Source organism: Ostrea edulis, chromosome 3 (assembly GCF_947568905.1).
Source record: "Ostrea edulis chromosome 3, xbOstEdul1.1, whole genome shotgun sequence".
Lineage (NCBI taxonomy): Eukaryota > Metazoa > Mollusca > Bivalvia > Ostreida > Ostreidae > Ostrea > Ostrea edulis.
The window spans coordinates 71,654,288-71,726,376 of record NC_079166.1 but is presented as its reverse complement, the minus strand read 5'-3'; the positions used below and the strand labels follow the sequence as shown (position 1 = coordinate 71,726,376).

At 35.2% G+C, this 72,089-nt stretch overlaps 4 protein-coding genes and 1 pseudogene across 7 annotated transcripts in view; 2 read left to right on the top strand and 3 right to left on the bottom strand.

Moving 5' to 3' along the window:
* Positions 1-2,411, top strand: part of LOC125673784 (uncharacterized) — a 2,742-nt gene extending 331 nt beyond the window's left edge. Inside the window, exon 2 of the mRNA XM_056158796.1 lies at positions 1-2,411. This exon is cut by the window's left edge and continues 176 nt beyond it. Within this exon, the coding sequence (XP_056014771.1) occupies positions 1-1,832 (1,832 nt within the window). The 3' untranslated portion in view covers positions 1,833-2,411.
* An 18,663-nt stretch (positions 2,412-21,074) lies between these two features.
* Positions 21,075-24,004, top strand: LOC125673783 (uncharacterized). The gene is made up of 2 exons (XM_056158794.1): positions 21,075-21,112; positions 21,413-24,004. Exons 1-2 carry the CDS (start codon positions 21,084-21,086, stop codon positions 23,424-23,426), a joined length of 2,043 nt encoding a protein of 680 aa, XP_056014769.1. The 5' UTR covers positions 21,075-21,083; the 3' UTR covers positions 23,427-24,004.
* Positions 24,005-25,348: 1,344 nt separating this feature from the next.
* Positions 25,349-43,079, bottom strand: LOC125673786 (5-methylcytosine rRNA methyltransferase NSUN4-like). 3 transcript variants are annotated; one of them, XM_048910585.2, is made up of 6 exons: positions 42,888-43,079; positions 36,381-37,014; positions 33,996-34,127; positions 32,441-32,583; positions 30,778-30,902; positions 25,349-25,632 (listed from the first exon to the last, which is right to left on the bottom strand). In XM_048910585.2, exons 1-6 carry the CDS (start codon positions 43,020-43,022, stop codon positions 25,356-25,358), a joined length of 1,446 nt encoding a protein of 481 aa, XP_048766542.2. In that variant the 5' UTR covers positions 43,023-43,079; the 3' UTR covers positions 25,349-25,355. The 3 variants fall into 3 exon arrangements, with proteins under 3 accessions (XP_048766542.2, XP_048766543.2, XP_048766544.2); XM_048910586.2 differs by lacking the exon at positions 42,888-43,079 and adding an exon at positions 38,735-40,070; XM_048910587.2 differs by lacking the exon at positions 42,888-43,079 and adding an exon at positions 39,587-39,595.
* A 5,626-nt stretch (positions 43,080-48,705) lies between these two features.
* LOC125673782 (uncharacterized) lies at positions 48,706-58,979 on the bottom strand. Of its 2 annotated transcripts, none has more exons than XM_048910583.2 (3): positions 58,880-58,979; positions 58,585-58,677; positions 48,706-51,443 (listed from the first exon to the last, which is right to left on the bottom strand). In XM_048910583.2, the coding sequence occupies exon 3, from the start codon at positions 51,434-51,436 to the stop codon at positions 49,385-49,387; it is 2,052 nt and encodes a 683-aa protein (XP_048766540.2). In that variant the 5' UTR covers positions 51,437-51,443; positions 58,585-58,677; positions 58,880-58,979; the 3' UTR covers positions 48,706-49,384. The 2 variants fall into 2 exon arrangements, with proteins under 2 accessions (XP_048766540.2, XP_048766541.2); XM_048910584.2 differs by having other exon boundaries at positions 48,706-51,437.
* Positions 58,980-59,603: 624 nt separating this feature from the next.
* LOC125676266 (uncharacterized) lies at positions 59,604-61,274 on the bottom strand (annotated as a pseudogene).
* Positions 61,275-72,089: the final 10,815 nt, after the last annotated feature.

Genomic DNA, 72,089 nt, shown 5'->3' with positions numbered 1-72,089 from the left:
GGTTCAGAATGGAGGGATCTGATCTGGATGTGATGTTTTGGTTTAAAGACCGAGTGATCTGGGACTTATCTCAGACCCAGTTTTACAATGTACACAAGCAAGCCCTGATTCTCTCTGTCTCTTCTGAAAGTCCACCCGGATTTACTTTACTTCAATTACTGTCACCAGGAGCAGAAAGCAACGTTATCTCAGCATTAGTCATAATGAATGATAGAAGTTATATATCTAGTTCTAAATATAGAGAGATCACATGTTCTGATATATTCCCTAACTCTACAGTACATGGTCCTTGCGGCAGTGGAGATATAGGAGGACTAGAATATGACGCTGCTCAGTGTTTTGTGTGCGACTTTTGGCCCCCTTCTGCCTTCACATGGATAGATAGATGTCACACATGGCCCCAGCCACAGGTTGTTAGGGACATAGTCAGAAGTGGATGTCACTTTGTAGCAATAGGACATAAATTAGGAAATCATGAAACCAATGAATGGAGAATTTCATTTTCTCTGGCAGAACAAAAACTTGTGTACTCAATGAACCACTGTCAATTCTTAACTTATGGTTTACTGAAATTGTTCTTAAAAGAAGTCATTAACAATGGATTATGTGATAATGAGAAATTACTGTGTTCCTATCACATGAAGACAGCAGTTTTCTGGATGATTCAACAAAACACAATACCTAACTGGTGTCCACAGAATCTCCTGAAATGTTTCTGGTACTGCTTTAAACTCATCCTCAAATGGGTGTATGAGGGAGTCTGTCCTAACTTTTTCATTCCAGAAAACAACATGTTTCTCAGTAACATTCATGGTGACGCACAAAACAGATTATTTGTTAGACTGTTTGGTTTTTATGAAAAAGGTTTAGCATCCCTGCTTCACATTCCCTCCCTCAGGTCTTATATCATGAATGTCCTTTATAACCCCACACTCAGTATTTGTACTGATGAACACACTCTGATATCTGAGATCGAGTTCGATATAGAAATGTTTTTGGAGTTACATCAAAATATTGAACTGCCCCCATCAGACTTCTACCTCATTATGAAGCACCTAAACACAGTAGAACAGTCGACAGTCTTGCCCCTGACACAGTATGAAGTTCTCGTGTTACAGGTATATACAACCTCCCTCCTTCACAGAGCTGCTTTTACATTACAAAACATGTACAGCAACACCACTGAAAACAAGCTGGTGTATATTGCTGACAGAATGTCCAGTCACATGTTGAAACTCACAACCAAGTTTGGGAGTATTTCTGACAGGTTGTTCATTGCAATGTATTATTACAAGACACTCAGATACACAGAAGCTTTGTCTGTGATAGAGATGACAAAGATCAACATAGCTCAGCCATATGTGATGTATAACTTCACAGTAGACACAGAGAGGTATACCGAGGCTGTAGGGGGACAGTCCTGGTCTACAAAGTTAAGACATGCTGTAGCATGGACTATCAAATTAGACAACGGAATCATTTATATCAATGAATTAATGACGGAGCAGATGGTTGCATTGCAGAACTATAAACATGTACTGTATATTCCACCCCTAGTCGTGTTATATATGCTAGAGTTCTTGTGTTACAGACATACTGACACAATGAGAGCACAAACAGCTCTTAATGATCTACAGGTCCTAGTTCACCATGATCAGGGGCTGTATGTAAATGTGAACTTAAGAGACATATCATGGCAAATCCTGGGTATCTGTCAACAGATCTCGGGGAACCTCCAGGCTGCTCTATACTCTTACCAACAATCACTCAGACAATCTCCACACCATAAAATACAAACTGCTGCACTAATGAGAATACATGAACTCGGATAAGAACAGTATAACTCATATGCCTTTAGCTATTGAATGAGTAATTCAAGGCAATTATGTGAATTATATAAGTAGATTTCAGATGTTAATGTTATCAGTTGCTTGATAAATGGATTAGATATGTTGTTAGATTTATGAAAAGTTATTTTATCTATGCCTAATCATTTCATCAGTAGATATGAAGCCTAAATGAACTGGATTTTGGGATTAGAATGCACTTAGTAACACTTTGTTCAAATCTCGCCAGTAATGGTGACATCTTCATACGAGTGAAAATGTCTCGAGGGACTTTAAACAACATACAACAAACCAACCAACGATTACAGACCGCACAAGAGCACAGTATGCTCTGATATAGATTTTCAAACTTTACATGTTTGAAATGTTAATGGAATTATTGTTTTTGTGTCTGTGGGATTGATGTGAATATATTCTTAAAATATTTCCAAAATCAAAATAATGTAATACGCACTTAATTGGGGATTGATATCATTGTTGATATTTGAGTTGTATATATTTAGATAAATTAAACGTATTGACATAAACATGTAAAATACAGTATAGTTGTCACTTTGTTCTGTGTTTTTGGGGTTCAATTTACTTAATTTTTACTATATATTTATTTATTCATTTATGAAATACATGTACAAAAAAGGGTGTGCAGTATTTTGTGGATTTACTAGAAGAATTAACTTTATTGTCTAATCAATCTGATTAAAATCAGCTCCTTGATACGCTCCTTTATTTATTTGTTGTCGCCTTGTGTAGCGAGAACAAAAAAATAATAAAGGAATGGATCGAGGAGCTGATTTTAATCAGATTTATGTCTAATGTATTACAATAAAACATTCTCAGCACAATTTAAATATCTGTTTGTCAATTTTGACAAAATTATGTAGACATCCCTTTTGGGGAATGCTTACACCAACGAAAATTTTCACTAAATATCAAAAGTCTTTGATATGCAGAGTATTCATAATTTATTTTAGGTCACCTGAGTCATTCACTCAGGTGACCTATTGCTGCTGGTCTTCGTCTGTCGTCGTGCACCATTCTTAACATTTTTTTTCATTTTTAACTTCCTTCTTAAACTACAAGGCCAATTGTTACCATTTTGGTAGGCAGCTTTTTGGGGATAAGGGGAATGCCAATTGTGAAGTTTATGATCAGAGCTCCCCCAGGGCTTTATGTCAGGGGTCAAAACTGAAAAAAGTGCCATATTTTCAAGTCTTCTTTTCTACTCTCACATGTGGGAGAAAACCATACAAATGGTTAGGATGTCCATGAAGTTCTGTACCGAAATCGTGAAATTGATAGCACTTTGGTCACTGTGTTCAGTCTCCAGGGAGGGACCAATATAGTCATATAGCATAGATATATCAAATGTTAAAAAAGCATGTCTACTCTCAGATATGTGCAAGAAAAACTAAATGCATCGGTTATGATTTCCATGAAGATCTCTACCTAAAATGTGAATATTATGATCCCTGGTAAGGGGTTTAGGCCCTAGGGTGGGACCTATATGGCTTTCTATTGAAAATGTATTAAATCTTATAAGATCTCTCCTCCCACATACATGCATGTATGAGTAAAACTAAAATGCATAATTATGATGACCACGAGACCCTCTACGTACATTGTGGGTGGTGGTGGGGGGGGGGGGCTGACTTGGTCACATGGTATATAATGCATAAATGCTTAAAAATCATTTGTTCTTCTGATGTTCAATGAAAGATAAATACATATTTAAAGGAGAGAGGGGCATCTGTCTACCAAAATTACAGATATAATTCATCATGTTGGAGAGGGTTCAATAAGGACAGATTTAAATGGTTCAAACTTCCTCCTTCATTCTATCATAATTGAATGCCATAGGCACTTGACGTTTTAAATATCTATAAAAAAAAATGTCTTCCTGTAAATATAATGAATATTATCTTTACAGGAAGATATATATATTTTTTAATTATAGATACTTAAAACGTCAGGTGTCTATGTTGAATGCATGTTTCAATCCTCATTATTTATTTGAATTGTGGATATATTTAGCAAATCATAAAACTGTGCACAAAAGACTCCAGAATGAGGCTTGGATGCAAATATGAAACTCCCTGACAGGTCTATGTACTGAATATGGTACTCAAGTGACTGTTAAAGCCTGTGGGCCTTTTCTTAATATAAAGCCTGCATGGCTGAGAATCTGTCATGTGCCTCAAAGGATTCCTAAAGACCTTCAGGTTATCACATGTAAGACCAAATTGTAAATGTATGCAAGTAAAATACTGAACAAAAAACAAGAGTTGATGCCCATCTCGTGTTGGTTCTTTCTATGTTAATGGCTAAGACTTCTACTTGAATCGTCTATACTTTAGCTGTAATAGGGAAATGGTTTTAGCTAGGAATTAAAAGAGCATACAACTCGTTTCCTATCTCGAGTACACTTTGTGCCACAGAGATGATGAGTTTTTTCAGGCTTCAGCATTGTTAGGGGAATGTAATATAAATTTCATTTCATGTTATTTAGGAACTGACCAAGGAATAAAAAGAAACAATTTTGAACTATCTGATACGTTTTATCTTGCAAATATACATTGGTCCAAAATTTGAAGACAACGTCCGGAATAAAGAAATAAAGAAAGAAAACCTGTCTCTAAATATTGGCCTAATGTAGCTCAGGTCTGTCACAACCGAGTCAATATCCGTTTCTTTCCATAAATGTTCCATGGCGGCTTGTATGACTCCATCATGTTGAGCGGGGGAGAGGGTGCATGTGGAGTACACGACTGTTCCGCCAGGTTTACATGACTGGATTCCAGCTCTAAAAGATCAATCAAACTTACACAGTCAGCTATGGAAATATTTAACACATATATGTATAGAGATTAAGAATTCAATTGTTCACTTCTACTGTCAGACGTTCCCAAGAAAATTGGTAAATTATACAGCCAAACCTGTATTAAGAGACCGTCCAACGGAAAATGGAAAAATGTTGGTACTCATTTTTCGCAAGACCGATTTGGCGCTCACTATAAATAGTGAAATAGGTGCGTGTTTGAGCATTGCGACGTTCGCCACAAGATTGTAAGGACATACTATAATCCCTTCACCACCCCACCTTAACCATTTGCAACGTACTTCTCGATGTGTATGCATAGTTGCTGTTAATATTTTGTATATGATTTATCAAAATTAACGGCCATTTAGATATGATTGATTGGTATTGAGAAAAATATTATATAAAGGCGATCTTGTAACGAACGGACTTGACCTAAAACATTTTTTTTTGTGTGTTTATTTCAAAATTGATCAAAATTTATCAGATTTATTTTCGGAGAAGAGAAACGAAGGAGAAATTAAATATTTTTCTTCATTCTCCGCCATGTTGAACACTTGATATTCCCTCTTTTCCAACACATGTTCAACATCAATGTTATTTATGAGTGTTGATACAACGCGGAACGAAAAATAGTCCATGCATTGATGTTACGAAGAGGTCAGCGGCAGATATTACAGAGAGAACGGAGAGTCATCCTCAGAATCCACCGCTTCATATACTTTATGCCAACACATATGTATTTTACAACAGTTATAACTTATATAAATTATATAAACCATTATAACTTATATAAAATAATCCACTTCCACAAGATAGTGCATGGTTTTACTCCGGAAAATCTTTGCGCTCTTCTTTCACCAAAACACAACGAAATTCACGAATATCCTACTTGTATTGATCACTGTTACACAGAAATAAAAGGTCACACAACTCATTAAGAAGAATCGTGTCTACCATCTACGATGGAAATCTCAAATTAGTTGCCAATCAATGTACATCCAAACCCTTTTTGTCTAACCTTCAAATATATATTCTCACATCGTACATTATATGTACCCTCTTAATTTTACTCTGGTTCCCGTAAAGGACACCAAACTAAGACTAGAATGCAGGTCCCTCAGCGCCCATTTTTACTCCCGCAATATCAATGACAGTCCAAACTGTACTTGCGGTATTCCCGCAACAACTCCACACTTTCTTTTGCATCGTCCTAACCACGTCGCGTCTCGTAGATTGAATTTTGAGCAATTAGACTTCAACATAGATGCTGAAACTTAACTTTTATCCAATCTGGATAACGAAACCATTTTTCAAGCTGTTCACAAATTCATTGACGCATCCAAAAGGTTCAAAATTTAATCACCCTCGCACATTCTTCCTTTCCACAAACATTTCACGTACAAAGGTATGCCATTTACTTTTATTTCTTATGATATCGTTATTCTCATTACTAATTCTACCATTAGTATTACCATCATTAGCAGTTAAGTAGCATAATCATCACTATGATTATTATATTGCATATTAACTACTGGCATAACAATATCTTATACCACAAATTTGGGCAGATTATTATTATACTCTATACATCTACATAAAGGAAACGGATCATTATAAGTTTTATAACTTTTTTCCGAATCATATTGCAATTCATTATACCTCTGTTGTAAATCATCTTCAGTGTTCAATGTGCTGCATGTGCCTGTTTAAATATGTAATAAAATAATGTTCACACTAACCATTATAACTTATTCTGAAAAATATCAAACAAGTGCCTGTGGATACCATCCCATTTTCCCGGCTTTGCCATTTTCTGACCCTTCCCCCCACCCCTCCCTCGATTGTGACAGTATGTTGTTTCACAAAAATAAATAGAATAAAAACACATATACTGAAAAAGACTTGAATTATAAAACCCCTTTCACATTGTATTACTTTACTCTGATTGCCACTTTAGAAAAACATTTTAGATTTTCACCCCCCCCCCCCCGAAACAAAATGGAATAAAGATTGTTTTTAAGAAAACCTTTTCTCAATCGAACTTGCTTTTAATCAAACTAGATATCTTTAAGATATTTGAACTTGAATTTAATTTTAGTCCTACACCTGGGAAAAATTTCAAATTGTAAAGCGAACGGTCCGGTGTGTGTATAAAAAGTTTGCTTCATTTTGGGATTAACATACAGTGGGTGTAAAATGAAAGTTCGTAATGTACCGGTGTTATATAGTCAGAAATCCCCATGGTGAAACTTCCCCAGAAGACTGGCTATATACATGTAGTGAGACTTCCTCCCCAAAACGATCAATAATGAAGCTTCCCCCTGTGTGCTTGGTCTAGATTTTATTTTCAAATTTCCACCAGAAAACTGGCTATGGCATTTATAGTGAGTCGTCAGTGGAGCACAAATTAACATAAACTCAAATAATGAAGATATCTTTAATTCTTTTGAAGATATCATCAATTCAATTATTGCGCATAACGATTGAATTGATACGAACATCAAATCATTTAATTCTACAAGTTACACGCTTTTTCATTGGTTGAAAATTATTGGAATATCGTATCCAACGACCAAAAAAAAAAAAAAAAAAAAAAGGCAGGAACTACTTTCTATTGGAATGTTGGAGATTCCTCTGGATGTTTCGTATTTACATATAGATTAGAGAATCCTGAAAAGAAAAACTTAACAGTTCTATTGATCTATATAAATTTATTAAACCAAAGACAAACAAATATCAAATATAAATAGTAATTAATTATGCAAAATGAAATAAACATGGCTATTTGAGGACACCCCCCCCCAAAAAAAAAACCCACCACCACCAACAGCAACACACGTCTGCTTCTGCAATTCTGGGCTGAGAGTTAAATGTATTCAACCGGGGATGACAATGGTCCAGTTTGCACCTTACGACAACTTCCCTCGTGTCACAAACCCAAATACCAGATAAACAGCACACTGCCTCAGAGATACTGCAATATCGTAGCCCTTAACGGCTATGGTTTCGAACTCCGGCATAAAATATGTTTATGAGTGGGTACCGAAACGAGGCGTCCGTACGACGTTACAACAGCTGTGAGGCCTTAGGAATTCACTGGTAAAACTCGAACAAGAGGTCCAAGGGCCACATCGCTCACCTGAGTCACCTTGGCTCATATTTAAAGATTTCCCCTATATATTTGTATGCAAAACTTTGATTCCCCCCTTGTGACCCCATCCTACCCCTGGGGCCATGATTGTAACAAACTGAAATCTGAAATCTGTCAGAAAGCTTCCATGTAACTATCAGCTTTTCTGGCTCAGTGGTTCTTGAGAAGAAAATTTTAAAAGAGTTTCCTTATATATTTGTATGTAAAACTTTGATCCCCTATTGTGGCCCCATCCAACCCCCGGGGGCCATGATTTCAACAAACTTGAATCTGCATTATCTCAGGAAGGGTTCATGTAAATCTCAGCTTTGCTGGCTCAGTGGGTTTTGAGAAGGAGATTTTCCTCTATATTTGTATGTAAAACTTTGATCCCCTATTGTGGCCCCATCCAACTCTTGGGAGTCATGATTTGAACACACTTGAATCTGCACTATGTCAGAAAGCTTTCATGTAAATTTCAGCTTTTCTGGCTCAGTGGTTCTTGAGAAGAAGATTTTCCCTATATATTAGCATGTAAAACTTTGATCCCCTATTGTGGCCCCATCATACCCCCAGGGGCCATGATCTGAACAAACTTGAATCTTCATTATGTCAGAAAGCTTTCATGTAAATCTCAGTTTTTCTGGCTCAGTAGTTCTTGAGAAGAAGATTTTTAAAGATTTTTCCTATATATTTGCATGTAAAACTTTGATCCCCTATTGTGGCCCCATCCAACCCCCGGGGGCTATGATTTTAACAAACATGAATCTGCACTATGTCAGAAAACTTTCATGTAAATTTCAGCTTTTCTGGCCCAGTGGTTCCAGAGAAGAAGATTTTTAAATGACCCCATCCTACTTTTGCATTTTTGTGGTTATCTCCCCTTTGAAAAGGAAATAGCCCTTCATTTGAACAAACTTGAAAACTCTTCACCCAAGGATGCTTTGTGGCAAGTATGGTTGAAATTGGCTCAGCGGTTCTTGAGAAGGAGTCGAAAATGTGAAAAGTTTACGACGACGACGCCGCCGACGCCGCTTACAGACAACGGACAAATTTTGATCAGAAAAGCTCACTTGAGCCTTTGGCTCAGGTGAGCTAAAAACCCTATGTAACACTCACTTGTCGACCTGGAAGCCATGACAACCCTCAAGATAACCCTACCTGGCATCCCACATCTTGATTATGCACGTGTCCCACACTTTTCGTTAGTACCGACATCGAACTTTGCACTTAATTCCAGTTCCATTCAACAAAATCCCTGCAATTTTCTCTCAACATTGGAACCGATCACAATGCCGGAGTTCAAGGTTTGGACATATGACAGAATGAAAAAGAAACACGGTAGCTGGAAACAGCATATAAGATTGAATCAAGAAAGGTATAAAAAGGAATTTCATATAATTTTATACATAAATGCATTAATCAATATAATGAGACTATAATTATGCCCACTGTCAGTGTGATATATCTATATAGTGCAACAGAACCTCGACATTTAATAGTAAAATGAAGCACTATGTTACATATTATATTAATGTATATATAAAATACAGAGAACCTCGGTTTTTTAATTGGCGACAGAACTTCATCTCTATTATGAATTCTGTCGAAGATTATGCCAGACGATGGGCTAAATATGAAAAAGAAGAACTTGATACATTGTCAGAATGGGCTAAAAGCATAGGAGGGATATTAAAATCCCGCATTTGACACATGAAAACAAAAGTACGTACCATCTATCCTTCTGTGCTTAGTAAACTAGAAGTGATAAAAGAATTAAATAGGTTACATGAGGAATATGTTTTGGTTCCAGTTGACAAAGCTAGTAACAACATTGTCTTTGTTTGTAAGGCTCATTATTACAACTGTATTTGAAACAAACTTGGCATTAATTCCACTTTTGGTAATCATACTTATACTCCAACTGCCCTTTCAAATATGAAGTTCTTCAAAACCATGCTTCAGTTTTAGACACATTTAATATCCCAGTCAATGGGTCGAATGAATATGAGTTACCGTACCTATACTGGATTCCTAAACTACATAAAAACCCTTACAAACAAAGATACATTGCTGGATCCAGTAAGTGCTCTACCAAGCCCTTATCTTTGCTCCTCACGAAAATATTTACAGCTGTAAAGGAGAAACTTCAAACTTACTGTGCGACTACATATGCCAGAAGAGGTGTTAATCAAATGTGGATTATAAAAAATTCTAGAGAACTTTAATTTAGTAAACTTGAAATCGCAGAATTTTCCCCAAATCAATAACATTAAAACCTATGACTTTTCAACACTATACACGACCATTTCTCACGATAAAATAAAGACTAAACTTTTTGACATCATAGACAGTTGCTTCTTCAACAAAAAACGGAAAACGGAAATATTCATACCTAGTGATCAGTCATTCAAACACTTACTTTGTTAAACACCACTCTCATTCCACGCACAAGTACTCTGAAGTTGAAATAAAAATATGCTAGAGTTCCTCATTGACAATATCTTCGTTGTCTTTGATGATCAGGCCTTCCAACAGTCTGTTGGAATTCCCATGGTCACGAATTGTGCTCCTTTGTTAGCTGACCTGTTTCTATATTTATATGAAGCAGAATTTATTCAAAAACTTCTACGCGAGAAGAAAAAATATCTCGCTGTGGCCTTCAATTCGACATTTAGATATATCGATGACGTTTTGTCTATTAACAATAATAGCTTTCATTCATATGTCGATTTGATATATCCCTGCTAGCTCGAAATAAAGGACACCACAGAGTGGTCACCTTCTGCTTCATACTTAGATATTTTATTGAAAGTAGACATTAATGGCAAACTGACAACTCAACTGTATGACAAACGGTATGATTTCAGCTTCTTCATCGTCAACTTCCCATATTTATGTAGCAATATTCCATTATCACCTGCATATGGTGTTTATATATCTCAACTGATTCGATATGGAAGAGCTTGTTCTGCGTATAGTCAGTTTTTAAATCGAGGTAAGCTACTGACAAACAAGTTGATGGTACAGGGGTTTCAACAGTCTTGATTGAAGTCAGCATTTTGCAAATTCTATAATTATATGGTCGTTATAACGATCCAGTTCGTCAATACAACCTCGCATTGGGTCAAATGCTGCCTGACGTGTTTCTTACCGATTGTTAAGCCGTTCTTGGCACACTGATTTTGACAGCGGATAACTCCGTTTACCTGATCAGATATAGGGCTCACGGCGGGTTTGACCGGTCAACAGTGGATGCTTACTCCTCATAGGCACCTGATCCCACCTCTGGTGTTTCCAGGGGTCCGTGTTTGCCCAACTATCTATTTTGTATTGCTTATGGGAGTTATGAGATTGATCACTGTTCGTTATCGTCGCCTTGCATGCTAGAAAAAAGGTAACTACTCGGTCAAATTGGCATCAAATATTTAGATATTTAAATAGGAGCTAGATGCTGAGTTCTCAATATGCAAGTAACTAATGAAAAGTATCATTTTATTTTAGAGAAAATTAGACGAGTTTTATATCTACATTTACTTTTGTTTACATGAAAAATAATTTTAGGGTCTCAAAATCTCAAAATAGGCCACGATATTGCCCTTGGGAATGGAAGCAGAATCATTGACTCTGAGATATTGAATTCATTGATCAATGGTACCCTTCTGATCTTGCTTGAAAAAAAAGCAGGATGTACCGGTAGATTTGCCAAATAAATGTAATTTACCAATTAATAGCGCAGGTATATATGTTAATTGTTTTCCATTAAAAGATAAAAGAATGATATGGATCTAACACTAGACCATAATCTGAGAAGAGACTTGATTTCGTAATTTTATGAAATCGCACATTTCAGAATATAACTAGCTTCAGTTATAACTAGGTATACAAAGATATTATGAAAATGTTATTTGTTTAGTGAAATTGATTTTAAACGTTATATGATTTCAAATTTTGATTCATGGAGCCATGCTATTTAGAATTAGTTTAAAAATTGTATATTCAGGCTCTAGTATAAATCAAAAACTCTCAGTGCAGACTATAAAGGAAAAGCTCCAGTCAATAAGACTAAAACGTCTTGACAGATGTTCCATGAAGGTAAGCCTACTTGCAATGTTTACTGTCGATAAAAAAATGTATATTTCCTATAAGAAGAAATCTGAGAGAAGGTTTTATAAACATTTTTAATTGGAGGCACCCGTTTAAGTTTACAGCGAACATGGATCATACCAATATCCGTTGTCTTTTCACATATTCTCTGACAGTTAGTTTCACATTCATCATATCTACAGTTTCTTATCAGCAAGTACTTCTCAACCACAACTCTGTCCGTAACTATTTTTCTAATCGCAGATCTACATGTATGTACTTGCGGACTATGCTATTTACAAGAAAAAAAATATTGTTTTACTACAAGCAAAATCAAGTTTTGAACTTTACACATATGTCTATTACAGTGAACTTAAATTTACAGATATATGAAACCGTTCCAAAATACACTGTTCAACATCACATCATAGTTCCTTTATTTGTATACAATCAAGAAATAGATGTTCTACTGTTTCGATAATAACACCACAAAAGCTGCACATTAGAGAGTCTTTAATATATAAGTGCAATGTAGTAGTATAAACTTAATATATATAGCTTACTCCTCCTAGGCACCTGATCCCACCTCTGGTGTGTCCAGGGGTCCGTGTTTGCCCAACTATCTAATTTGTATTGCTTGTAGGAGTTATGAGATTGATCACTGTTCGTTATCTTCACCTTGCATGTAAACGTATCAATACACGCTGACCTTTCTTTTAAATTGGTCAATACACATGTACTATTTCCTCCCATTATAAAAAATGTGATAAATGTTAGAGAGATAAAAAAGATTATTATGTGGAAATTCTTGTACAAATACACACGTGTATATGTATGTTATTAAAATTATATGTAGGCACGTGTCCACTCTTGCTGCAATAATGTAACACTCTCCTATGTTTTGTTTTGGGAGAGGCCCGTAAACGTCAGAATAAAAAAGATCGGATAGAGCGACATTATTACAGGTAGTGCCTACTCGAGCCTAACGAAGCTACGCCCCTGAATTATCTTTCTATCTACATGTATAATCTCTCTCTCTCTCTTTCTCTCTCTCTCTCTCTCTCTATTTCTCTCTATATATCTATAAAGTGAAATTTTCTGTGCTTTATAATAAATATTTCTTCACTTAGGGCAGTTATGTTCATTTAAGAGTTCATTGCTACATCTATCAGTGTTACAAGGAGCATCCACCAGTACCTAAAAACAACAGCCATAAACATGATTCATTTGGTTTGTGAATTTCCATCACTTCTATTTACAGCTGGGTGTCCCTACCCCGAGTCCCTCCTATGGAAAGATCTGTAGCTATACAGATATCATAGGTACATGTATATACATATTTCATGATTCATTAAAACATTAAGGATATCAATTTTCCTCGCACAAAATCGTACAAACGTTACGTATAGATTAATGTCCGAGTACCTCTCCATTCCTTAAAAGTAATGTATGTGATTTGATTGAATTGAACATATTTTATTGTATAAGTGCATATTACACAAACGGGTTCAACACAAGTTCTTTCAACTTACAGGGTTCTCACCTACATTTTATGTAGGTAAGGTCCAAAAGGGACCAATGTCCATTGCTTTTAAGGAGTGGAGAGGTACTTGGACATTGACCTCAGTAGCTTAGTGGATAGAGCTTCTGAGTGTCGTGTGAAACGTCTTCGGTTCAACGCCTAATCTCCCATATGTAAAACTTATACGGTACCAATTTTGATGTACCAGATGCGCATTTCGACAAATAATTTCTCTTCAGTGATGCTGAAGCCGAAATTTTGGAAGTATATGTATATATATGTACATTTGTTAAAACTTAATGCTCCATTGTGAGATGGGGAATTTATTAGATTTTATATCTAAATCAACAGAACATCACTAACTACAGTGTAGTTTGAAACTCTCCATTCCTTTTACAATATAATGCCATCACAGGTGGATTTTAATACAGTGTACTTATCAAAGAAGAGAAAGAAAAGTTCCATACCTTGTCAGACTGAGGTCCTGTGAAGGATCGCACATCCCTCTTGGTTATGGAGGTAGAGGAAGGTATGTGACCTAGGTACCACTTCATTATGTCCGTTGGTCTACGGAAACAACTCTTGGAGGCATCATCACATGCTAAATTTTCTGTAAATTATCCACTTTCATAATCAATGTGATCTTGAATAATACAGATTTCCCAAGAAAAGTGCCTCAAATCCTCACTCAACCCCTAACATTGGGATCGCTAAAATAATATAACTTCTTGTCAGATAGATGTTTCTATCAATCAACGTTGAAAGGGAATCTACATGTAGTTCACTTAGTAGTAACTATCTAGATTTCAATGGCAAAAAGTTCTACTCACTCCACTTTCATCTAATCTATGTTATGTGATATATAGACCTTGTCCCTCATTGTTATGTTATATATGACCTTGTCCCTCATTGTTATGTTATATATGACCTTGTCCCTCATTGTTATGTTATATATGACCTTGTCCCTCATTGTTATGTTATATATGACCTTGTCCCTCATTGTTATGTTATATATGACTTTGTCCCTCATTGTTAAGTTATATGTAGACCTTGTCCCTCATTGTTATGTTATATATGACCTTGTCTCTCATTCTTATGTTATATATGACCTTGTCCCTAATTGTTATATTATATATGACCCTGTCCCTCATTGTTATGTCATATATGACCTTGTCCCTCTCTGTTATACATATACAGACCTTGTTTCTCTTTCTTATACTGCATAAGACCTTGTCCTTATGTAGCAATATTCCATTATCACTTACATGTGCTGTTTAAATTTGATACGCAAAAGCTTGTTCTGTGCATGTTCAGTTTTTAAATCAAGGCAGGCTACTGACAAACAAGTTGATGGTGTAGGGGTTTCAACGGTCTCGTTTAAAGTCAGTGATTCGCAAATTCTTTGGTTGTTATAAGAATTTTCTTTCCCAAAACAACCTATCATTGGGTCAAATGCTATCTAACTTATTTCATACCGATTGTTAAGTCGTTCTTGGTACACTGAATTTGACTACGGATAACTCCGTTTACCTCATCAAGATATATAGGGCTTACAACGGGTGTGACCGGTCGACAGTGGATGCTTACTCCTCCTAGGCACATGATCCCACCTTTGGTATATCCAGGGGTCCGTGTTTACCCAATAGTTACTCTCTATTTTGTATTGCTTATGGGATTATCACTGTTTGTTATCTTCACCTTTCATATAGACCTTGTCTCTCTCCGCTCTGCTATACATATACCTTGTATCTAACTGTTATGCTATATATAGACTTTGTCTCTCACTGTTATGATATATATAGACCTTGTCTGTCTCTATTATGCTATATATAGACCTTGTCCCTCTCTGTTATGCTATATATAAATCTTGTATCTCACTGTTATGCTATATATAAACTGTAAATGTTATAAACTTATTTAAAAGAGCAGGCTAAAAATCACGTCACTTGCGTAGCCAATGAAAATAGGGCAGACTATTGTAAAATAGAGTTTGAAAACTGTTGACCGGTCAATAGACCACGGGTGTTAGAATTAGTTATACAGCTAAAATGTTGGTTCTAAATTGTATTTGGAAAAAATGAAGGTATGGTGATATGCAGTATTGCCTCTTAATAGCCCATTTTTTGTTCTGAATGTTTAATAGAACTGGGTAAATAATGTGTACATGCTACACCTCCTGTAAATTTATGTACAGTAACGGTAGCAAATTTCTGAAGATGACATGTAAATGCATGAAAGATTGCCCCTTTATTCTTGGCTGTGCGTTTATGTTTTACTATTTCCTTCCGATAGAGAGTATAGTAATGCAATGATATAGGGATCACTGTTTAATTTGTTAGGAATGTGAGCTGTTAATTACAGTGGAGAACATGATTGCATGATGGCAAATCCGTTTATCTGTGTTTATTTGAAATACAAAATATAAATTGACATGCATGGCACTCCATGTAAATTTCCATAATCCCCTCCCACCGATGTTATGATGACTTGCTGATTTTCTTTCTACTGGTACCAAGATATTTGTCCTTGCGACCTTGACCATCTTTGGAATTGGCCATTATCGGAAGCATTTGTGTTTCACAAACACATCTTGTTATATGTACATGTATATCTCAAACATGGGAATAACACTGAAAATCAACTCTAAACTTGCATATACTATTACGGGTAGTCTATCAGTTTAATGAACTTGTAGCAAAAACAGGTAAAATGAACAGGTAGCAAAAACAGGTCACATGAACAGGTAGCAACAAAAGGTAATTTGAATAGATAGCAACAAACAGATCATATGAACAGGTAGCAACAAATTGGTCACAACAGGTAGCTATAAAATTTCACTCTATATAAAGGATGCGTTTGCACGTGTATACAGTGTATCTTCAAGGACGGGGGAAAACAGTATTGGCATGATTTAGCATGAACATGTACCTGTGTGAAACAGCTATACGTATGTACCTGTATGAAATTATTGCAATTGTGCATTGCACAGTTTTTATGTAGGACCTACGAACGAAGTTTTTTGGGGTCCGTTCTTATTTTATTTTGCTTCTTTCTCGCACCTAAAACTAACTGACGCCATTATCCGTATCCAGTTCTTAAAAGTATTAGATATTCAAGGATGTGATAGGCCAATGTATCTAGATGTGCAGAAATGTTTTTGTTTTCATATTGAAGGGGGTTAAGGTACATTTTAGGGGGATCAAATGGGCGTGGGGTTTAATATAGAACTCTAAGGGTGGAATTAATTCCAAAATTCAACAGATATAACTTGGAAAATATGATAGAGTCCTTTGGGTCTTCCAAAAAAAGAAAGAGAATGACAGGGCTTACAAATTAGTATCAAGGTCAAGTGACTCCAGTAACCTTGACCTCTCACCATGAACATAAAAACTTGAATAACTTTAAAACGGGACTAATAGCAAAATGGAATCTTCAGAAATGGCAAGAGGATGACAGGACCTACAAACTAATATCAAGATCATGTGACTCCACTGACCTTGACCTCTGAACTTAGAACATAAAATTGGTATTGCTTAAGAGCCAGGTCTAATAGACTGGGATCTTCAGAAATGAAAGGATGATGGGATCTACAAATTAGTATCAAGGTCAAGTAACTTCAGAGACCTTGACCTCTGACCTTGAACATACAAACTCATATAACTTTAGGAATGGAACTGATAGAGAGATGGGGCCCTCAGAAATGATAAGAGGATGATAAGATCTACTAACTAGTGTCGACGTCAAGTGGCCTCTGACCTTAGATCATAAACTTGGTATTACTTTAGAACCAGGTCTGATAAAGCGATGGGATCTTAAGATATGATTAAAGAATGATGGGATCTACAAATTGGTATCAAGGTCAAGTGACTCTGGTGACCTTGATTTCTGATCTTGAATATAAATCTGATATAACTTTAGAACCAGGATTGATAGAGACATGGAATCTTCAGAAATTATAAAAGGATGTAGTGATCCACAAATTAGTATCTCTAGTGACTTTGACCTTGGTTATAAAACTTGTATAACTTTAGAACTGGGACTGATAGAGTCATAGGATCATCAAAAATTATGAGAGCTAGATGTTGGGACCTACGAACTAGGATCAGGGTCAAGTGACACCAGTTTTACTGAAGGCAAAAAGGGGATTTTTTTTAAATTTCAAAATCAAAGTCCTCGTGATCTAGATTTTTTAAATGAAGTTAAAATTGGCATGGATTTTGCCAAAGGAGGAAAATGGTAGTACTCAGATAAAGCCACGTTTATACAGCCAGTACTTCGTTTGGGAGACTTTATAATAGGTAGATTATAATAATATCTTGTTCTACAATATTCATAAAGGTATTGAAACGTGCATATTTTGAATGTTTTTCATTTCCATGGAAACTATGTTGTTGAATTTTGGGAATTTCTATACAGCTAGGGTACATACTCGATTTCTCACATACCATTAATTTTTTTTTCTTATCTTAGGACGTTTTGTGAAATCAAAGTGCACATTTGTATCAATTTAGATTTTCTTGAGTTTGCATGAAAACTGCAGGTTGAACTTGGGAGTTTTTGAAAATGTTTTGTAGCTTAATAAAAAAAAATATGTTTGTTCTGAATTCATAGTGTTGCAGAGACATTCAAATTGTTTGTGTTACATGTACAAGAATTACCGTACAAGTGTTGATGAAGATATATTTAGACCTTTCTGATATACATATAAAATTTTATAATTATATTAAAAATGCAGCTTAATGTGTACCGGTAGTACTTAAAGGAGAGGAAAAAATCTGTGGCTGGACCGAGAATCAAACCTGGGACTTGCATTACTAGTCAGGTGCTCTAACCACTGAGCTATTTAGGCCAATATCAACGGTCCTTTTAGCCCTAAATACTACAATCCTTCCTCCTTTAATTTGCCTTTGCCGTCAAAGGCACACAAGCAAGATTATTTTTGTCCCTGGCAGGACTTTCACCTGCAAGTGTGGGGGCTGGTCAACGCCACAAACTGTTGTAGAGGAGGGGAGAAAATCTACCTGGACTAAAAATTGAACTCCCTGCATTACTAGTCAGTAGTTCTAACCACTGAACTATCCAGGCCGATATCCACTGTTCATATAGCCCCATCTACTATTGTTGTATGGAAAGTTTCAAGGAATTTCACCAATTTTTTCAGTGATGACTCGATCTTTGCAATAAATGATCTTCTTGGTTGATTTATTTGTAGGACTTCTCCGAAAACATGTTTTCATGTGGAATTTTTATATAAAATAATTTCCAAATTCTTTATTGATTACAGACTACAACACTGAACATGGACATTTAAAAACAAGAAGTCTACAGGCCTTAATGGTCATCTAAGTATCATAGTGACAGCCCATACGTAGAAAGTCAGGGAGTCTGATATTTATGGCAAGCCCTTTTACTATTCATTTGTGAAATAAAATATCTCTTTAAATAAGAGATATATCTCTATTGGTTGTAGAGATATCTCTGTAAGTTAGAGAGACATCTTTATATGCTAAGGAGATATCCCTTTAACCAAAAGAGATATATCTTTAACTAAATGAGATATCTCTTTAACTAAAAAAGATATCTCTTTAAACAAGAGAAATCTCTTTACCCTTTTGAGATATCTCTTTAAACAAGAGATAGCTCTACGCTTGGTAGATATCACTTTCTCTTTCAGATATATCTTTGAAAGGTAGAGAGATATCTCAAAGACAAAGAGATATATCTCTAGCATAAAAAGATATCTCTATCGATGTAAAAAAGAGACATCTTTTTAAGTTAGAGAGATATCTCTTTAAATTTTCAAAATGAGATATCTCTTTAACTTAAAGAGATATCGCTTTAGATCACCCCCCAGCTATCATAATCACTTCTCCCTGTTGCTTTGCCATTGATATAATGCAACCCTATATTTTAACCAATCAAAATACTTCTTGAGTACAAATGGTGGAAAAGGTTGAAGACGTGGTTGGGGTAATATTATCAAGTTGCCGAAAGGTTAAACCCAGTCTACCTCACATATTTCATCAATTCATCGTCTTTGTTTTTTTTGTTACCTGTATACATTTCACATGCATTAAACGCAAAATTTCCCGGGATTACAGCCATCATGGTAAGGCTTCCGGTTAAGGGAGAATTCCTTAAGTATTCAAACTAATAAAAATATTGGAAAGAGATATCTCTTTCTCTTTGAGATATATCGCTTTTTCAACGATTAAAGAGATATATCTTATATGTTGAGAGATATCTCTCTAGGAATTCTTAGAAACATATCTCTTTAAGTGAAAGAGATATCTCTCAAAGTAAAAGAGATATCTCTCAGAGTAAAAGAGATATATCTTTAACGCAAAGAGATATCTCTCTAAATGAAAGAGATATTTCTCAAAGTAAAATATATCTCTCAGAGTAAAAGAGATACTCTTAAAATGAAAGATATCTCTCAAAGTGAAAGAGATATCTCTCTAATTGAAAGAAATATCTCTTAAAGTGTAAAAGATATATCTCTATGTGAGAGAGATATCTCTCAAGGTAAAAGATATATCTCTCTAAGTGTAAGAGTTATCTCTAAAAGTAAAAGATATATCTCTAAGTGAAAGAGATATCTCTTAAAATTAAGAGATATTTCTCATATCTCTTTTAAAATTAAGAGATATCTCTAATTTTAAAGAGACATATCTTTGATTTAAAGATATATCTTATTTTTCGAATAAATAGTAAAAGGGCTTGTCACAGATATTTGTAGTTTACAAAATGCATCGTATTATCATTCTCAAAAAGGCATGTAAGCAAAACACCAAATAATCAAATTAAAAAAAGACAAGAGAGGAAAAAGATTTCACAAGTTTTAAACATAATACGTACAGCATAACAAGATGAGACCCACAACCCTTATCAGTTACCTGAGTATTAGTCAAAAGTATCGATCGCTATCCCCAAGGGCTATGAAATCTACAAAAATTTCTTGTGCTGCATATCTAGGCTAAATTCTAATATTCAACAACAGTATGAAATTAAAGATGTGTCTCTAAAACTTACATGCTCCTGAAAGCTTGATGAAAGACTACATAATGCATGTAACAATACACAATATGAAGGATTTGGACCCCTCCCAGAGTCAAAACCCTGGGTTGTGAAATTCACATTTTTGATACATGTCCTTTTCTTCTTTTCCTAATTATGCATTTAGTCTTTATACTGTATCTGTTAACGTACAGAAGTCCTCAAATGATAAAGACAATGATCACTATAAAAGTTTTGGCCCCACCCTTAAACCAAAACCCATAACACATTTAACCACTGATCATTTTTGCCCCACCCTGATACATGCACCAAAACCCCTCCCCTGGGATCATCAAATTTACTACCGCTTAAGCGAATCGGACACTTGGCTTGCGAAGATGGTCCCATAGGTTCATGTATGTACATGAGTTAACTCAGGTGACCTAAAATGATAAACAATGAAACTGAAAAGGTTTATAAAATACATTATAAGGCGAAAGCTTTACAAAACAATGATCCCATATAGAAAGAGAGTAATGAAATAGTCGCTTCTATCATCAATGTTCCCCACTGGATTGGGAAGTTACGTGCACATATCTATAGAAGCGGCCTAGAATGAAATAAAATGAAAGTAGGTAAAGTGGGGTTTTCCCCAACTGAAAATTTTCATAGTTATACCAAGCGATGGATTCCCCAAGTTTAACTCCCCAAATGTAAGTAACAAATTATACCGAATAGCGGGTCTAAAATTTGGCGATTTGCTGACTGAAAGATGGACTAATCATTTTAGCGGAATAAATTTTGGCGGACGGGGTAGATTTTTCTCTCTTTCAAATACTGAAGCCGCAATTGAGTGCAGATTTGGCGATTTAAATTTTAAATTATAACCCCGCGGAAAAAAAACCGCTATACGTTATCATACCAATTATGAATTTATTGAAATTCGTTTTAAACTGAAAGTCACCATTATTTAATTTCTTGTATCATGAAAGTTTCTACACTATATTTGTCAGTGAAACAGGTATACGGCATATGTCAGACTCTGTGTTTGTGGGACTGTGTCGTACAGTGGGGACATCACAACAGGTGGCAATGCGGAGAGATGTGATAGACATTGAGGAGATGGTGATGAATAAAGTGTTGACAGATTGCCATATCATGGAGATGAGGAGTGGAAGTGAGAGAGAAGGGTTCAGAATGAAGGGATCAGATATAGATACAATGTATTGTATTAAAAATCACCAAGTGATATGGGACTTATTTCAGATCCAGTTTTACAATGTACACAGACAATCCCTGATTCTCTCCGTCTCTTCTGAAAGTTCACTCGGATTTACTTTACTTCAGTTACTGACACCAAGAGCAGATAGCAGAGTTATCTCAGCATTAGTCACAATGAATGGTGGACGTTATATATCTAGTTCTAAATACAGAGAGATTACATGTTCTATTGTAATACCTAACTCTACAGTGCATGGTCCATGCGGCAGTGGATTGTTTGGAGGATCTCTAGAATATGACAATGCCCACTGTTTTGCTTCTGAGTTTTGGCCTCCGTCTGCCTCCTCATGGATAGACAGATGTCAAACATGGCCCCAGCCACAGGTTGTTAGGGATATAGTCAGAAGAGGATGTCACTTTGTAGCAATAGGACACAAATTAGGAAATCATGAAAGCAATGAATGGAGAATTTCATTTTCTCTGGCAGAACAAAAACTTGTGTACTCAATGAACCACTGTCAATTCTTAACTTATGGTTTACTGAAATTGTTCTTAAAAGAAGTCATTAACAACGGATTAGGAGATGATGAGAAATTACTGTGTTCCTATCACATGAAAACAGCAGTTTTCTGGATGATTCAACAAAACACAATACCTAACTGGTGTCCACAGAATCTCCTGAAATGTTTCTGGTACTGCTTTAAACTCATCCTTAAATGGGTGTATGAGGGAGTCTGTCCTAACTTTTTCATTCCAGAAAACAACATGTTTCTCAGCAATATTTATGGCGAAGGACAAAACAGATTATTTGTTAGACTGTTTGGTTTCTATGAAAAAGGTTTAGCATCCCTGCTACACAGTCCCTCCCTCAGGTCCTATATCATGAATGTCCTTTATATCCCCAGACTCAGTATTTGTACAGATGAACACACTCTGGTATCTGAGACCGAATTCGATATAGAAATGTTTATGGAGTTATATAAACATAATAATGCACCTCCCTCACCAGACTTCTACCTCAATATGAAGTACCTAAACACAGTAGCACAGTTGACAGTCTCACCCCTGACACAGAATCAAGTTCTCGTGTTACAGGTATTTACAGCCTCCTTCCTTCAAAGAGCTGCTTTTACATTACAAAACATGTACAGCCACACTGAAAACAAGCTGATTTATATTGCTGACAGAATGTCCTGTCACATGTTGAAACTCACAGCCAAGTTTGGGTGTATTTCTGACAGGTTGTACATTGCAATGTATTATTACAAGACACTCAGATACACAGAAGCTTTGTCTGTGATAGAGATGACAAAGGTAAACTTAGCTCAGCCATATGTGATGTATAACTTCACAGTAGACACAGAGAGGTATACTGAGGCTGTAGGGGGACAGTCCTGGTCTACAAAGTTAAGACATGTTGTAGCATGGAATATCAAATTAAAGAACAAAACCCTTTATATCAATGAATTAATGACAGAGCAGATAGTTTCCTTACAGAACAATCAACACACATTGTCCATCCCACCCCTAGTTGCGTTATACATGATGGAGTTCTTGTGTTACAGACATATTGACACAATGAGAGCACAAACAGCTCTTAATGATCTACAGGTCCTAGTTCACCATGATCAGGGGGTGTATGTAGCTGTGCACTTAAGAGACATATCATGGCAGATCCTGGGTATCTGTCAACAGATCTCGGGGAACCTCCAGGCTGCTCTATACTCCTACCAACAATCACTCAAACAATATCCACATCATAAAATCCAAAGTGCTACACTAACGAGAATACATGAACTCGGATAAGAACAGTATAACTCGTATGCCTTTAGCTATTGGATGAGTAACTCAAGTCAAATATGTTTATCATATAAGTATATTTCAGATGTTAATGTTATCAGTTGCTCGAGAAATGGATTAGATATGTTGTTAGATTGATGAAAAGTTATTTGATGGACACCTAGTCAGTTCATCAGTAGACATGAAACCTAAATGTATTGGATTTTGGATTTCGAATATATTCATTAATAACACTATGTTCAAAACTCGTCAGCAATGGTGACATCTTCATACGAGTGAAAATTTCTCGAGGAACATTAAACAATATACAATCAAACCAACCAACGATTACAGACCGCACAAGAGCACAGCATGCTCTGATATAGATTTTCAAACTTTACATGCATTTGAAATGTTAGTGGAATTATTGTTTTTGTGTCTGCGGGATTGATGTAAATGTATTCTTAAAATATTTCCAAAATTAAATTAAGGTAATAAACACTTAATTGGGGATTGATATCATTGTTAATATTTGAGTTGTATATATAGAGATAAATTAAGCATATTGACATAATAATATAATAAACAGTATAGTTGTCACTTTGTTCTGCGTTTTTTGGAGTTCAATTTATTTAATTTATACTTAGTCTATATATTTATTTATTCATTCATGAAATACAAAAAAGTGTGTGCAATATTTTGTGGACTCAAGCTATTTTTTGCAGATTCACTAGAAGTTCAAAGTGTGGGGGGGGGGGGGGGGGGGGGGGGGGGGGGGGGGGGGCACTTGGCAATAGAGTACATAATACATAAACGCTTAACAAATTAATTTGTTCTGATGTTCAATGAAAGATAAATACATACAGATTTAGAGAGGATACAGCAGTTTACCAAAATTTCAGATATAATAATTAATCATAGATCATGGGGGGGGGGGGGGGGGGGGGGGGGAGGGGGGGGGGGGGGGGGTAGAGATAGGGAATAAGGCCTGATTTAAATGCTTCAATCCTCATTTTTCCTTTTATTGGAATTGTATGCATATTTAGCAAATCATAAAACTGTGTACAAAAGATTCAAGAATGATGCTTGAAAGCAAATATGAGACTCCCTGACAGGTCTATGTACTGACTATGGTAATCAAGTGACTGTTAAAGCCTGTGGGCCTTGGCTTAATATAAAGCCTGCATGACTAACAATCTGTCATGTGCCTCAAAGGATTCCTAAACAGGGCTTGATGCTAACTTTTTATGTCACCAGTCCAGCCCGACTGATAGGGTATAGTATCAACCAGTCCACAGAAAAAATTACCAGTCCGACAGAGTTTTCATGAAATGATTAAACTTATTCCATTAATGTTATCAAAATGAAGTTTAATTCAATATGCCTCAGACAATAATGTAACACTTATGTGGGATTTAAAATTTATGAATCAGATTCGTCTGATATCTACAGGTCGAAGTAGATATATGCCAATTATGTGTATAAGATTCCATAAACTGCATATTTTCCAAAATGATGCTTTAGAAAATTAACCAGTCCCATCGGACTGACTAAAACAAATGTTAGTCAGTCCGCCAGACTTATAACCAGTCACAGACTGACGGGCATATGTTAATTCCGAGCCCTGCTAAAGACCTGCAGGTCATCTCCTGTAAGACCAATTGTAAATGTACATGTATGCAAGTAAAATACGGAATAAAAAACAAGAGTTGATGCCCATCTTGTGTTGGTTGTTTCTATGTGTATGGCCAAGACTTCTACTTGAATCGTCTATACTTTAGCTGTAACAGGGAATTGGTTATAGCTAGGAATTAAAAGAGATAAAATTCATTTCCTATCTCGGGTACACTTGGTGCCACAGAGATGATGGGTTTTTTTCAGGCTTCAACAGGGGGTGGTACTAATTTCATTTCATGTTATTTAGGAACTGACCAACAAATAAGACACGATTTTCAACTACCTGATACGTTTTATCTTGCAAATATACATTGGTCCAAAATTTGAAGACAACGTAGGAATAATTAATTGTCCAAACTTTGTCTGTGGAAAGAAAGAAAACGTGTCTCTAAATATTGGCCTAATGTAGCTCAGGTCTATCACAACCGAGTCAATATCCGTTTCTTTCCATAAATGTTCCATGGCGGCTTGTATGACTCCATCATTTTGAGCGGGGGAGAGGGTGCATGTGGAGTACACGACTGTTCCGCCAGGTTTACATGACTGGATTCCAGCTCTAAAAGATCAAACAAACTTACATAGTCAGCTATAACCCATACAGGTACATGTAGAATTCAAGTGTTCAGTTCTACTGTAACGGACATTCCCAAAAAAATCTATTGGTAAATTATATGTACAGTGCATCAATATTCATACTAATGAGTCGGCATGTTCTGGATTAATTCCTATCAGTAAGTGAGTGATTCAAAAGGAGTTAAAAATATAGCAAGAGTACAATTTACACACATGTACTACAAAATCATAAATTACTGTACAAAGAAACATTTCATTTTATTGTTATCCATTTTGCCTTAATTAGAAATGGTGCAAAATATTAATTAATTCATTCATAAAGTAACAAAAAGCGACTTATTCAAATTCAAATGGCCAATTCGAAACTGGGCAAAATCATTTTCCAGTGCATATGGGTATAAATAACAAGAGGCAAATACATCTGCGATTTACAGCATTACAGAAGGCCTATGGGGCTTAACAGTCACCTGGACCCAGTTGCACAATGGTTAAGTTTGATAGACAGTTAACTTCACATTCACTCTTGCATTCATTATAGGATTAAACATATTCTTTGAAGAATTTATCGATATGTAAACTCTGGACATTTTACTCACAAACTGAATAAAAGTGCGAAACACTTTTATGTTAAGTTTGTGAGTAAAATTTCCAAGAGTTTACACATTGAGAAATTCTTCAAAAAGAATGTTTGATTCTTATAATTCCAATTCGTTTCCTGTATTATCAATTTCAATAATTTGAATAGTGTCCCCGCACTCTCATCTTTGCAAGCCAAGTGTCGGACACTTGGCTTGCGAAGATGCCCCACACTATGTTATTTGTTTTCAGGCGCGTATGTATACATAGCGTTTTTGGATTAATTGATGTGTAAATTCTCGTTTAGATTTATTTTTGTCCAATCAAAACAATCGTAATAAATAACATTGGAATTATATAGCGTCAACAACATGTTAACTGTCAGTTAAACTTAACTAAGGGTTAATGTATGAGTAGCTCGATCTCCATTCCTTAAAAGTAATGAAGTAGAGGCACCAAAGGGGCTGAGACCCATTCCTTTTCAGGAATGAAGAGCCTATACAAGTAAATTGACTCACTTAAACTCCACCTTTATTGAGCCCCTTGCTGTAACTGAATGGATTATTCAGTAGTAAAGAATTGAGGTGGTGAACGTGATGTTTTGAGAGTAAAAGTAATTGAGAGGTCCTTCAAACCGACTACTACTATAAATATTCAGCTATGAATCCGTCAAGCAGTGATGAGGAAATTTTATTGACCCAGCATCATTATAAGGCCGATACGACGGATTGTGATTATTGACCCAGCATCATTATAGGACCAATACTATGGAGAGTGATTATTGACTCAGTATCATTATAAGGTCGATACTACGGAGAGTGATTATTGACCCGGCCAGCATCATTATAGGGCCGATACTACAGAGAGTGATTATTGACCCAATGTCATTATAGGGCCGATACTACGGAGAGTGATTATTGACCCAGCATCATTATAGGGCCGATACTATGGAGAGTGATTATGATACAGATAATTTAATATCGGATATACTTCGACATAAATATATTGAAATATCGTCTCAAAGTGAGCCATGTATGCACCCTACAGTGTTCTGTTATAAGCGATGCAGACAGCCATTTACTTGTTTTGATGGCAGAGAAGGTTGAAAAAAAAATCATTTCCACAAACCAAAAATAGACAAGGACACCTCAGAACTACTATCAGTTAAGTTTAAAATAATCATAATTATGATACTGTTTTATTTCAATGATTTCCTAAAAAGTTAAAATAAGATATAAAACTGGATGACTGCCTGTGAAGATGTAAACAAGCTGTTGCATTAAATCTAATTGTATAAATGATTTTGTATGTGCTTTTCTTTTCAAGTTTGTAACTGCAACTATCTTTACCATGTTGAAAATTCAGTGGACCATTAACGCATTTAAAGAGTGGCAAAATACCACAATGAAATGTCTAAAAACCGTACGGATATAAGTCCTATTCATGTTGATATATATCAAATCATTGAAAAGACAAAGGATGTCACGTTTTATTTGCGAAGCGAAAAAGTCGACGGATCTGAATACCGAGTATCCCCCAGGAACAAATGTACAAGCAGTTTTGTTATTTGCTTATAATTTTATATGGATACGTTGATAATGAGTTTTTGCAAATCAAAAACATTTTGGATAACGCAATGAAAACAAAAGCAAAGTATAATATCGGTGGTGCATAGAAACTGGTGGTGCAAATAACGGAGGATGATTGATTGATTGATTGTATCTTGCTTAACGTCTCACTCGAGAATTTTTCACTCATATGGAGACGTCACCAAGACCGGTGAAGGGCTTCAAATTTAGGCCTATGCTCGGCGCTTACGGCCATTGAGCAGTGAGGGTTCTTTAGCGTGCCACACCTACTGTGACACGGGTCATCCGTTTTTAAGGTAATCTCTGAGGACACGTGACATTCACATCTGATGCCGAGCGTTTGGCGATAGAACTGTCACTACCTGTTTTAACGACTTTGGTGTGTCTCGGCCGGGATTCGAACCCTGGGCCTTCCGCATGCAGGGCGAACGCTCTAACCTCTCGGCCGGAGGATGAAAAAAGCATTTTGTGGTTCAGCAGTGTCCTAGGTGCTATGGAGACAAGCCTCAAAAGCATCTGTATAAAACATTGTACTTCATTGGACTACAGTTTGCATTACGTAGTGGGCTGGGTCATCAGAATTTGCAAAGAAGGGACCTAATGACATGTATGCGAGGATCTGGGAAATTTCTTAACTATTAGGAAGATAGATCTAAATATAATCAAGAAGGACTCAAAACATAGTAAAGTTTCCAAAAATTGTGTTCGATCATATGAAAACAAGGAACTATCTGACTGGTATATCATTAAAAATGTCAGCAAGTACCCCGATGTAAACGTTTGTGACACGTTTTATCTCCGTCTACTTTCCAAACCAACCGAAAACCAATAGTATTCTGCACAGCCCCTCGGAAGGCATACGCTTGCAAATGTGTAACAACTCGTTATGGGCGTCAGCAGATACCAGACTTTATCATGCTGCAGATAAGCAACTAATTCCAGAAATGACTGGTCATAGATTGAATGCATTCCGCAATTATAAACGAACAACAGCGACATAAAAAACGGAATCCGAGTGCAAATCTCCAAGGTCACAAAGACAGTAACACTGATAAAAATAATAATGGTCACAACTTTGTCAAATATGATGATCAACTTCATGTCACTGTAAATGTAACCGTAAATAAAAACCAAAATTCCTGCATTTATCAAATTTGTGTAAATCACATCATGCTTTTTTTTCACGTTGGAAGCATTTCTACATATATAAGTTAACCTACTTTCCGAACCCTCCATTCCTAAAGAGCATTGGAGCATTCGAACAAAAGAATGACGTCTCGGGTGAATTTTAACTCATCTTCATGCAACTGGGCACAGTATCACATAACATGCACCATCACTGAGAAGTGTTCTGTGCTGATGGTGCAAGTCTGAGAACTGGATGCCCATAATCAAAATGGATGTTTGATTCTTTTGGTTTTAGACATAAGCAACCTTTGTGCAAAGTGTGAACAGCTTATATATATCTCAGATATCAAGTTGTGGCCCAGGACAAATACATATTATTTTTCAGTTTACATCATACTTCATTTGTAAATATCGATAGACAATAAAATATTGAATATTCAAAAATAATTCAGATACAGCTTAAAAAACTTGACAGGGTAAAATACGACCTTAACCTTAGGTAAAAGACCTTGGCTCAGGGTCATTACACACAGTGCAAAGAATATTTCTAAAGATGTAATGCATTTTCAGATTAGGGGTCATAGATCCCAACCTTGGGACCAGAACCACTAACATACGGGTTATGAATTTCTAAATTTTGGTAGAGTCCTCAAGCTCATTATAACTATGTACCCAGTTTGTGTTTTAGTTGTTCAGAATACGCAAGATCGCGTCTACTTTTTCCGTCTTGGTTTTAAACTTTACTTTCCCCTTTCAAAGTCTCGCGAGACCCGGAGTATGCGAGAATTTGGGCATGTTATATATAAATAATACCTTTTGTTGTGATCGAGTAACCTGATTTTAACAATGGTGCACTATCATTGCATTGCAGTAGACTGTAGTAATAATTCAAGAAAGAAACACAATACCCAGAAATATCCACAAATGATAGATTGTAATGGAAATATGGTGGATTTTCCCCCACTGCTGTCAGCCAGGAAATCCCCAAAGCTGATAAGAGCTTGCGTCAAAACATATAGCTCCACGAGCTAAATTCAGGAGCTCGTATGCAGACGTTTTTACACACCTTTCATTTAAAAATACTTTTAATTGTGGAAAGCACAGGTTAAATCGTCTTCCGATGCCATGTTTGAATAAACAAAAAATGCCCAAGATCGACACGCTTTTCCGGACTTCTTTACAAGAGAGTTCCGCTAACTCGGTATTTACGATCTTGCGTATTAGAGAAGATATAAAAAAGAGTGAATGGATTTCGATCATGTGGTTTCATTTCCCGGAGCGTGAACCCATGATTTTAAATAATTCAAATAACCTTATTTTTACTATGATGATCATTAGTGTTCCACCCTGTAGGCTAAACCCCCGACACATGTAGGGACACGAATTTCATGATTACTTGAGACCCACATTTTCAACATAACTATGTACCTACAATATTGTTAGTTTACTAGATATTCAGATGTAAAGAAGATGGAAACATTTAATGAATTTTTACAGTATGATTTCCTTATAGCCCTGTCCTAAGTCTGAACCCCAAACCCAGGGAGTCATGACATTTTCAACATTAGTAGAAGCAGTATAACAATGCCTTAATTTTTACGCTCAATGCTTGAGTAAATGAGAAGACTTTTAAAGATTGTATTAATTTTAGTGGTTTTAGCTCTATCCCTAATAAACCAAGAGAACCCCTTTCCCAAACAATATTTAACAACAATTTTGGTAAAAATTGGTCATGCAGTTTCTGAGAAAAAAATCAAATATGTTCAAACAGATAATGATCAGGCATTTATAGCAATATATCACCCAGCTCCGGATGATTGTTAATGGAAACCTACACCAGTAATTCTTTTTGTTCCGTCGGTAGTGCCAGTCGCTCCTCCACACGGCCAGGTTTGAAGAGGTTGTTATCCTCACTGATCAGAACGTGTCTGTCGGTGTTACAGGGAACATCCACCAGCACCTAAAGACATAAACAAGATTTCTAGTTGTGTAGCTGGATGTCCCTACCCCCGAGTCCCTACCCCGAGTCCTCCTAGGGAAAGATCTGTAGCTACACACAGATATCATAGGTACATGTATATACATATTTCATAATTTATTAAAACAATAAGTCAATCACTTTTCCTCGCACAAAATCTTCAATTGAATGCAAGTACAAGCGTTATGTATAGGCTAATGTCCGAGTACCTCTCCATTCCTTAAAAGTAATGGAGCCAAGACCCGAAGGGGCCGAGATCCATTGCTTTTAAGGAATGGAGAGGTACTCAGAAATTAACCTACTTAAAATCCACCCCCAGTTTAAATCTAACTATATATTAGAGAATTTTTTCAATAAATTATAAAAATACTATTATATATAATACTAGCATATAGTTTTCTCAAATGAAGCATCTATTGTTTAATTTTTACAAAGGTTGTCATTGTCCTCAGTGGCTTAGTGGATAGAGCTTCTGAATTTATCGTGTGAAAGGTCTTTGGTTCAACTCTCATTATGTACATTTTGTTAATACTTAAAAGCTCCATAGTGACAGAGGGGGGATTAGATGGAATTTGTTCATAAAAATCGTATCTAACTCAGCAGAACATCATTAAGCAGTCTGGGCGAAAAATGCTAGACTGATGCTCGATTTCTATTAAATGTCTGTCGGACTAGTAGATTTTTTCCCACACTAGTCCGATCAATCGGACTAGCATAAATTTTACTTTAAAAAATATATATACTGTTACACAGGACTTTATCAAAAGTCTGTAAACACTTCGTGTAATAAAGCTATTTGATTGGCTGAGTTTCTGAGTTTGCTTGCCAGTTTATTGAGTCCAAACTATTTCCTATCGGGTAATTTCACCTTTAAAGTCAAACTGTAATACGCTGAAAAAGGGTACGAAATGTCTCGGGTAAGAAAGAGAAATTAAGGTCGTATGGCCCCTAGACGTCGCTCTTCCGCTGTCATGGCGAGTGGGAAAAACGAAGTGCAGAAGAAATAAAACAAAGATGCGAGTCGAAGAGAAAGTGTGGATTCGTTCAATTATCGACCTTGAACCGTCCATAGCTAAAATTTGATGGTGAAAAAATACAATGTTGTGTACGTATTGTGAAAAATGTAAGACGATGAGGAGGAGACTGAAAATGAGTTGCTTGAATCTGAAATTGACAGAAATTTAATATTATATGAAGTGGAATATGACTGTAGTTTTTCATTTGTTTTTGTTCATTCTTACTACAGGGAAACATTTTTTTTGTATTTGTAAGTTAAATTTGCTTTACTAAACTGTTTCGATTTTGGAATAGTGATTTTTTTTTCGGACTAGTAAATTTTACATTCCGCTAGCCCGACTGGATTAGTAGTTTGAAAAGTTTTTGACCTAGACTGCTTAAGTACAGTGTAGTTATTTGAAACTCTTCCTTATAAATAATGGAGCGCTTAAGCAATAGAATGTCACCACAGAAAGGTTTTAATACAGTGTACTTGTCAAAGAAGTGAAAGATAAGCACCATACCTTGTCATACTGAGGTTCTGTGAAGGACCTCCCGTCTCTCTTGGTTATGGAGATGGAGGGCGGTATGTGACCGAGGTACCACTTCATTATGTCCGTCAGCCGACTGAGGCGACTCTTGGAGGCATCATTACATGTCAAATTCTCTGTAAATTATTCCACATTTATAAACAATATCATATTAAACAGACTTTTAAAACCCCTAAATTAAATATAGAGCAAATTAGTTTTAAATAATTTTGAATAAAATATTTAATACACCCTCCCTATGGAGGCCATGGAAATTCCCCGAAATTCTCACTCAACACCTAAGATTGGGATCACTACAAAACATATCACAGCTTGTTGTCAGTGATGTTTCTATCAGTTAGCAATCGAAGGGGAACATATCTCTTAAGTGTGGTGGTCAGATGGGGTTCTTTAACAGGGGTAAATTTAAATCTACATGTAGTTCAATTAGTCGTGACTGTCTAGATTTCAGTAGCATAAGGTTCTACTCCTAGCACTTTCATCCCATCCATCTCTGTTATGCTATAACAGACCTTGTCCCTCTGTTGTGCTATACATGTATATTGTATATATAGAATTTGTACCAGGTTTTGTGATGCTATGTTTGTTGGATAAAACTTAAGTAAATTACTATAGTGACTGGTAGATTTGTTATGTGTCAGCTAAATTACAGACATCACCTGTTATTTCCACTGACAGCCTTACAGCAGGGTTAAGGTTACCTGAACTCTATAAAGCTAGTAAAAATGACACTTCAGAAATATGTTATGTCGAGAAAATTCATATCATGTACTACATAGACATTCATAAGTTAAATGAAATTAGGAATATTCAATCAATTAATATACCAGAGAGGACCCCCCCCCCCTCTTATATCCACATGATCTTTTCCATCACACTACTTTTACATTCTAAAGTTCTTGCAGATAAATCACTACAGTGCAAGTGGCAGATCCCATTTCTTGAAATATGAAGTAGTTAGAAAAGTAAACCATATAGGTTTCCTTCAAAATTACTTGGGGAAATTTATAAGCATTCCTAGGATCTTGAATATTTGACCAAAAGAGTCAAATTTGGAGAATTTTTCACAATGATTGATTATAAAAGCATCAGAATAATTTGTACCTTTTCCAAGCAAAATTCACCGAGATACATATTCGGATTGACTTTCTTATTCTAAATGCCTTTGCACATTTGGGGTGATTTCAACATCACATATATTATCAAAAATTACTGTAGCAAAAGCTTAGTATAAAAAATTACAGACTCGTTGATATCAAATAAAAATTATAATTTGACAAGCAAATTTACACTTACACAGCTTAACACTTGATAACGGTAGTAAATTATGACAAAATACATTTCCCCCACGAAACAACAATATATAGACCTGTACATCGTGAGGTAGTTTTTTTATTGTGACAGCACATAGTGTAAAGTGCACTGAGGTACATTTCTACACAGCAGTGACAGCACTGTGATTCTTCTCAGGAAGCTTTAACTACTGTATATGCTCTGCTCTGAAATCACAGTAAATAGAGAAATTTACCTGTCTGTAGAGTCTGCAACATTGACAGAGTTTTCCCCCCTGGAGCAGCACAAAGGTCAAGGACAGCATCATTTTCTTGAATGTCCAGTGTGACCACAGGCAGCAAGGATGCAGCATCCATTAAATAGTAACCTGGGAGTACACACATGTTTTCTTATTAAAAATTTCAAAATGGCAGGTACTCTTAAAACAAAAGTGTTTTTTTTTTTTCAAATCTTTGTGGACAGGAATGAACACAGATGTATAGAATTATTTCTCACATTATCAGCAGTGTGAGATCGACTTTACCCATGTGAGACAGCCATGTGAGATTTTTCTGTCTCACATAATCAGCAGTGTGAGATCGACTTTACCCATGTGAGACAGCCATGTGAGATTTTTCTGTCTCACATAATCAGCAGTGTGAGATCGACTTTACCCATGTGAGACAGCCATGTGAGATTTTTCTGTCTCACATAATCACCAGTGTGAGATCGACTTTACCCATGTGAGACAGCCATGTGAGATTTTTCTGTCTCACATAATCAGCAGTGTGAGATCGACTTTACCCATGTGAGACAGCCATGTGAGATTTTTCTGTCTCACATAATCACCAGTGTGAGATCGACTTTACCCATGTGAGACAGCCATGTGAGATTTTTCTGTCTCACATAATCACCAGTGTGAGATCGACTTTACCCATGTGAGACAGCCATGTGAGATTTTTCTGTCTCACACTGCTGCGACGTCATTGGATTGCGACGTCATATATTTTCTATGATTTACGTTACACGGTGAAGATTTACGTTACACGGTGAAGTAAAAATATTTTACATTGTTATCTTTAAATCTTAATGTATATAGCTTTCTGTTGGACAACCTTGGGGTTTTTAGTTTACACTTACAGTGTAAACCATTTTTGGGTATGATCTTTCTGCCTATCTAATTAGTTTTTGCATCGAAGTTCAAATGAGGATTTTGATAATTCAGAATTCTCTTAAAGCTCCTAAATATGTGCACTAAACTGTAGATAAAATGTGAGAAAAATAATCCTTCATTATTTACTAGTGTGGGATAGGGAAATTCCACCTCGGGAACAAGATTCGCTGTCTAGGACTCGGCAAAGCCTCGTCCTAGACTGCGAATCTTGTCCCCTCGGTGGAATTTCCCTATCCCACACTCGTACTAATGAAGGATTCTATAATCACATTTTGAGTACAGATCTTGAGAAAAGATTAAAAGCATTGACATCCATGGTCTTACTTTAACATACAGTCAGGGTTGGCAAAAAAGTGGTCAATATGAGTATTGATCGGGCCGGTGGTCAATACTGGTCAATATATGGTTAAAACTGGTCAATACTGGTTAATACTGGTCGATTGAAAATTATTTGGTCATTATAGTCTGTGTTATTCATTTTAAATGTTTAAGTGACCATTATGGTAAATACTGTAATTCATAACATGCACTATCAGTTTATAATATACAAGTTTATAAGTCATAATATTTGATAAATAATGTACAAATGACTCTGTTGAATTGGGGAAGATGTAAAAGTTTCTGTTCAAATTCCTTTGTTTAACAAGAACTACCTATATTTTAATAAGTATAGCTTCACCAATCTTCATTTTAAGTGTTAAATAAACATTTGAGGGGGTGGGTTGGTGATGTTTTCATAACAATAACACACACACTGGTCATCTCTGGTCCCAGCCTTTGCTTATTAACACCTGTCAACTCTGCTTCCTGTGCTCAGGTAATGTCCAGCTACCTTTTATTCTTAATCTGTCCAGGTACATGTATTAACATGTCTGTCTCCAATTGTCAAGCTATGCTATAGAACTGTGACCCTCTGGTAGGTACTGAAGATATTTTGGTCAGTTTCAGCAAAACAAATATATTAAACTTATGAAATTACATTTGATTATCTAATGAAATATATTAATCAACAATTGATCCATATAATGAAAAGACTTAATTTATCTTTATCTTTGCAAGAAATGTACAAAAATAGGAAATTGGACAGTTTTAATAAATCACAATGGACCAGTATTGACCACTTTGGGAGTATTGACCGGGACGGTTAAAACCGGTTGAAACCACTGGTTAAAACCGGGGGCGGTTTTAACGTCCAACCCTGTATACAGTTGAACTTCAGTATCTCAAATACCATGGATACGTCAAAATGAGTTGGAAGTCCAAACTGCATTTTGTTTATATATTTAACCTGAATACCTCAAATCTTTGGATATCTCAGAGGTGTTTTCTCATTCCCATCGAGTTTGAGATAGCAAGGTTTGACTGTATATACAAAGTAATCATGTTCTTTGTATAATTCAAACATCATCAAATGATGCTTACACTGAGCTTTACATAATGCTACTACATGTAATACTAACTACTGACCTAATTGATTTCCATGTTTTAGTTTGGGAGTTGGGAAGTCTGAAACATTGCCTTTCTCATACACAAAGAATTTCAGTTGGTCCGGTAATTCAGGGACTTGCTCTTGTATGACTTTCACGGGTACCTCAAAGAGGGAGTCATCAAATGTGGACGTTGTCACTATCTGTTGTTGTAATATCTCCTTCTCTGAATAAATCCTTTTGGTCGGAATAAAGTCGTACAAACTCGTGTTTTTTCCCACCACTGGATCAATTTTCTCTTCTCCTTCGGAAGTTTCATATTCATTCACACTATCTTCTGCTACTTCTTTCATCAAGGGTCGTGCAGGAAAATCTAAAAATTTCTCAAGGGGCAGTGAACTGTCTTCCACAATCTCTTGCTGTTTTTCTTTCTGCAGGTGGTTGGTCCATGCTATAGCTGCATCAGCCATTGCATTGTACGTCCCTAAACCTGTCAGAAAATTTTCAACTTTGTCCCTCTGGCTGTGGTAATTATTCAGTAATGCACAGTATTTTGAGGTTGTCAACAGAGAAATTCGTATGGAGGGCCAATGATCTTTGTAGACTGGTTTGTAGAAAGCTTCCATGTGATTCAGGGCATGTGTTATATTTTGTTTACTTCCCTCATGTTTAGCCTGTAACATTAATTGATAATGAAATTATGCCCATTATTATATAACAATTCTCCAATATTACAAGGAACACTTTAAAGCTGTATGGTCCGAATTACAATATTTTTTTCCACCTCGTAAAAACGCTATTAAATCATCACACGTATGTAGTTATGAGACTGTACGACATATCATAAATTATTTCACCTGTTTTAACCCAAATAATTTGATTTTAAATCGATGTTTACAAATAACCGCATCACTCTGCCATTTCAAGTGACAGTCACGTGACCAGTTCAAACTTTCAGATCATCGGTGGTCTTATCTGTGTAAAGCTGTGTATTTTGTTATAACAGTACTGTACCATAAGTTTAATATAAATAAAAATATCAAATACCTCTTAGTAATTCGTAGTTTTACGCTCTTTCAGCCTTAAAACTAGACATTTGTGTATGAGTTAATACATCATGTTGGGATTCCCCTGACGCACGTGGGTCTATTTATAGACGTCTACTATGGGATGATTTATATATGTAGCCACTATATTTACTTTTTAAATAATATTCGCATTGTTTTCTTTTACATGCAGATGTTTTCAAGCATGTAATTAAGGGAAAGTTAATAACTTTAAATTTATAAAGTAATTAATCTGCTTTAAAGTAATTATGTACCAAAATAATACATGAACATCGGGTCATACAGCTTCAAATAAAAAATTGCCCGTGCATAAAAGAAAACAATAATTTGTACTTCATGCTGGATGTGACATGCATATACCTTGTATAATAAATCGTTATTATTGGGATTTCATTCTCATGGTTTTAACTATAATTAAAAAATTCCTTATGTACTCAGGAAAATGAACAAAAACAAGCATTCTGAAAGTACTGCATAGCAATATATGTCTCCTACCGACCCCAAGTCAAGTTGTCTGCATAAAATTTCTGCGTGAATGATCGTATATGTCAACAGTTTATGGACAAGAATAACCGGGCCTCAAGACCATAAACTGAGAATATATTTAAGTCTCAATTTCAAATTCAACTAACTTTTGAAATAATTTTCATAAACAAATAAAATTTTCAGTACATGTATATGTTTGCATCTGAATTTTCTGTAAACTTGCATGCAGTTTTTTTTTAAAAACATCTGTGCTAGATAAATCTTAAGATATAACTAATCAAAATTTTGACTTAAGTCTATTCTCAGTTTATGGTCTTGGGACCAGGTCCCAAAAAATAAAAGCCATATATGACAGAATCAAATGCCCTATTTTCTATAAAAAGTCTATAAAAATGGACTGGAACAAAATTCCAATTTGATTTGTAACTTGTCATGCTTATAAAGCAATGTACCAAATATTTTATATCACATAAATATCTGCAAGCAAGACAGAGAAAAAGTGCAGAAAACTGATTTGTCGGACTGACAGAGGGATGGACAGACAGAGTGCAAACATGAAGTCCCTTCCAGCTTCGCCATTAGAGAACTACTAAGAAAGAAAACATATAGAATCTGATAAAAACCAATCAGTTCTCTCTAGAGCTACCATATTTGTAACTCACATGTAATACTATCTAAACAATGCCATGCTTCTTTAAGAAGGAGAGACTCAATGATTAAATTTCATGATGTTATACACTCTCTATCAATGCAGATAACATGTAGATATGTATGCTGTGATTTTTAATATTTGCAGATAATGAACTATTAAGTCTAGATGAGAGAATCCTTTCAATAATACCTGAACACTCTGCTGTGCTCGATAGCACCAATGATGTGCAAAAATCACCATGGGGGAAAAACAATCATTGTGACATCACTGCTGGGCATTTGTACAAATACTAGGCATGCATAGATCCTCTAGCTATCAGTAGACATATATCTTTAGAGTGTTCAAAATTCATATCCCTTTATAAGAATTTGCAGTCGCTTTAGCAGTTACATTGAATATGCTACACCTTCTACTCAACAAATCGGGCACAATGACCTACATTTTTAACAATTTACAATTACTATTTGTGGATTAAAAAGATGTTAGCGCCTGAAGAATCTAGTCTGACTTATATCAACAATGCTTAAAAATTAGTGACTTCATTTATATTAATGAAGTCATTACATTCACAGAATTGCAAGCATGTAGTTTGGGTGAGAGATGATAACAGTTTGTCCACAAGACTCGGGGAAAAGTGTGATTCTAGAATTGCAACCATTTTCATGCAGAGGATGTTTACATGTTCTAATTATGCAGAATGGAGTTCACTTTAGGTGTTGGTCAGGCGATATGTAGTCATCCGTTTATTTGTTATTCCACATTCATGTTACAAGGTATGTCAAACTCGTAGACTTAATAAAAAGTAAACAGTTAGGGCAATGGCAGTTATGTTAAATACAGCCGAGATGATACTGATAAGGAACCCTCTGATGTATACCGAGTGGGATCTAAAGTGTCTTTTGTCAAAAATGTGTAAAGTTTATGTAAAAATAAATGATCAGTTAGAGTTATTTCCTATGGATATTACTGCACTAGTTCATGGTTTAAGTTTTCATCATCAATTATGTTATTTTGAAAAAACAGAGCACCGAAATGTGTTACCATGACTGGAATCTCTGAAAAATAGAAGTAGATTCACCAAATTTACATGTACCACTTATATTTTTTCAATGTCATGTCTTAATTCATTTTGAGATGCATATCCATATTGAGTTGATATGCAAACCAAGAAAAGGTTAAATAATCATTTATCTCAGATGTAGAGGCAATTGCATCTCTTGGGGTCAAATTTACTATTAAAGAGTACTTTTTAATAGTAAATTCAACCCAAGCGATGCAATTGCCTGTGATTTCATGGATGAACAGGTCTTTCATATTTGATCAATATATAAAAATCATGCTGTACTCTTTTACATGTGAAAAAATACAAAGAAAAGCATGTGACTGGAATTAACAGGATTAATACAGTATCTCTTTTCAATAAATTATAGCCTAGGATGATTTTTTTAAAGTTAAAAGAAAGAAAGAGTAATTTCCTTTCATCATGCAGTAGATGATTTGAGAAAGAGTAATTCCCCTTTATCCTGCAGGGATGTTTTGATATGCCTCTATGACTCACGATATGTATTTGTTATGTGCAGATTTTTGTGGCAAACTAAGAAAAGGATTAATTGTTGGACTGGGTTTACAAATTGAATCACAAAATGAAAGTTTTAAATGTTATAGCACTGAAGCAAACTGTTCATTAATTTAACCTCATTCATAGGATGATAAAAAGATGCTTGAAATTTTGCTCATCATAATGAAAACAAGTGTGCATCGGATCTATCTTCTTTCACAATCTAATTAAAATCAGATCCTAGGATACGCTCACAATCACTATAATAGGATCTGACATAACCCCATTGGGGGTCATCTCCACATGACCTTTCGCTTGGAATATTCATGAGAACTATCAGCCAGTCAGATTGTGCCATACAGACAATGATGGCTATTCAGGCGGTTCCCGGCAATTCGAAAAACAAGTTGCAGTAATCGCTTTTCCACGAAGTTTATTGCACACTATAAAATTGTTATTCTCACATAAGGAATTCTAAACTTTTGCAATAATGCCTAATCTATTCCGTTCATACAAACAACAAAACGTATGATATAAAATACACCCAAATTAAATTGATTGTGAATTGCAATTTATGTATGAATAGGAATGGGTACGATTTGAATAGTTTTCAAGATGGTTTTCTTAATTAACGCAAGGAATATAACATGCAGTTTGCAGTCTATGTAACCTGTAGTTAATGTTGTAAACTTTCTTTTTTGAATTTCCTTCTTTATAAACTGTCTTACTGTTATGCCCTCTGGGCCCAAAATTGGAATAAACTTATCTTAATTATCTTATCTATAACTTCAGTCAACGTAAACGGTGCATTGTAATGTCACCTCTAACTGTGATGTGTTTTCTTTCAAACCAAACAATCGCAGCTATTTTCCTTGAATTGTAAACACCGACGGTTTCAAAGCCAACGCGCTGATTGGCTGATATAAAGTTCATCTGCACATGACCCCTAATTGGGTTACGTCAGATCTTACGCAAAGTATACGGCGTGGATCTAAGAAGTCTGATTTTAATTAGATTGCTATTTCTGTATTGATTCAAGGATAAGTTACAAATTTACGACAATAATTGTGATGATGAAGAAATCATTGGCTATTTATAAACCGCATAGGCACCTAAGTGTGGATAGCCTTTACAGATCTTATGTACATATATCTTCCCCCTTTCTACCCTATGAAAAAAAAATAGAGAACCTATAATTTGTCGAAAATATGTGATTTCCTCACTGATTACCTTCAGAAGTCGTTCTGCATAGTACTCACAAGTGCCAGGTCATCATAGAATCTTACAGAAAGTAGAAACTGATTATTCAGAGAGATTTATGAAGGGGGTCAGAGAGAAAATAACATATTCTGGATAAATCATTGGTTCTATATATCTATATTTTCCTTGGGTAGGGGTGGTGTTGGTGTGAGTGGGTTATGTACACAAGATAAGGGTTCTACTCGTTTCCTACCCATAGAACTCGTTTCGAATACTGCCAGTATATCTACAGCCTCTACTTGCTATTTGAGAAGTAGACAACAGAGATCTGTTGGAGATCTTTGAACTACAAACATCAGTAAATTAGGACCAGTCTTGTAGCACTCCACCCCAACAAATACATCTGTATAATTATTAATTATCTACAGAAAATGTCAGTGAATTAAGTAATTAAGGGAAATTCTTACAGAAAGCTGAAATACTTAGAGGCTCATTAAATGTCAACGAAGATCTTTTTTTCCCATTAATTTTGTATTTGGAAACATTGTCTTTGGTATATATTTATGTAATTTACTTTTGTCATCATATGCTATGAACTAACAAATGGATGCTGAATTCTTTCCATGTATTACTATTAGGTCCTATTAATGAAAATTTTTCCAATTTTCAGTAAACTTGATTACTTATGACTGTATATGTGAATATAACTTGTGTATATAATATACATGTCATTGAATGGAAAATGTTCAAGTTATTGCACTAGTATATTGTGTGTGCTAAATATTGTGCCTTGAATTTTGTATATATTCTATGTCACTGATGGGCATATTGCTCAAAGTAATATGAAAAAGACATATATACATGTATGATACAGATATAGTACACGCTATCCACACTTCAGCAGGTTGGGAACACTTCCCCTATAGCGATATCTTCTCGCTAAATCGCGATTATCCCTCTTTAGCGAGAGAGTAAACATTACCATAAACAGGTGTTTTGGTGTCTTTATTGAAAATAATGGCAAATCCAGTGCAACGCTAAATAAGTGTGACACATACTCGATATGACGCGAATTGTTTCTAAGAAATTGACAACACAGTCAGAAATTGCATATCAAAGTTGCTGCGTAAGAGGGAAGCAGTCTGAAATCCAAAACACATCATGAGTGTTTTTGTTTTGATTATTATATTTGCAGAAGTATCAGATATTTTGGCACTTTTTCTTCTTTTCACGTGAAACACGAAGAGATGTTCTCCACGGGTGTTTGTCTCAGTTGTACGGGATATATTTCCTCTCGCTAGAGAAAGATAATCGCGTTTAAGCGAGAATATCGCACTATAAGGGAAGTGTTCCCAACCTGTTCAGGTGCATTTGAAAAATAATTGGCCCTTTTTTTTTTTAAAGCGGTAATTATGGGTATCGGCACGTTATACTATCTCGGAAGCCATCTATTGTAACTTCGTAGTTATTTCACCTTTTTGTTGGTCATTTCCCTTTTTTCACCTGGTTATGCTCTCGAAATCCGAATATCCATTTCCCTAGCACCCTACAAGTATCTTTCGGGTTAACCTAAAGAGTTCTTACCCATTTTTTCTTGTAACCACGTCTTTGTATGTGGTTTATTTGTTTACAGAAGTGTATCGTACATGCACCACTGTTTTGGACACTTGGTATTGTCCAGTAAGAGAGAATTACGTCTATCGACGCAATCCTCTGCATGCTATGATGTTGGAAGGCAGGCGGTAAAAAAAACACCCAGGAAATTAAAATCGCTGGCTAAATTTCGAATACACCTATGTAAAGCATTTTTTCCCGGAATGACTATGGTTCTAAAAACTGCATTGGTAAAATTATTTCACTTTATAATTAGATACTCAACAGATAGACTGCTATAAATACCCAGGTCTGAGCAAAAGTGTCTGCATCCACTGGAGGTATTGAAGCTTGAACCATCTACCCTCCCCCCTTACCCCTTGCGTTAATTATTGTCCTGACCCCTCCACTCTTATTTATGCGTATAGGAAGTAAATTCAAATTAGAGAAGAGGAGTATAATAGGTGTCCCGATTTTTACTAGGCGAATAATTACATTCAAAGTGCAGTGGCGGATTTAGGGAGTGGGGGTGAGGGTTTTTTTTTTTTTATTAACACCCAAACTTAAAAAAAGATGTGGTGACTATATAATGAAAGGAAGAAGAAACAAGAATTTTAGTCAAAAATGCATTAAAATGCACCATTCAAAATCAATCTTTTAAAAAAATTCCCGGGGAAGACCCCCAGACCCCCCCCCCCCCCCCCCAATGGAAGGGGGTTAACCTCCTCATATCCCGTTGGGCCTCAACACACACACAGTAAGGTTTAGATTTGCCACTGAAGTGTAAGTCTTTATTTTGCTTAAAATGATCGAGCGAGCTGCATGTCTTATTTTCGTTAGCCTTTTCATATTTTCCACTTCTTTTACTGTCCATAAACCTCTGCATACGCCATTTCTAGGTTTCGAGAGTCAACGATTATTTTTCGGAGCAAATTCAATTTTGTTCACGTCATAAATAATTTTGATAATCATGGACACTACGCGGTATTGGTTGGTCAGTACATGTATAAAAAAAAAAAAAAAAAAAAAAAAAAAAAAATCACATGTAAATGGTCTATATACCTGTTTGAAGAGGTGATGCAACCCATTCAAACGAGTCTATCACCTATTTCAAATTGAAGAGGTGATATCACCCCATGTTTGCATTTCTTACTGCATTAGATAATGAATTGAAATTCAAATGCTTCATTGACGACTACCAAGCATGAGGCGTATATCATAAATTAACATCAAACGCTGGTATACAGTAGTATATGTAACATGATCTCACTATTGTCCCGATTTCTCAATTCAGTGTACCTCAGAATAAAACACTTATTTAATTTGACAAAAATGATTTGTGAATGTATAATTTTCAGGATCCATGAGACGTTTTAGGGGGCGAGATCAAAGATTGGTTTCGGATATAAATAGATCTAAATTTAAGTAGTTAGGGGGGGGGGGGGTAAAAACTCCCTTAAGATTTTGTCATCCGACATCGATTACAATTACATTAGTGAAAAAAAGACAAGCGACTGTTAAAACCGCATAGTATTACATTTTAATGAACATTTGATATTTTTAATGCACACTTTCATTTGTGAATAAACAGTAGGAAAGGTATATATACAGAGTGTTATTTATAAATGCTCGTAAGTTTGTACTTGTTAATCAATTAATTTAAACGTTTTCATCATATACATGTATATCTCGCCCTGATGGAATTTGCATTCAAATAACCCAAATGTTCTGAGTATATATCCCTTAAGTGATCGTAGGAAGTGTTTCTCATCCTCAACTCCATTCAAGCAGACTTTGCAAAGTGTATTAGATCGTGAAATTGGAGGTTTACGGTATCTCCCAACCTCAATATCGAGGGATATGCACTTAGTCTTAGTTTAGTGAGTAGATATCTGTAAGAGTTTGGAAATATTCTTGCATTTTAAAATTATAATTGTATACTTGACTATGAAATACAAGTTTTCTACAATTCGTTTGCTTTATGTTATCAAGTTGATTAGATATTTTATTTTCACAATAGTTTCTTAAGTTATTGCTAAATGTTTCACAGGAAATCTCTAAAGAGGAAAGTCCAATCATCTTTGTAATAATGCTCAGTGATTTAGTTATACTTGGACTAGTTCTTATGTCAGATAACTTTTCATCCTCTTTCAAAGCATCAATTAACAATTATTTTGTGGATGCAAATTCCATATCTTTTAACCTACATTAATATTTGAACATTGATTAGTATATCTTATTGCATGTGTAAAGGATATATACCTAATTCAGAAAGTACTGCAACATTAGAAGCTTTCCAATGAACACCTAGTATGTCTTTAAAATAGTATTTTGTATTTTCTCAAAAGGCAACTTTGATTGGCTATTTATGTCAATCTTAAAATCAGTAATCCAGATTTCAGATGAATATGTAACAATAAGTAATGAGAGCCTGATACATTTCAAGCCATACTTGAACAGAAAGATCATTTGTAAAAGATACAAATAATAATCCTAAATATAAAAATATTCATTAGTTATTTCAACAATATCTTTTCCAGAATAAAAACAAAATGTTTCATTGTTAATCGTTCTCATTGAGAAAATCATAACTTTTGTTTTATCAAGATTTACATCCACCTTCCAATGTTTGCAGTAATCCTGTAACTCATTTAGACAATGCTGGAGACCAGATGGCGATTCTGAAATCAGTATTAAGTCGTCTGCAAAATACAGATGTTTGATAAGAGTAGTTCTGTTTTCTCTGTTCAAATCTAAATATTCTTGAAAATCATGAATAAAAATCTTGAAAAGTGTCGGACTGAGATTATCGCCCTGTTTTACTCCGATATTGGTATAAAATGGGATTGGAGAGAGAGAGAGAGAGAGAGAGAGAGAGAGAGAGAGAGAGAGAGAGAGAGAGATGATCTTGTTGGCTGATTTGTTATCTATTTCTCACCTACTTTTCAGTAGAGAATGCTGTTTTGATTTAGGGATGAGAGGTCCCCTCTGAACATGGCTGCTGCGATGTATATGTAGAATATGGAATATAATTCAAAATTATAGCCTCCCAGCATAAATAAACTAGTAGGATAGGTGTCCGCATTTGATGCGTTTTTTGTTGTTATTGCGAGTATGCCATGTGCATTACATAAATTGCATATGTACCTGCATTTTGCAAGAATGAATGTGAATAATATATATTTGATGCTCTTTGCTTATTCCATCAAATTGTATAATCATGTCAAAAGAGGAACTTGTAAGTTGTCAGAAATAGTTTCTAATAACTTTATATATTGCCACTCTCCCCCTGTCTCTGTCTGTCTGTCTGTCTGTCTGTCTGTCTGTCTGTCTCTCTCTCTCTCTCTCTCTCTCTCTCTCTCTCTCTGTCCGTGTGTGTGTGTCTATCTCTCTCTCTCTCTCTCTCTCTCTCTCTCTCTCTCTCTCTGATTAGTCACGTAGCATCGTTTAAAAGGGGGAGGGGGTTGACATTTATTGGCCGGAAATACACCCAAAGCTGGGGAAGGCGACAAGGCCGGGTTGGCTTTTCAGTGCCATTCATCGGTTAATTTTTTTAAATTTCCACTACCATGATTCAAAATGCTGTTTTTTTTGTTTTTTTTTTTTTTTTTTGTAAAGAGGGGGGGGGGGGGATGTCTATCTATAGATTGATCTCTGCGTAAAACTATCCAACTTTGCATGTAATAAGAAGAGGTTGCAGACTCATTTTCGCTACGTGCCCGATCATTGTTTTTATGCTAATTTGAGTCATCGCAGTGCACGAAGAGCGGCAAGTTCATTTACACAAAAACTGACCTTCAAAAAGATTGAATCACACACGAAAAAAAATATTTCATCAGAAATATTACACCAGAGATACAAATTCGAGATAATTGACATATTTTGTTTATTGACACTCAGTGTACATCTACATGTAACAACAAGTAGTTTTATTCAGTGTGAACTGATGAATTGATGATGTACATGTAGGTGTTGGTTGCACATGTGTTTTAAGCATATATTACTGCATGTGGTTTGGTTGTCGAAAATATTGATAACAATTATTAATGAAGATTTCCTGGTATACTAAAGCCACCCTGATTCTGATCTAGAGAAGTCGACGACTAATCAATATTTACACAGTTTGTTACATCATGGGCATACATTGCTTGCGAGAAAACCACTCAAGTGACACATAGTTATACTTGTAAATGTAGTTAGTGACCTATAATTTTTCAGTTATACTATTTTGAAAGTCATTACACTTTATTCTTCGAAAAATTCCTTCATTTGAAAATGACGGCAATTAAAAATTGTAAATTTTCTATTTATTCAGGGCCGTAACTGCCGATGAGGCAGACGAGGCAACTGCCTCGTCTGATTTTTTGGCAAAAAAGAAAATAAAATTATATAAATGTTATATTATAGGATATATGTTTAAAATGAAGACAAGCACCTTTGTCTTTGACACCATATTACGATTCTTTACATAGTACAAATGAAACACAAACATGATAAATTGGGATTTAAAAAGTGTCATTTTCAGTCGTAAAGTCAATCGGCGGCCCCCAATCCCCTGCCTCCCCTGATTTAGAACCCTACTTACGGCCCTGTTATTCCTTATATCACACAGTCATATATGGACCGCAATTTGCTGCACGCCCTCTCTAATCAGGGAAAATAATTCGCATAGCATTGTGAAAAATGTAGGCCATTACATCAACACTCTACATAGATTACATCCTCGACTGTACCAATCCTATAATTAGATCAACACTCTACATAGACTACATCCACGACTGTACCAATCCTATAATTAGATCAACACTCTACATAGACTACATCCACGACATACCGGTGATATAATTAGATCAACACTCTACATAGACTACATTCCCGACATACCTGTACTATAATTAGATCAACACTCCACATAGACTACATCCACGACTGTACCCGTCCTATAATTAGATCAACACTCTACATAGACTACATCCACGACATACCGGTACTATAATTAGATCAACACTCCACATAGACTACATCCACGACATACCGATCCTAGAATTGATCAACATTCTACATAGACTACATCCACGACTGTACCCGTCCTATAATTAGATCAACACTCTACATAGACTACATCCACGACTGTACCAATCCTATAATTAGATCAACACTCTACATAGACTACATCCACGACTGTACCCGTCCTATAATTAGATCAACACTCTACATAGACTACATCCACGACTGTACCAATCCTATAATTAGATCAACACTCTACATAGACTACATCCACGACATACCTGTACTATAATTAGATCAACACTCTACATAGATTACATCCACGACTGTACCCGTCCTATAATTAGATCAACACTCTACATAGACTACATCCACGACATACCTGTCCTATAATTAGATCAACACTCTACATAGACTACATCCACGACATACCTGTCCTATAATTAGATCAACACTCTACATAGACTACATCCACGACATACCTGTCCTATAATTAGATCAACACTCTACATAGACTACATCCACGACATACCCGTCCTATAATTAGATCAACACTCTACAAAGATTACATCCACGACTGTACCCGTCCTATAATTACATCAACACTCTATAAAGACTACATCCACGGCTGTCTCATCCAGAGGACAACTCCATTTAGCCGCCTCTTAAGACAAGCAAGGGGTACTGAGGACCAATTCTAACCCGAATCCATGCCAGTGGATCTGCAAGAAAATTTGAATTTGTAAGGAAATATTTCTAAATGATACAGAGCGTGGTGGTGTTAAGGGTGAACTTAGATTCATTACACGCTTGTCATGAACTTTATTTACATCATACATACATATCTTAATTTCAAAATATAAATATACATGATACAGGTTTTAACATGGAAATGAATTGTTAACATCAAAAAGTCTTATTTTCATGCATTCATGCTGTCTGACGTGTTTCATACCGATTATTAGACCGTTCATGACACACTGTTTTTGACTACGGATAACTCCGCTTACTTGATTATGATATAGGGCTCATGGAGGTTGTGATCGGTCGACAGGGGATGCTTACTCCTCCTAGGCACCTGATCCCACCTCTGGTGTATGTAGGTTTCGTGTTTGTCCAACTATCTATTTTGTATTGCTTATGGCATGTATGATATTGATCACTGTTCGTTATCTTCACCTTGCGTTCAATACGAAGAAAACACAAAGTAGAGTACTTGTAGGTGTGCAGGGATATTTAAATGATAACAGCTTCACAACCGAGCATTCCATTTTGGAAAGATCAAAGAATTTACAGGAATGAGAAGAAAAGGTTCACTACATCGGGTGACATATGCATTAATATTCCAATGTGCAGATGTTGTCATTTCAATACACGTTGTGGCAAATGTGAAGACAAAATTGTTTATTGCACTACGATGAGACCACAGCGAAACATAACTGTGAAATGCATATTGTTAAATTTCTTTGCAGGGCATACTATCATGATTGCCTATTTCTGTGTAACTGACGTTCAACAAACACTATTCTATGTTCTGTAGCTGTCTGTATGTTGTGTTGTTGTTCTTGTCTGAGTGACTCTTGGTAAGAGTGTAACGCCCCGTGCAAGTCCCCCGCAACATGCTGACAGATCCCCAGTATCTCCCAGGACATGTCTCTGTGATGTAACGGTACATATCTCCCATCATCATAGAGCAGCAGGGTGTGTAGGTCTGTCAGAGACTGTAGATACTGGGATCTGTTACCTAGTCTGTAGTGAGACAACACTAATAACATGTCTGTCAACACTAATGGAGGGATGAATAATTCATCTTGATCGTTTTGTTTACTCACTTCCTGTTCTAAGATTAATTCATCAATATAGTGGATTTCATTTTTAAGTATCACATGGTTTACCCAGGCTGTTTTCATTTTCCTCGACAGGGACACACTACCTACAACCTCTCTGTACATCTTTTTGTCTACATTATCGCAATACAGGATATAGGGCTGTAATAGTCTTTGTTTAATGAGATAAGTGAGACGCAGTGCTTCATTGTATCTCCTTGTTCTATAGTAATACAAGGCAAGATGCAGTGAATGTGACACAAGACCTACTCCTGATGCCAGTTTCAACATGTTACAAACAATTCTGTCTAGCTTGTAAACATTTTTACACGTTTGGCATGAAGTCCTGTTTACCATTATGAAGGCCGTGCGAACGAGTACCTCAGCTGTATAATACTGTAATGTTAATGTTTGGTATGGTGAGAGTGGTAAGCGTGATAATTTGTCTACTGCTGACAATAAAATGAAAAAGCTAGATAACTCCTCCTCAACCCTAAACCTGAGAAAAAATATCTCTCTGCTCGCGGTGTCGTCTAAATCTACAATAGCTTTATTATGTCCTTCAGCAGAGGTTACCACTAAGGTGAGACTACTGAGGGCTGGCTCTAAGATCGATCTGAGGGTTGGACTGAGCAGGAGACAGGACACGCCCATGCTGCGGTAATGATAAAGCTGTTCCAGTAAGGCCGTGCGAGCAGCACCTACAACTTTGTTTATAAACATATTGTTCTGTGGGATGAAAAAATTCGGGAACTCACCACGATAAACACAGTGGATGAGATATTTGAAACACTTCCAGAAACAATTCAGTGTATTGTTAGGGCGCCACTCGACAGACCCTGCCTGTATCATCCAGAATACGGTGGTTTTCAGGAAATATGAGCATAGTAATGGTTCCTCCACACCATGATTGACTATCTCCTTTAGAAATATTTTCAGAAGTCCGTAAACCAGAAATTGAGTATGATTCATGGTAGACAAAAGTTTTTGTTCGGCTTGAGAAAACGACAATCTCCACTCTAATAGGTTTCCACTAGAATCAATTCTACTTCCTACTGGCACACAGTGATATCCATCTTTAAAAATTTCTTCAAGCACAGGTACAGGAGGCCAAGTATGCAAGAGACATCTTGTAATCCAAGGTTGTGTCAATTCAGGCCAATATGTCCCAGCAATACAATAAGCATGATCAATTTCATGCGATCCAATATAAGTATTAGCACAAGGACCGTGACTGGTAACTTTCGTGTAACCTTTCTCATTAATAAAGTGATTGATCATACTTTGTTGAACTAGCAAACTTGATATATAAGATCTGTCATTGACTGACACACCTGAGGATGCGAGGGAGCACAATTGTGGCAATGTCAGAATCTGTAGTTTGACGAACCCAGGTGGTGTATCGTTGTTCTCCATCAGTAAAATGGTGTGTCTCATTCTATCGTAAAGTCTGGCCTGCGCGATATCGGTTATTAGTTTATGGTGACAATGCCAGATCATGATGTCCATGTCCGATGATTGAAACCTGAATCCCTCCCTATTACTACCACTTAACATCGTTATCTGTCCTTTGCGTATCCCTACATGGTTCTCTATTATTTCCCTCATGTCGGTCACGTCCCTTCTGATGGTCACTTCTGTAGGTGTCCCCACTTCATGACACAGACCCACGTACAGGACTTCTGATACACGGGGAATGTCATCCATTCTGTAACTTAGGAAATACAAATTGAATATTGTGCATTAATTCAATATTACAGTCGTATATTAGATAGGGTTTTCTTCATGTTAATGCAGGTACATTCGTTTATCTATAAAGATAATATCTGTTACTCTTTTTAAGATTTTTACATTATCCAACATTGTTGAATGATATATCTTTTAAAATCAACCATTTCTTATGCCTCATCGATGTCTGTGATTGGCGTTGAAAATTCCAGACAATAATTAGACACAATAAACTCATGTCATACCAGATTTACTTTCTTTTTATCAATGTATCAAAACTCGTTTTATTCCTTAGATGACCTATTGTATGATACAAAGTTACAAGAATGTAACATTCTCACTCACGCTGCTGGTACTAATTCCATAATCATAACTAAAGCATGTATCATTTGTGTTTTATATGTTGTGTAGGACACAGGCCCACATGATTTCTGAATATTCAAGAAGTCCCATGTCAATTCAATGTATCCTATTGCCGGAGATGACACGATAGCCAAACATCACCGAGCGCTAATGACACTTCATTCATCTAAAGCTAGCGGTGCCTCTACATACAAGGAAGTGAGAAATAGTAGAAACAAAATGCAAAATAATAATAATAATAATAAAAGCACAAGACGTTTCCAATATTTTTATTTTAAAGGAAGTTCTAAATTAACCGTTTCTCCAACGTGTCTGATTTTATGGGCGTTTAAAATACCCAGACTATAATTAGTCACAAACACTCCTCAAAACTAATCTACGAGTACGTTTCCTTCATCAAATGTATCGTCGATCTAATCATCAGATACCTACGGTTGTTCTCCTCTTTTTCTCATCACAAGACGAGATCAGCGTGGGTCTTCGACCCTATGGTGATTTTAGCTACGAAGTACTCGGTTTACCTGCATGGTGGGCAGTAGGTTAAATATAGTAGTATACGTTTCGTGTAAAGCAGATTTTTATCAAATTACAAGTTATTTTTGGAATACAAATAAACAGTTTCTAGACAGTAGTGTTTGTAACAAGTCATTTTGTTTTAAACTTATACTTTCTATTAAGGAAGTTAACTCCTGAGCTTTTGAGCACAACTGCGCAGGGTGCTACAACTTAGCATTTACTGGTTCAATACTGATCCCATAGGTGCAAAGATGTTAAACATCTATTACTGAAACCTACCCAGTTGAAAATTGTTATGTCAATTAAGATTTTGTAAGGGTTCGACAGGGATTATATTTGTAGCGGAAGGATTGGTTAATCAAAGTTCTAAATCTGCATGCTATTACAGTTTGTATTTCATTCAATATATCTTCTATTTCTACACCCCTATACGTGTATTTCAGTTTTATGATTTATCATACAAATAATTGAGATTTTGAACTAGTTCAGATGTTCTAATCTACTGATTTGGTTGATATATTTTTCCATTGAATACATTTACTCGAAATTTTGTATAAAAATTCAGTATTTTCGCCAATAATTTAAAAATGTGATCTCCAACCCTCAATTTTTAATGTTTCATTTTGAATTATAAGACAAGACATTGGAAATCATGTGAAATTTTAGAATTTGACTCTATTTCTAATATGTCCCGTTAAACTCTAAAGTTTATCATGAATTTTTGCGTATCTCAAGTGCAAAAATGTCATTATTCATTTCCATTTCTAGTATCAAACTTTTTGTTTATCTGTATTGTTAGAAGACATGATTATGTATCTATTTATGTAATGATCGATTTGTGTTGTTTATGTTATTCTGACACCAACAGACATATGAAATGTGAAGAAAACGAACATTGATTAATCTCATAACTCCTTCAAGCAATACAAAATAGATAGATGGGCAAACACGGACCCCTAGATAAACCAGAGGTGGTATCAGGTGCCTAGGAGAGGTAAGCAGCCCCTGTCGACCGGTCACACCCGTTGTGAGCCCTATATCTTAATCAGGTAAACGGAGTAATCAGTAGTCAAAATCAGTGAACCAAGAACAGTCTAACAGTCGGTATGAAACACGTCAGACAGCAATTCACACAATGATATGTTGTATTGGCAAACTTGATCGGTACAATGACCATAGGATTTGCGAAATACTAACTTTAAACGAGAGTGTTAGCCCTGTATCATCAACTTGTTTGTCAGTACCTTGTCTGGATTTACAAAATGACCAAACGCAGAAAAAGCTCTCGCATATCGAATCAGTTGAGAGATATAAACACCGTGTGCAGGTGATAATGGATTATTGCTACATGAATATGGAAGTTGACGATGGAAAAGCTGAAATCATCCCATTTGTTGTAAAGCTAAGTTGTTAGTTTGCCGTTAATATCTACTTTCAATAAATTATCTAAGTATGAAGGAGAAGTGGACGACTCTGTGGTGTCTTTTATTTCGAGTTCACTGGAATATATCGAATCGACATATGAATGAAAGTTATTATTGTTACTAGATAAAAACGTCATTAATGTATCTAAATGTTGAATTGAAGGCTACAGCAAGAGATATTTTCTTCTTGCAAGCTTCAAATGAATATAAAAACAGGTCAGCTAACAAATCAAGTTTAATTGAACAAGTTTTAGGTGTAAAAAGGTTTACAATTTTCAGTCAATTAGAAATATTGTGGATTTCAGTCTAGAATTGGGGTTAGAAATTCACCTTAGAAATGATGTTTAATGCAGCACATTATATGTAATAGCTTGTCGCAATGCGCAAATATTATGTTTAGTGATGTAGCATCAGGGCCCCGGTAAAATTCACATTTTTTCTGAATTCATATCTATATATCTAGGGAAGCATACGAAATTTGGAATGAACTTTGGTATTAATATAGATTGATTATATTTGTATATATTAGAATACAGAGTAGAATTTTATATCATTTGGTTTATTGTTTTTACATCGGTTAACTTGGATACCCTATATTTAGAGTTCTATACCTTCACTCTTTAATAGTAAATTAAAACTCAAGCGATGTTTAAAGAATATCTATGCATGACATAACCATTTGATAACATATTTTTACACAACATTTTATCTTATTTTGAAGGACTTTTTATCTCGAAATTCTTAAACCTTCAAACTTCCTTTTCCCCACAATTTTCATGTTCTCCAATTTTAATAATTGAATAATAAACAAATAAATAATACTGATCCTCACAAATGCTTTGAGACAGTAACAGGATAATCGATATTAGCTTTGATACAAAATACATCAAAGCAAATTCTAGAAAAGTTCAATTCAACTAGCAAAATAAACTGATAACACTAACAATAATGAAAATAACATTTACAAAATAAAGGAATTCAAGCAACAATATTTTAAAATTTAAAATCATTGATATATGTTATGTCTATTTGTTCCATGATATCAGAATTATACATCATCCGGGCATCAATCATTTATCACGGGAAATGGAATAGTTATAAACAGATTCTACATAACAATATACATTCAACAGGTAACTTCATATCTATTCGTTTAAACAAAATATATTTATTACATCAAGAAAATAAACATGTAATGCTAACAAAATAACAGAGTGTATATAACTTTTATGCATAAAATGATCTCTACAACTGTCAGATAATTATCTAATTTCCGCCATTGGCCCCACAAACTTGTTGAAAAGAAATAAACATGTTGCAATTTCACAACTTCCTCTTTTGGCATCTGTTTCGATCCAAATATTACAGACAATATATTTAGAATGTATATCACAGTATGAAAATGTAAGTGGCCAAACCTTTTAGAGTAATATTCACCAGAAGCAAAAATTTGAGGCGTAATAAGAACCTTTTGAGGTCAAAGTTCAAAACCATTATCTCGTCATTCCTCTCCATTAGTCAGACTGATTCTGAGCTCTATTATTCTCCTTCCTTTTTAAGTGTTTCTTGGTAATCTTAAGCTGAAATCTTCTTTTCTGTATCTAGTAACAGTTTGTAAGCTTCCCAAAATAGTGTGCAGATCTATATGGGGGTTTATTTCGGAAGCCAAAACTAGATTTTTCAACAGAGATGTTTTCATACAGCCAAAAAATTCTCTTACGTCTTGTAAAGATCTTTTTCTGATAGTTTTTTTTTTTTTTTTTTTTTTTTTTTTTTTTTTTTTTTACATTTTTGCGATAAATCTTGAAAGAGATATCGCCTTTGATTGTTTTTGTTTTTCAAGAGCAATGTGAGGTTACAGTTGGAAAAGAGCGTATACCTTTCCCAGGACGGTAAATGTTATCCCAAGGTATACTGAACAGTGCGTTCTCCAATTCTAGACTTACACAAAAGTTTTTCTAGCATACTTGCACTCGACTGCTACCTCGATATCTGAAGAAGTGCCGTAGGCCTTTATTTCTGCTTACTCTATTATTATTGTCTTCCAAAGTTTAACTGTCTTGATTACGTTTTCCTGAATGTAACTTCGCTGCTTTTTATATAAAAAAATAAACGGATTTTTTTTAAAGTAGACGGCTAAATTTACGATGACCAACTTGAAAAATTTGCGACACTTGTAATGAAAAAGCAAACGGATATACCGGAAGACAAAGAAATTTAGATACTACTAAACTTATATCAACTGGTACATTTTTTGCAGTAAAAGCTAATGATAAAAAGTATCCGTACTATATATGTTAAAAACGTCTTTAAAATAATTGTAATGCGGAAACCTGGAACCGATGATATTGAGGGAATGTCGTTTACACAAGGAAATAAGGTAGTGCGTGGACACTATTTTGGTGTACAGAAGACACATATATTAGTACAGAAGCTTATCAACAGGATACCAGCTGGTTCCCGCCCAGTCGGTGATTTATATTTGTTCGGAACGAGCTATTTATAATGGCGTTTATAATATTGGAGAATTGCTAAGCAATTTTCTTTTAAGAATGTTAGGTGAAACAAATAGAGGGAATTTATCAGTCCTTCCATACAGTAGTAATTGTCAAAAACTATATCTAAAACCCTACAATGCATAAACGTATACAAAAAACTTATTTCATTGAAGTCACATTCAATATTTAGTCACTATCTGAAGTCACATTCAATATTTAGTCACTATCTGAAGTCACATTCAATATTTAGTCACTATCTGAAGTCACATTCAATATTTAGTCACTATCTGAAACTTACATGTATCTGACGTCGAATTATCAGGGTTAAGTAATAATGCTATCTTGAAGCTTTCTCGACGTTACAATGTCGGTCTCAATGTTCTGCGTGACGTCTATATGTATAATATCTTCAAAATTGCTGGACAAGTTAATCTGATATTGCTCCAAGAAATAGAATTACAATTAAAATTTTATCCTTTATCAAAGTGCAGTTGTAATTTTAAATAAAATCTCGGATCGAAATACTAGAAATCCTTTGATTTACTTTCAATCATCAGTCATTATTTTTTTCAAATTTATTTTTATTTAGTTATTGATCTATGAAATGGATTTATTTATCTATTCAGTTTAGTTATGGATAGGTTTGTTTTTTGCGTTGTGCCTTCTTATCCAAGGTGACACGTTCTTGTTGACTGGCTATTACGGTGTTTATACATAAATGTGACACATTCTTGTTGACTGACTATTACGGTGTTTATACATAAATGTGACACGTTCTTGTTGACTGGCTATTACGGTGTTTATACATAAATGTGACACATTCTTGTTGACTGACTATTACGGTGTTTATACATAAATGTGACACATTCTTGTTGACTGGCTATTACGGTGTTTATACATAAATATGACACATTCTTGTTGACTGACTATTACGGTGTTTATACATAAATGTGACACGTTCTTGTTGACTGGCTATTACGGTGTTTATACATAAATGTGACACATTCTTGTTGACTGACTATTACGGTGTTTATACATAAATGTGACACATTCTTGTTGACTGGCTATTACGGTGTTTATACATAAATATGACACGTTCTTGTTGACTGGCTATTACGGTGTTTATACATAAATATGACACGTTCTTGTTGACTGGCTATTACGGTGTTTATACATAAATGTGACACGTTCTTGTTGACTGGCTATTACGGTGTTTATACATAAATATGACACGTTCTTGTTGACTGGCTATTACGGTGTTTATACATAAATGTGACACATTCTTGTTGACTGGCTATTACGGTGTTTATACATAAATATGACACGTTCTTGTTGACTGGCTATTACGGTGTTTATACATAAATGTGACACATTCTTGTTGACTGGCTATTACGGTGTTTATACATAAATATGACACGTTCTTGTTGACTGGCTATTACGGTGTTTATACATAAATGTGACACATTCTTGTTGATTGGCTATTACGGTGTTTATACATAAATGTGACACGGTCTTGTTGATTGGCTATTACGGTGTTTATACATAAATATGACACGGTCTTGTTGATTGGCTATTACGGTGTTTATACATACTACCTCCCGACAATTTGTTTCAGTCTTGCAAATGCATGACGAAATATTTAATTAATCCAGTCTTTTATTATACACAGAAATTTAGATACATTTAATCTCTGTCTTTGACTGGTTGGTTGTTCTATTACGTTCGTCGAAAATTTCTCGCTCATATTGAGACGTCACCAGCTGTTAGCGAAGTACCATAAATTTAGATATACGTGTATGTTTAGCGCTCAGGACCGTAGCAGTGAGGGCTCTTCAACGTGCTACATGTAACACCTGCCGCGACATAGGACGTCCGTTTTTAAGGTCATATCCGAAAGACCTGTGATTCTCATTTCTAAATGCTGATTATTTGGCGAAGGAGCAATCGACACCTATGCTTACGTCTTAGTTTTGACGCGGTCCTGGCAAAAGTGTAGCTCAAACTATTGACCTCTCGGTTACAAATCGAACGGTCAATCACTTAGCTACTGCGAAGAAATAGTGTCTGTACATGTAATTTAATGACAATCAGATTAAATGTGTAAATATCGCGAAACAGTCGCGACCATTTGATTTTAAGTTTGAATTAATTTGATAGAGCATACATCAATTATTATGCAAATCGAATAAATAAAACATTCCGTGGCGATACAATTTTTCAATCTTTTACTTTTGTTATCAAAGTATTTCAAAGAATTCAAAATGTATATTCATATTCAGAAATATCCTTTATAACATTACTTTCTTTTCTCTGTTGTGTTTGTTACCTGTCTTAGTAAGGCATTGGATCAATACGTGTGACCCATGTACGTAGAAATAACAACTCTCTAGTTGGTTTGTAGATATCTGTATGTCTAAACCTGCAATATAAATACATATTTATACAAAACATTTATTCTAACTGTAATTCACCAAATACAATGTGTACAAATGTTCAATATCATGACTTTACAGAATATTATCAGAACACACTACTTCTACTTGATAAATTCGCTCATAATTAATCAACTAATTAATTAATAATGATAATAATAATAATTATCTATATATAAATACACTTACCAGTTTATTGTTTCAGTCACATCATCCTGATGGATATATGTACGGCGAATTGCCATACACTGCCAACATCTTGACGGCCGTGCAGAGAATGACTGGATATGAGAAAACTGCATGCGTGTGCGGTTTTTCATGTCTCTCACAATCACGTGACATATACACAATAAAAACTAAGATGACTAATATGGAACAAAATGACTACTTGGTCATGTAATTAAAATGAAAGTTCTGTTTTTTTTTAATGATATGTTTTTGTATGTTTATTGATGATTAAAATGGAGCAAGGGATCATTGTCATTTACTTTACAACCTTTTACAATAAAATATTGAAAACATTATTATCATATTGAAATTAAGTCGTGTTTAAACCACTTTCAGCAAGAACCGAATACTGCGGACAAAATCATTTTGTAGTTTCATGTGGATCGTTCACAAAACGTCCACTCTCTACCATCGGCTCATACATTCATTTCTGTTATTGGCTTGCTTAATGTTCGACACTACTCTCGATTCACGTGATTTTTAAAAGTCAGACTAACAACTCAACTTTATGATAAACGGGATGTTTTCAGCTTCCCTATCGCCCACTTCCCATATTTGTGTAGCAATATTCAATTATCACCTGGAAATGGTGTTTATAACTCTCAACTGATTCGATACGCAAGAGCGTGTTTTGCATATGATCCCTTTTGCATACATGTCAGACTGAATCAAATTATCTCTTGGCTTACAAAAGGACTTGATATAAATGTTGATGAAAATGGTGATGATTCAGAAGAAGAGTAGAAACCAATGACACACAACTTTTCTTGCAAATACAACAACATTTACAACCACCAATACCAGGATTCTTTTGAAATCCAAAAATTGAAATTGAAAGTATATAATTTCTTAAACACGAAGTATCGTTTTCACAATACTGAATTATACCCTCACAGATACCATGGAGAATTCTTGAGATGTTTCTTGCAGAGTAATAAAGTGATGCCACAGACAGTTTACCCCTGCATCCTCCTCCACCATGTTCTTGAAAATATAGTGAAATGTTTCTTGGAAGACATGAATAAACAAAACTTCTAACATTTTCTGGATTAAATTCCATTCCCAAGATTGAAGTAGTCAATACAAGTCTTATCTGTGAATGTTCTTTGTTCTGTCTATCACATGCTAATCCTGACCAGAACAAATGACAATGTACATTGCATAATTGATGTTGCTTGGTTTGAATAAACTGTTTGAACACATACTTGCTCTGCTCATGTAATAAACAGGAACAAAAACTAAAGTAACTGGGAAATTCTCCCTTTCTATGGAAAGCTGGTCATAAAGAGCCTATACAATGATTTCAAACTCCTCGTCAATATCAGAGGCTTGTGCCTTCTTAAACTTCTCCAAAAGATGTGGGGCTTATTTGTACTGCATTCTATCATTTTGAAATTAATAAGTCCAAGCATTTTTGGCAAATCTTGCTTCTGTGCAGTTGTAAGCGTCAGGGATAAAGGCCTTTAAAGTTGGTAATTCTTTGAAGGCCAATCTGAACTCATCCCCCGAAAAAGGGAGTAATAAGAACACAATAGTAAAACTCTCAATTATGGAACGCCAAATTAACATAAATTTAAATAAATGAAAATATCGTTAATTATTTGAAGATAGGTCTATCATTTATTCATTAGATGCGCGCAATGATTAATTTAGATATCTCTTCTAATAATTAACAATATCTTCAATTCTGAATTATTGCACACATTAATTGGATTGATAATAGCATTAATTCATCTGCTGAATTGATGAACACTATAATTGCATTGTTGCTCTCTTCAAATAAATTGATGATCATAATTGTTGTGCACTGCAATTCATTTGAAGAGAGCATTAATTCAATTAATGTGCGCACCAATTCAAATAATGTACACATTAATTGAACTATTGCTCTCTTCAATTGAATTGTAGAGCGCATCAATTCAATCAATGTTCGCATTAATTGAATTATTGCTCTTTTCAATTGAATTAATGATATCAAATCAATTGATGTTTGCAATAATTCTTTTAGGGAGAGCAACTATATAATTAGAGATATCTTTAATTCATTATATCCGCAACTGAATTAAAGAATGGATGTTAAGTCCACACAGGATGTGATCCCATGATTTCTTAGCACAGAGCATCGATCTTTTTGAATAATGTTCAATGGAGAAATAACCAACACTACCGAATTGTCTTATGTCTGTCAGAAGATATAAAGTGAAAGGTGAACAAATAATGCTTTTCCCATACCGAACCGGAAAACTTACGACAATATCACCTTTTTCCCAACCACATGAACCAATGCCTCCCACTGTTTGTCTTTCAGAACCAACTTTTTGTCGTATTTCTTAATTCCCTCATATATCACGTCCATGACTATTTATATATGTGTACCAATATCTCTATGTTATTTTCTCAAAAATTAGTGCTCTTGTTTTAATTCATTACATTTAAACACATGCTGTAAAGTTTGTCTCTTCGGATAGATATTTACTCAATATATGTGGAACTATTATTCTAATTTGATTGAATCCTTAGAATACTATTTATCAATTTATGTCAAATATCTTGACGTGTGCCTATTGCAGAGGAGTCTGAGAGAGTAACGAACGACGACTCTGCATGGAGACTGAGGGCGTGCAAGCCATATCTTAGTACTTCGTTACTAGCTTGAAAATACGGATGTATATTTAATTGCTGTTATAAAATTTTGAAATTCATTTCAAAATTAAGGATTATCTCCCTCGCGCATAACTCTTATCCTTAGACGAACTTGACTTCAGTTTTTTTGGCACACTGTTTTCCCTTCTAATAGCTCTAAAACTTCATTGTTATTTCGGATTTCAAACATTTCGGTTGAGCATCACTGAAGAGACATTATTTGTCGAAATGCGCATCTGGTGCATCAAAATTGGTACCGTATAAGTTTTATATCTACCAATTCGTGCAAACTGTGCAGACCGTTCACAAACAGGACAGTGTTTCATGCAAATCGTACATCGTTCCGTGTAAAGTGTTCACCGTTGCGTTGAAGACTCATTTGATACTTTTCAGTGCAAGTGGTGTAGCAGCACGATTCGGGGTCTGTAAACACAAACGTATTTAACGGTAAATAATAAGGTTTTAATAAATGAATTGCCTTTTTCTAGTTTTCATTTTTGATAAATTAGCCAAACAGTTTTTAATGTAGACAACATGGGTCTGGGTTTAGCGGGCTTTTTTCTTAAACTCTGTATTTGATTGGTTAAAATGCTATCTGCTGCACATTTCAGTTTTAAAAGGTGAAAGGACTGATCGGAAGGAAAATGAAAAAAAACCCGCCTTACAGATTGAGGACTCTGGTATGCAATAATGGGCACTTGTCCATTTCATTTGTTTCAAAAATAGGTACTTCTATCAAAAAATACGATCATGTATGCCCATTCAATAGGGGATTTCTTATTTTGGGTTTTAGATTGAATGTTTTGGAATTTCTTTAAAACAAATAAGAAAACTATGTATAAACTCAAAACAGCTGCAGAACAAGGTAGTATTATGAATATTGTATTAATCAAAATGTCTGCAATTTGAACGACAAACCTGGAACATGTGGAGCCAATAAAGTTTTACATTTTCATTTAATCCCGAAGAAAAATCATCATAGGTCTTGTAATACTTTTCGGTTATGTTGAAATTAATATCACAATGCCTAATGATACAATTTTATTATCATTAATATCGCAATGCCGAAAAATTTTATTATCAATCTCGTAATGTTCAATGATACAATTTGATTACCAATATCGCAATGTCTAAGAGTACAATTTGATTACTAATATCGCAAGATTGATATAATTTTATAATGAATATCGCAATGCCTAATGATGCAATTTGATTACTAATATTGCAATGCCTAATAATACAATTTAGCATCAATATTACAATACCTAATGGTACAATATCGCAATACCTAATGATACAATATTGCAATACCTAATAATACAATATCACATTGACTAATGATATAATTTTATCCTTAATATCGCAATAATTTAGTTGAGTTGATGTTGATTCAAGTGTAGACTTATTTCTTCTTTGTGGAAATAATTTTCAACATGACTGCAATGGAATGATACGAATTTTTTATTTCTTTAAACAAAAGAGCTATACATTTTGTATTTTCCATGACAAACCTTTAACATAATTTTTTTAGTTTTTGATTTTAAATTATTTTATTAAAGTTGTAATTGATCATGACTATGCAAAGAAAAAAGACTGAACGCTGAACGAACGGTGAGCGAACGACGAACGTTTTGCGAACGGTGAGCATGAACGGTTGATGAATAGTGAACGCAAAACTGTGAACGGAGTTTTAATGGTGAGCGCACGGTGAGCGAACGAAAAAATATATAAGGTAGTACAACCCAGGGCCTGTGTAAACATCTTCATTTTCCCCATCAAGAACAGAAAGGACTACTGATGATATCACCTGCGTAAGTATTAAGTAAACAGTTCTTAGTTTGGTGTGAATAATATTGGTAAAGCGTTTACCGAATGAAAAGTACATTGTAAGGTGGAGACATCAGTAATTAACCCGAAATGAACGGATTGAGATGGCATCTTTTGATAAGGTGGTAGCTTCAGTAATCAATCCGAAATGAACTGATTGAGGTGGCCTCTCTCGTTTCTACGTTTGATAGATTCCAATGTTTTAGAGCTTCTGGTACATGTACAAAATAATTTTTGAACAATTCGACAGTACATATTGGAGCAATCAAATGCTCTCTGTTTCGGACATTGTGCCAAGAGAGAGTCTCATGTTTATTCGGGACGATATCCAACATATATTCAGGTACCTTCGCTGTGTTTATTTCTAACATTGAGTTCATGTTTCTAGTCTTTATCGTTTCCTAACAGGGTTTGAAATACAACATGCAATTCTTTGAAAACGGAAATAGGTAGATCAGTAACAACTCTAGCTTCAGCTAGTTAACCCCCCCCCTGCCCCGAGTTTTAAAACATTATTTTAGAGCAGCCACCCAAAACAATTGAAGTATATTCAAATATAGATCTATTAAATGTAGTGTACAATCTTGAAAGCTTTACTCTACCCAATTTAAACTTTAGCTTATTCAAAAAACCATTTAAAACAATAAGAACTGTGTAAAATATTACTGATATACGCAGACCATTTGAGGTTTTGTAACAATAACAGACCGAAGTGGCGCAAGACTGGAACATACCCCAATCTTACACCGTTAACATAATTTAGGTATATGAGAAATGTCTTTTATTAGTGAAAAAAAAACTTTTGTTTTTGACGGATTGGATTTCAGGGTCCATTTATTAGACCATAAATTCAAAATATGAAGATCATGAATTTAACTGTATTCAATATCTAAGATGATGATTGTTGAAGTGTATTGTCATAAACAACATATTTACAGCAACACATCGCTTAAGTATATCAGGAAGAAAAGTGACCTTAAAACAGATCCCTGGGACACTCCCACAAATATGTATAGTTTTGACGATAATAGTTCCTTATGCATTACTTTTTGTGAACTAAGCTATATAAACACAAAGTGTATCAACATTTGATATACAAATACATAATAAATGTCATAGATGTTCGATGATAAAGAATACAGTGGAATCACAACTCCCAAGTTTATATGTTACTCCATCAACTTTCCAAATTTTTAATTCAGAAAACTAAGAGACATTTAAGTATGCATATAATACAACTTGGTTTATATTCGGTAATTGTTTTGTTATACAGCAATATTCATATACATTCCGAATATATATTATTAATTTCAAATACCCTTCCCATATTAATCCCTTTTATAATTACACGCATTTATGTAAAACTTATACGGTATCAATGTTGATGCACCAGATGCCCATTTCGACAAATAATGTCTCGTCAGTGATGCTCAACCGAAATTTTTGAAATCAGAAATAATAAACTTGTAAGAGCTATTTCGGGGAAAAACAGTGCCAAAAACAAAACGAGTCAAATTCGTCTAAGGTTAAGAGCTATGCATGAGGAAGATAATCCTTAATTTTGAAATGAATTTCTAAATCTTATCACAGTAATTAAATATACATCCGTATTTTCAAGCTAGTAACGAAGTACTAAGCTACTGGGCTGTAGAGACCCCCGGGGACTAACAGTCCACCAGCAGAGGCCTCGACCCAGGGGTCATAATGTAAAACTTATACGGTACCAATTTTGATGCACCAGATGCGCATTTCGACAAATAATGTCTCGTCAGTGATGCTCAACCGAAATGTTTGAAATCCGAAATAACAATAAACTTGTAAGAGCTTTTTTTTAGGGGAAAACAAAGTGGAAAACAAAAACCGGAGTCAAATTCGTCTAAGGAAAAGAGCTATGTATGAGGGAAATAATCCTTAATTTTGAAATGAATTTTTAAAATTTATCTCAGATTCTAAACGAATGATGACATAATAAACACATGTACGTGCTAAATGATAAAGTGACTTTGTCATTTACAGTGGGCATTTCTTGATTTATTTGCATGTTTCTTTCTTCATGGTTACTAAATTTTAGCGGATGACATGGATACCCCAGCTTCTATGAAAACTCATGATTTACTGTAACTGTGGTGACTATGAAGTGGTCGTGCCTGCGAAATCAATTATTTTCCTTTTCAAAATACTGTTGGAAGATCCGATTATCAATTATGGAGTGTATGTCATTAAGCAGTTAATTACGTGTTCATGGCGTGTCTCATCCAAGTCATTGAGAAATGTTTTGTATAAAGGCTGTACATCGGATATTGTGTCATTCCAAGAAAAAACCTCTGAAAAAAAGGCATGCTATGCCTTTTCATTTTCTTGTTACATAAAGCAAAGCAGAGTAGACCTTGTGGCAAAGCACGGTCTTAGAAAAACATCTGAGTCTGACAACGATTGATTCAGAAAACCGAGACGATATCGCAAAACAAGAGCGGGAGCGAAAACAAAATTGATAAAAATCTATAGTGAGTAAAAGGGCTGATATTCTTCCGCAGAATATACAAGGTTGAGGAGAATTTGGTAAACACTTCGTAGACAATCTGCACTGCAGGATGCTCTGATCTCAGAAAATAATAAAATGTGATACGCTTCATCCCACGAAAAAGCAACAACAGAAAATGCTTTTATAAAAGTTATCCATGCATTTCAAACTAGATGCCACACTTGCGAATTAGATTAGAGAATATGCAACTTTCTAAAACAACGCTGCGGAGGGGAAGACAACAAAATGATAAATGGAATTTTCTACCATATCTAAAAGCATAATAAATAGATAAAACAAAACAGATCCATTTAAATAAATCCATTTGAATGAAACTTTAGCTCTATTGTCTTTATTCCTACACTTACTACAACCAAAAAAGGGACCACAACAATCTCCTTCTTTGGAGAGGGATTTCCTTAAATACAATAATGAATGATCATGATAAGTAAGAATGATCATGGTAAATAAGAATTATATTCACTAAATTTTGGATACCCACTTCCAACCCTGCCCGGGATTGAACCCACGACCCGCGGAATCAAATATCATGGCAGCGTCCCCGGAATAATGTATTTATATCTCTCAACTGATTCGATACGCAAGAGCATGTTTCGTGTTTGAATGGTTTCTGAATTGAGAGAGGCTGCTGACAAACACATTGAGGTTACCCGGGTTTCAATAGTATCGTCTAAAGTCATCATTTTGCATATTATATGGTCGTTGTAATGAGCTTGTTTGCCAATACGACCTGTCATTCGATCAAATATTGTCTGCCGTGTTGTATACTTATTGTTAGGCAGTTTGTTGCACTGATTTTGACTGTAGATTGATCCCTTTACTTCATCAAGATATAGAGCTCCTTGCGAGTGTGATGGTTAGCAGGGGATGCTTACTCCTTCTAGGCACCTTCTACCACCTCTGGTATATTCAGGGGTCAATGATCACTTATCTATTTTGCATTCCTTATAGGAGTTTTGATATTGATCACTGTTCGTTATCATCGTCTTTTCATTATGTATTTCTATGCAATACGTATTACAAGTGCTTCATTAGCTTCATACATTGTAACTGTATGTAACGTTATATTAGTCCTATTCCAGATGGACGCAAAACAGTGTTGATGTACTATTATATTAAAATTCCTCGTGTTTCTGAACCTCTGTACTCTTACATTGAATGTAATATCACTGTCAATATCTTGTGTATAAATGTGATTTTTTCAATGAAATTAAGATATTCATATTTCGGTAAAACATCAATGTACTAATTATATCAAATATCTAATTTCAAGCAAAATTACAAGTATGATACATGAAAGATGAAGATATCGAACAGTAGTCAAACTCCTATAAGCAATTCAAAATAAAGAGTACATGTAAAAGGATAATTTGATACCCGTACTTTTACCAAAATAAAATCTAATTTGCATATTTTACTGCAGCAAATATCAATGATAATGTACAGTTTAATATTGAATTTAAAGTGGGTACAAATATTGTCGTTAACTCACATTTATTATTTAAGTAGAGAATTATTGATTACTACGTCATAGCAAATTAGAATCTATATGGATTGGGAATTGGCAAAGTTCAACAAAGTGTCATCTCAATTTAATTTGATGACAACTTAAGTTATCTTTTTTTCGATCAATACCAGAGAAAACTCAGATTAGCATCATAATTGTATCTCAATTCATTGTCACCGACTGTCAGCCACCTTGTGTCTAAAACCGCCGTAGCTGCGCAGTCGATGCTCTCCGATAAGTTCGCTACTTTTATCCAGACTAAAGTCGAGGTGAGGAAGTCATTTCATAACGTACTGGTTCTGTAGAGACCACCTGTAGCGACTAGGAAACCGTACTGAAGAGAATCCGATACACAGAAGCCAACATTGTGCTGGTCTACTAAAACATTAAAGGAAGTGAAGATCTACCGAAAAGTGATTAGTTTTACATCAAGCCATTCATTCAACCGGTGTTTATATTCTTCTGACAAATTGTTTATTTAAAGTTTTTACGTTCATTATGAACTATTGAAATATATTTCACGTTGTTTTTGTAATAATTGAATATTCCGTAAATCCCACTTTTGTTTTGTTGTTTTTCTATTCAAACATACATGAGTGTGCATCTAGAAATCAAATTTCTTTATCCATTTTGAAGTATAGAGATGCACCTTTTAGATAAACAATAAAACAATGAGGCAATGATAAAGTTAGAATCAAAAGTGAATTGCGACCTTTTGTGAAAGTAACAGTTTGTGATTCTAGGTATTTCATCCCTAACTAGAGAGTACACTTGTTCCTTCACCAAAAACAAGGCATAATAGGTGAAAATCCTATATATTTCATGATATAGATTTGTAAGATACCGAACTCTCACAACCTTGACCTTGAGTAGTATGAATAAAAAAAGAAAGGAGGTAAGGATCTGTGCTACGTCATTTACATCTGGTGTATGGGTGAAAGAAATCATTGATTACCACACACAGGCACTTGTTTCTCTAAATAAGTTATAACTGAGCTGCATTGTATCCAGTGCATACACCGATCAGTTCATTTTTCTCTTAAGGGACATAACTTCATTTACTGTCATACTTACCGGTCGTGGTATCTCAATGGTAATGCGTTCGATTCGTAACCAGGAGGTCTTGCGATCGAACCCCACTCGTGCCTATGACGAAAATGGTGATTGCTTCTTCGACATACACTCGGGGTTTCAAGATATGACCTTAAAAATGGAGGTCCCGTATCGTGGCAGGCAAAGGCACGGTTAAGAACCTCACTGCTACGAGATTTATCACTAAGAAGGTAAATTCATGGTACTTTACCTACAACTGGTGACGTCTCAATATGATAGAAATGCTCGACAGTATTTAAAACAAACTGTTATATCTAAGTAGGATTCATTTTCTGTCATACATAAGTAGGACTAATTTACTGTCATACGTTGATAGATTCGTTAACCGTCATACAATAGATTCAAATAGATCACAGTTTCCATGTTTTAGAATTGAAGCTTGTCTGTGATCCATGAATACGGTAACTGTATCAGTTAAAAGTAGTTGTGTCAAGATTTATCAATTATCAATAGTTAATCTGATAATGATCAAGAAATTAGTTCAGTAAGTATGTACAAATGATTTTGACCATTGCATTAACTCCGGGAATTTTATAGTTTAGAAAACATAATTTTGAACTGATTAGAACCTTTACCATTTTAGGCTAATTGTGGTGAAATTCTCGAGGAGAATGCATCATTATTTTTTTTGGTGATATCTAATTGTGAAATGAAAAACAGATTTGGCAGTGTCGATGGAATCGTTAAATTCATGGATGACAGAGATATTATATTGTAATGTAATTTTATGGATAATATATTTGCGTATTAAAACATGTTTCATTTGTTTTGTTAATAAAAATAAAGGTAGGGAAAAGTGATCAATCTCATCAATGCAAGGTGAAGATAACGAACAGTGATCAATCTCATAACTCCTACAAGCAATACAAAATAGATAGTTGGGCAAACACAGACCCCTGGACACACCAGAGGTGGGATCAGGTGCCTAGGAGGAGTAAGCATCCCCTGTTGACCGGTCACACCCGCCGTGAGCCCCATATCAATATCAATGTAAAACTTATACGGTACCAATTTTGATGCACCAGATGCGAATTTCGATAAATAACGTCTCTTCAGTGATGCTCAACCGAAATGTTTGAAATCCAAAATAACGATAAATTTGTTAGAGCTATTTTAGGGAGAAACACAGTGCCAAAAATTGGAGCCAAATACGTCGAAGGATAAGACATATGCATGAAGGAGATGATCCTTAATTTTGAAATGAACTTCTATATTTTATCACAGTAATTAGATATACATCCGTATTTTCAAGCTAGTAACGAAGTACTTAGCTACTGGGCTGTAGAGACCCTCGGGGACTAACATTCCACCAGAAGAGGCCTCGACCCAGGGGTCATACTGTAAAACTTATACGGTACCAATTTTGATTCACCAGATGCGCATGTCGATCTAAAAAAAATGCCAAAGTAAGAGTAGGGTAAACACGGACACCTGGGTATACCAGAGGTGGAATCAGATGCCTAGGAGAAGTAAGCATCCCCTGTTGACCAGACACCTTTACTCAAAATGATGATGTAAAGAACGGTCTATATGTTCCCAATTGGGACAGTTTCTAGTATACCAGTCCCCGACATCACACGACTGTACATGAGCTGGTATTCTTCTTGCTGTTGCTAAGCAGATTGTAAACACACCACCATTTGCATTTTCGCCTCGGAAGTTGAGACGTGAAACTCGCCAATGTTTCGTGAAATAAAATTGATTAGAAAGCCCAGCTGCGATTGAACGCAATTAAGTGGGGACTTGGGGGCGGGAGCCCACGATAAGTCATAATGATCATGTGAGTTTATTATATAGATTTTAAAGAAATTAAGCAAGGTTGTTGGGGGCAGCCCCAATTTATATCCTTGAGCTAAAATGTCGATTAAAACGTTCTTTAAAGTTTTTCCCCCAATGTTACACTTACTAGAATATTTTTTGTAAAATATGAAGAATCAATATCCTTTCTCAATCCTAGATGAATTTCAGTTTGCTTTCATCAACATCAGTGACGATAATATTCAGGAGAATTACGTAAGATAACGCACACGTCACAATATTCCTAAACAACGGATTCTATCGATGTTGGAACAGAATATGTACGTCTTATTACATTGTTTTCATTTTGAATTTTAGAAACTGTGTTCAAAAACCATTTTGTAATCTTCATTTTACACAAGGAATTCAATTTTGGGCTTAATCTTATGGTTTCTTTTTTGCCGTTTTAACGATTTTACCGATCGCTTACGCGATCGTATATATATATATATTAAACCGCCTTAGGTTGCTTTTATTTTATCGCCATATTTTGGGGACCGGTATACTAGAAGTATTTCAACAATTGGTATGAAACACTTCAAACAGCATTTTACCTAACGACAAGCTGTATTCCTAGATTATATTATTATAACAACCATGAAATTTGCCAAATTCGTGATATAGTGGTAACCGAGAAATCCACGAAAAAACAATAACTCTAACAGTGAACTTCTATGAAACTGTGAGAATTCTACTGTAGATATTATGAATTTTGATGAAAATAACTTTTTTCGATAATGGAAATTATGAAGGTTTTATAATTCAAACAGGTCCTACATACATGTATGACGTTTCAATATCAAAGAAAAAAGACAAAACAATCACATTAGAAGCCAAGTTACAAAACATATTTATCGTAATATTATTTGTGGTTTAACCATAATTATTCCAAGGACCTTTAACATGTTAACGCGTTAGCATAGAATTACCCGAGAATAGGAATAATGTGGAAGATTTATCACATAATCACCCTGGGAATAGGAATAACCTGGACCTGTTAACACAGAAATACACCTGCGTTGCAATAATATACATTTTTACAATTTGTGTTGAAACATATGATTCCACTCTGCGATATCCAGGGGTCCGTGTTCGTCCAACTCTCTACTTTGTATTGCTAATAGGAGTTATGAGATTGATCACTGTTCGTTTATCTTCGCCTTTCATATGGCTAAACATTCATTGATATAAGATGTGAATACCTCAAATTAAGTAAAAAAACAGCATCTAATATTTTTTCACTGCACAGGTATATTTGAATTCAAACGTATAGGTTTACACTATCCTAATCATTGTCATTCTTATCAAGATTTTACTGTTATTATGTCTCCCAAACGGAATTTCGAGACATTGTCTTTCTCGGTCCTTTTTATTATTTTCTCCTTCTTTCTCGCGACAACAGCTGTCTGAAGCAGATCTCAGAAATGTGTTAATGCCTCAAATAAACATAGCCCATTGTCAATTGAGTTTGGTATTTAGGAGTAGTTGAAGATGGCCAATTAAACCGTGAATTATAAAGTTTTATAATATTTCCCAAATTCGAAAGGCCACCAAAATGCGTTAAATTTAAAAAAATAATTGAATCTCAACCAATTTTAGTATATAACATTTAAGATGGCAAATAAAATACCGGAAGTAAACTTGAAAGTTTTAATACATGGCGGAAATTTTCAGACTATCTACCGAAAACGCGTCAAATTTTTAATGTCTTTACAAAAAATTGGTATGTAGGGGTAGTTAAG

Excerpts from the sequence above, each read along its gene's own strand:
- LOC125673783 (XM_056158794.1), top strand. The coding sequence starts at position 21,084 with ATGGATTCCCCAAGTTTAACTCCCCAAAT. Across the intron at positions 21,113-21,412 it reads CCAAGTTTAACTCCCCAAAT|TGAAACAGGTATACGGCATA; the intron begins GTAAGTAACAAA and ends TATATTTGTCAG.
- LOC125673786 (XM_048910585.2), bottom strand. The coding sequence starts at position 43,022 with ATGCAGAGGATTGCGTCGATAGACGTAATTCTCTCTTACTGGACAATA. Across the intron at positions 37,015-42,887 it reads GTGGTTACAAGAAAAAATGG|GCTAAACATGAGGGAAGTAA; the intron begins GTAAGAACTCTT and ends TTAATGTTACAG. Across the intron at positions 30,903-32,440 it reads CAGAACCTCAGTATGACAAG|GTGCTGGTGGATGTTCCCTG; the intron begins GTATGGTGCTTA and ends TTATGTCTTTAG.
- LOC125673782 (XM_048910583.2), bottom strand. The coding sequence starts at position 51,436 with ATGGATGACATTCCCCGTGTATCAGAAGTCCTGTACGTGGGTCTGTGT.